This window comes from Xenopus laevis, chromosome 2L (assembly GCF_017654675.1).
Source record: "Xenopus laevis strain J_2021 chromosome 2L, Xenopus_laevis_v10.1, whole genome shotgun sequence".
Lineage (NCBI taxonomy): Eukaryota > Metazoa > Chordata > Amphibia > Anura > Pipidae > Xenopus > Xenopus laevis.
The window spans coordinates 109,018,898-109,078,826 of record NC_054373.1 but is presented as its reverse complement, the minus strand read 5'-3'; the positions used below and the strand labels follow the sequence as shown (position 1 = coordinate 109,078,826).

Genomic DNA, 59,929 nt, shown 5'->3' with positions numbered 1-59,929 from the left:
CATTACACGTTGTATACATACTGTATATAGATTGGAATACCAACATTTTTATACCATGCGCATAAAATATGAGTATTGTATACAAAAATATTTGCAAAAATAATGGTATGCAACATATAAATCTATCTGTCTGTTGTCTTTATATCATCTATCTATTCATCCATCTATATATATACAGTATATACACACACACTGTACATAGTATATATGTATATACTTTACAAAGAAATAGCTGCTTATAACTATAACTCAACCATGCCACTGATATATTTACATTATCACACTATGATGGGATTGCCATGAGAAGCCCGATCAAGGGGCCAGTGCTCTAATAACCCGGGTCAAGTTATTTAAAAAGGTCGTATAAATAGACCACACTCCTGATCTGACTGGTCATGCCACTTTTCACCTAAATGCAAGACTGGTCTGCCCAATTTCTGACGCACCCCATGCCTCTGACATTGACAATTCAGCATTGCCCCAAAGATGCCAGAACCATTGAAAAGTATGTTTCTGTCTGGCCCCCCTCACAGACCAGGACACTTTCAGTGCTCCTGTTTGTCCCCCAATGATGGCCCTGATACAAAACCATTTCCTTCCCATTCGTTATAGTACACATGTAAGATGGTCACATGCAGCCAGAGACCCTGGCAATTAATTTTTTCAGCCATTGATAAAAGAAGCAGATCTGGTATAATGTGACAACATATACGCAAATTGAATGACATGGTTGGGAAAACTACTCTTACAGCATCATTAACTTTATGGGATGCTCTAAAATAAATTAAACTATCTCACTGTCACCCCTTAGGGTCAGGCCACACAGGGCCTCATTGAAAAAACGCCGGCGCTAATCACATGTGGCAATTCATGAGGAAACTTCGGAAAACGAACCACCGTGTGTGATTAGCGCCGGCGTTTTTTTAATCTTAACCGACGCAGGAATAGGAAAGGCATTTGGGGAGATTGGTCACCGCAAAAACGAGGCGATTAGTCGCCAGGCGACCAAATCTCCCCAAAATGCCCTGTGTGGACTTACCCTTACTGACTATATGCCTAGTTATGCATAGATTACCTGCTGATCTCTACTTGACTGAAAGCGTTTTAGTCCCACATGTTAATAGAGGACCATGCAATGTGTAAAAAGCCCCCTAAATGCTGGGCTTCAGACTATAATCTGTCAGGCTTTGAACCAGCATATATTTCTATACCTGTGATAGCATCTAAAGGACTTTGGTAATTTATGAACATAAAAGTTTATGGTTATGGTTGTAGCAGAGTGTAAAGCTCTAATGGCCATGAGGATGGCAGGCAGGTGTTGTACCCATATGTCTCCTGCATCTTGTAACATTTTTCTAATACGAGACTTGTGTGATTCATCCGTTCAATTATACCTGCTGACTGGGAATGTGCAATATTTGTTGTATATTTAACTTATTGCATAAGTTACACTTATTCACCTGTAAAGTGCAGGCCTTGATCACTTTCAATAATTCTTGTAAATTTCCACCTAGAGAACACATGTCCCCATCGGGCCTTGGCTGTAGCCAAAGATGTGTTAGAACAAAGGGTTATAAATTTGACCCATTTTGAAAAAATGTCTACAGCAACCAAAGCATATCTCAAACCTGATGGAGCTGATGCCATATGACCAATACAATCAATCTGTATAGCATACCATGGTCCCTAGCCAAGTCAAACCATTGTAAGATAGACTTTTGTCCTTTTGGTCTTGGATGTTTCTGTACACATATTAGGCATTCTTCTTACTTCTTACTGACTTTAGTTACCATATCAATCATGTTGGGCTAGTAAAAAGACTTTCCAATGAAGTGTGGATTGGACACCTAAATGACTCCATATGGTATGCATATCCTGTGATATGAGATACTGTAAATGTTCAGATACTATTTAGACAACTCCTTCCTCACTTTTGAACAGAATTATGCTGTCCTGCGCCTCATGTTGAAGGCAGCATTCTATATGCATCATTATGTCTTTCTGGGATTCATCTTTAGCTTGTTCTTCTGACAAACTAAGCGTAGGGACATCAGATCTTTTACAATGTTTACAGCTAATTGGCTGTGGGTCATGAAGCAAAGTGAGCACCTGCCACTAGCAGTATTATTGGAGGAATGGCAAATTTATAACTGGAACTGACGATATAACTGCTATTTCTCTCAGTTCTAGCCTTTCCTCCTTCAGTGCTTCCTCTGATCCTGATTCATTTGTAAATGACTATAACTCAATTCTGTCCTCTATTGACAGATACAACCAAACTGATTCACAGTTGCACATACCCTTCAATTATACTGTAGTGCATGGTCACCTAGATGTATGAGGACATCCCTGGATACTTGCCGGGGAGTTTATAATATTTATTATGCCAGTGTAACCATTCAGATCAATGTTTCTGGGGTACTCCCTCCCTACGACAGGATAATACAACAGTGAAGAAATAGTGCTTAAAACAGTACCATAGGCCCACCCCTAAAGCAAAGTGAGGTTTGGTTAACAGATGTGTACCATTCCATACTGAGGCTTGGAAAGCAACCATCATATTAAGGAATCCATTAGATAGTGTCCATAGTACATACAAAATCATTAGGTAAAATATTGTCCCATTTGGAATATGGACACTATCTAATGGACTCCATTATATTTAAGGCCAATCTTTTATTTGCCTCAAATATCACTTATATGCAGATGGCATCCAGATATATTTAGAAACCACTTCACTAACCCTTGCTGTTCAGACCCAGATTGCAAGTGCCTTCTAACTCCTCCCAGATGAACCAATGGTACCTCAAACTCAACCTAGCTAAACCAGAGCCCCTGGTGTTCCTGGCTGAACCTGGCCCTTCTCCTCCTTTCACCATTACTATTGATGGGTAACCCTGTTAACTGGGCACACTGACTGGGGTTTTCCTTCTCTAATCATATTAATACCACTGCCAAAACCTGCCACTTATTCCCATGCAATATTGCTAAAAGACATCCCATTCTTCCACAGCTAAAAATTCCCTTATCCTATCCCTTTTAGACTATTGCAATCTCCTACTAACCGGTCTGCCATACTCCCAAATCTCTCCCCAGCAATCAATTTTAAAATCTGATACTGGCATTGTCCTGCGCTCTCCTAAGAGGGAACCTGTTCATCCACAGGTTAATCTCTGTCCTTGGTTGCCTGTAAAGCAAAGGATAGTATATAAAACCCTTTTGCGAACGTTCAAAGCCTCTTCTGCTCTGCACTACATTTCTTCACTTTTCTCCCTGTTCGTTCCTGGCCGTCTCCTCTGATTCTTAGAACCACAATCTTTTACACCATCCACTCCCACTGCTATCTCTCATCTTAAACCTTTCTAACTTGTGTCTCCATCCCTGAATTCCTCCGTAACACTCTCTCAATGGTTTCAAGAAAAAAACGACATGTTGGAGCACTAGAACATGATTTAGTCTAGTCATTAAAGGGCCAATGGCCAAACCTCGTGAACCTTTTTGCTCCAGTATGTGCCTGTATATTATTCACCTACTTACAATGTAAACTATACAGAGCAAGGACATCTTTCCTACCGTGTCTCTTACCAAATGGCACTTAATCTGTGAATATTTCTACTTATTAATTGTATTTATTAGAATACTTGTCCTCCCTGTGTGTACTTTTTTTACATTTTAAGAATGTAAACCTCTGCGTCTTCTTGTAGTGCTTTATAAATAAATTTATACATACATACATGTATTTTTCAACATTAGAAGGTTATGTTCTAATGTTGTGGACAGGTACAAAGGGCCAGTATGAAGTGCATGAATTTTAACGATGTACTATAGATGTGGGATGTTCTTCTTATGAAACATAATCCAGAAATATATGCAGTTAAAACCTGTTTACAAAAGCATCAACCAACCATGTGTCTATCTTTACTTTAAACTGTATATAATTTAGGTGCCAGTTTAATCCCCCTACAGCAAGAAATTAAGTTCAGGACATTTCACATTCTCTTTATGGGTATATGGTAAACAGTTGAAAGAGCACAAAAAAAAAAGAGATGTTGCGCATTGCGGCTTCTGCAAGTGTTTTTTTTTTTTTTATATTGGCAGTGTCATTATTAAAGCTGACAGTAATGTGATGGCTGGATGGACTGTTAAGTACTATTTGATTACATTTCCTAGTGACTATTTCCATAATAATGCATGCAAGAAAAGAATGTGGAGACAAGAATTATATCAGACTGAGCAGCTCAGATAATGGGCACTGTAATTGCCAAACTTGTGTCTAGCTGGCATGTAATCCTGAGCTTGTCCAAACTAACTCCTACAGCAGCTATATTAAAGGAACAGTTCAGTGTGAAAATAAAAACTGTGTAAATAGATAGGCTGTGCAAAATAAAAAATGTTTCTAATATAGTTAGTTAGCCAAAAATGTAATATATAAAGGCTGGAGTGAACAGATGTCTAATAAAACAGCCAGAATCCAACTTCCTGCTTTTCAGCTCTATAACTCTGAGCTAGTCAGCGACTTGAAGGGGGGCCACATGGTACATTTCTGTTCAGTGAGTTTGTAATTGATCCTCAGCATTCAGCTCAGATTCAAAAGCAACAGGTATGACCCATGTGGCCCCCCTCAGGTCACTGATTGGTTACTGCCTGGTAACCAGGGTAACTAGTCAGTGTAAACCAAGAGAGCTGAAAAACAGGAAGTAGTGTTCAGACTGACATGTTATAAATCAAATCACTCCAGCCTTTATACATTACATTTTTGGCTAACTAACTATATTAGAAACATTTTTTATTTTGCACAGCCTATTTACCCAGTTTTTATTTTTACACTAAACAATTCCTTTAATGCTTACATGCTGACAATATTACACCCCAGCTGCACAATGTTATTACAGATTCAATAGGGGAAGTTCATCCTTTTGTTCTGTTTGGCTATTTTTTCTAACGCATATGTTTGTGCTTATTTTTTTCTAAGGGGTTTTGAGATTTTCATGTGCCATAACTGTCAAAACAATTTTGAACCTCTGCGTCTCCTGTGAGATTACCCCCCCCCCATCTCTTTTGCAGCTGTTGGTAAAGGCCAAAGCTTTAAAGGAAAGTCTTCTTCCACTTGGTGGTGCCAAGTGATTGTATTGACTTACCTGAAACCCCAGGATGGTGCTCCTATCAGCAGAAAACCTCCACCGGCTCGGGTTTATTCCAGTGAGCACCACGGAGCTATCCTCTTCTGGTATCTTCTTTTTTCAAATTTCCCGGGGCAGATACATGCGCAGTAGAACGAAATATTCAACTTTTTAGTTAACGTTTGGCACCCCCAAGTGGAAGAAGACTTTCCTTCTCCTTTAAGACTTTCAGATCCCTGAGGAAGTAGGGAGAAATGCTAACAGAGATCCCAGCAACAGGACCGTGCAGAGGAAGCCCTTTGAGTTCACCTTTACAATAATTTGAGCTATTCTGAGACAATTTCATTTTATGTTTTTTTTTGGGTAAATTCACTTGATAGCTTTATTTTCTTTTACATCCCCATCACACTTTATGCTCTCAATGAATGTATTCACCCAAATATATAATTCTTGCCCTTTTTATTCATGCTTAGTTCCTCAATTGATATCCCTCCTCTCTTCCTACTAATTCACATTTCTTTACTTTATCTTTACTTTATCTCCACTCCTCAATTTTGCTAGTTCACCTCTACCCATAGCATATAATATTCAGCATAATCCAAGTTCAATTACTCAATTAGTCACCCTCATGTTATAACTGATCATTATCCTTAATTGCACCAGTTCATATACTTCTTGGCGTGTCACTCTTCTCAGTCACTCTTTATTATGAAATGTTATCACATTGTTATGGTCAGTTACGCGGACAAGTGAAAAAATAATTAAATGCATGGGTAGGTTCATCAGTCTTTACCTTTCTTTTACTACCTTCTCCTTATCTTCCTTTACCTGGTTTCTGAGGGTAAACTAAAACTATAAATCATCAAATGGTATAATTTAAAAATATAGGTACAGATATGGGATCAGATATCCGGAAACCTGTTATCCAGAAAGCTCCAAATTACGGAAAGGCTCCCAAAGACTCAATTTTATCTAAATAATACATATATTTAGAAATTATTTCCTTTTTCTCTGTAATAAGACAGTAGCTTGTACTTGATGCCAACTAAGATATAATATTTTCTTATTGGAAGCAAGACCAGTTTATAGGGTTTAAGGTTTACATGATTTTATAGTAGATTTAAGGTATGAAGATCCAAATTACAGCAAGATCCGTTATCAGGAAAACCCCAGGTCCCGAGCATTAGAGATATCAGGTCCCGCACAGTCTGCATACCAAGTCCCATACCTATACTATATTTAAGTTTAGAACTAGATGGTTTTCATCTGGTCTGTCATACACATTATAAAGACAATGCTGAGGAAAGTCAATATCAGCAATAACTGGTTTGAATTACTTTGTAATCTCTTGAACTTGTAATTACAGTTAAAGTTAGGCACCCAATTTATTTCAGGTTTTTCTTTAGACGGTAGAAGTTGACTCCTGAGAATACTGGCGACTATGAATGTATTGATCCTCAATCCTCGGATTGTAGCCCATCAATTAAGTCTGCTTTAGAAAACCCTGAAACTAACCAGATGCCTCTACTAAATCCACAACTAAAACAACAATCCTCAACTAAAGACCCTAGAAAAATAGCCAGGGATCTACAAGGTAGACTTCACAAGGATGAGATGCTCAAAAGCATATTCCCAGACCCACCAATTCTACCATTTAGACAAACCCTATAAAAAACCTTATACAGGTATGGGACCTGTTATCCAGAATGCTCGGGACCTGGGGTTTTCCGGATAATGGATCTTTTTCCGTAATTTGGGTCTTCATGCCTTAAGCCTACTAGAAATTCATTTAAACATTAAATAAACCCAATAGGCTGGGTTTGCTTCCAATAAGGATTAATTATATCTTAGTTGGGATCAAGTACAAGCTACTGTTTTATTATTACAGAGAAAAAGGAAATCATTTGTAAAAATGTGGATTATTTGGATAAAATGGAGTCTATGGGAGGCAGCTATTCCATAATTCGGAGCTTCCTGATATCGGGTTTCCGGATAAGGGATCCTATACCTGTAACAAGAAGTGCCTTATCACAACCCACCAAAAATGGAACATAATCCTGTGTCAAAAAACAATGCAAAACCTGCCCACACATCCTGATCTCAGACAAAATACAGATTCTGGACACATTAGAGGAGGAGGACTGTATATAGGAGAAAAAGTCAAAGTCTGAGAGATAGAAATACACCCCCCCCCCTTCACCATAACCAATAACAAAAAAAATTGACAGACCAGTAGGAATCCATTTCATCCATTTGTATAATTAGATAACACCACAGCTTCATTATATTCAGCTTGAAAAAATAAAATCTTCTGAAAGCTTTCTATGATTATCTTAGTTTGCCAATAAAGGTATCACCTTTATACCACCATTTTGTTTTTTTATAACTTGTAAGAACACCTTAGTGAAGTTACTGTCATGGGAAATTTTTTTTTTCAAAATGAATGTTAATAGTGCTTCTCCAGCAGAATTCTGCACTGAAATCCATTTCTCAAAAGAGCAAACTGATTTTTTTATATTCAATTTTGAAATCTGACATGGGGCTAGACATATTGTCAATTTCCCAGCTGCCCAAAGTCATGTGACTTGTGCTCTGATAAACTTCAATCACTCTTTACTGCTGTACTGCAAGGTAACCAGATAACAGCTCCCTAACACAAGATAACAGCTGCTTGGTAGATCTAAGAACAGCACTCAATAGTAAAAACCCATGGTCCATTGAGACACATTCAGTTACATTGAGAAGGAAAAACAGCAGCCTGCCAGAAAGCATTTCTCTCCTAAAGTGCAGGCACAAGTCACATGACCAGGGGCAGCTGGGAAATGTCAGCCCCATGTCAGATTTCAAAATTGAATATAAAAAAAATCAGTTTGCTCTTTTGAGAAATGGATTTCAGCGCAGAAATCTGCTGGAGTAGCACAATTAACAGATTCATTTTGAAAAAATTTTTTTTTCCCCATGACAGTATCCCTTTAAGTTTGCAGTGACATGAATAGTCAATGCTAGAATGTGGTCATTTGGTAGAGGTACTGACAAGTATTCAGTAGCTTAAATGGACTCTAATGAGAGTATTAATGAACATTGCAGAAAAACATCACTGGTGATGTTGTTTGGAATATATGCAACAGCATGTATGCTTAAAGGAGAAGGAAAGCTACCAAGGCAGTTTATTACCAATAGATTAGCCACAACAGTGCAAGCTAGAATGGCATTTTTCTTCTTTAGAATGCTCTTCCAAACCTGAGTAAACAGCTCTAGACATGGTCTGTTTAGGATAGGAGCTACCATCTTAGCTTGCTGTGACATCACTTCCTGCCTTAGTCTCTCCTTGCTTGCTCTGAGCTCAGATTACAGAAGGGAGGGGGGAGAGGAGCAAACTGAGCATGCTCAAGCCCAAACCCTGGAGGTTTAATCTGAAAACAGGAAGTCTGATACAGAAGCCCATGTGTACACAAAAGAAGGAAAGTAATGTGGTGTTTCTTTTGACAGATGACTGAGCAGCATTACTTTGAGGATTTACTGGTGTATTTATATAGAGCTTTCTGATAAAGCTTACTTCGTTTTATCCGTTCTTTCTCCTTTAAACTATGTGTGCTTTGCTAAAACGGTCACAAGGTGGCAATGTGAATTTTGTTAATGGTGTTTTCAATGGCATATTAATGCACTCTGTTTTCGGTTTCCTCTTCCTTCTACCATATTGTTCTTGGTGTTCCACGCTGTTAAATGTGCTCTGTGTTATCCCTGAGTGATTCACAAGTAAATCTTCTGAAAAGTTGCTGTACCGAGTGTTCCCTGTGCGATCATCATAGAGACCACCTCTGCCAACAATGTTGCACATTAGATTTCAATAGTCAGAAAACAAAAGCAAATATCGGATTGGTTGCTATGAGCAACATTAAGCTGGCCATAGATGTTGAGATTTTTAAAAGATCAGATCCTGATCGTGAGACCACGATCTTCTCAGAACGATCGTACGAATTTACCATCAACTAAAAAGACCAATTTGCCAGGAAAACAAAGGGGAGCTGCCTGCTTGGCCCTGCAAACATAGATAGATTGCACTGGGACCGACAAAGATTTTTTGACCTGGCCGATCAATTTCCTGACAGATGTCGGCCGAAAAATCGTAAGATGCACGATCGTTCGAATACCACTAACCGCACGATAATTTCGAAGGATTGGTCGGGCTTCCCTAAAATCGGTCATTCGGCAAGAAGAATCGTTGCGTTTATGGGGAGCTTTACTGGTGATGTTGGTCTCCAAAGTTAATAAATATGCCCCTAAATGTCATAGTTGTCTGGTTTCTACCTAAAGATTACCAGACGAATATATAAAGTAGAACTTCAATTTTACATTTGTCCAGCAATTCACACTATGCATCTGCAAAACATTGTGTTATTGTGGGGAACTGGTTAGGTCAATGATGAGTTGCTTCAACTTATCATCCAAGATGAAGCAGTCATTTCTATACTTTTTTAAAGGAACTAGATGATGAGATGGATGAGAAGGTGCAGTAGGTCTGGTGGTTTTATACAGCATCATGGCTGAAGCGCTGGTTTACACTGACTATTCAATTCATGCAGCTATTAAGACTTGTTGCAGTTTATTGGGATAACAAATGGACTCCCTATAATTAACTGCAAAAAACGACTTGGGCATCTTTTTTTTTTAAAAAAAAAAAAAAGTGGAGGACTGTCATCTGGTTTAAAGACATACGTTCTAAAACTTTCGGGTATGCCCTACATTTAAAGAGAATTTTATTTTTCCGGTTTGTAAATCAGTAGGTCAGCAACTGTTTTGACCAGAGATTTTCTGCTGTACCTTTTTAAATAAACAAAGCACTTTTATTTAGAAAAAAAAAATAATTGATAGAGAAAGAGTGACAACTCAGGTTCAAATATGTTTCTCGTTGAATGGGGAAATACTCATAAGGTGGATATATCCATATTGCCAAAAACTCAATCCCAATGCAGAAGTCCGCTATCAAAGAGCAAAAGGAATATTTTGCAGGGAGCGTCCCCTGTAGGGCTCATTTTTCTATATGACCTTTAGCTGCAGTTTTAGCTTCCAGGTATCAAATTGGTTTAGGATCATCCAGGTATAAATTTACTGGATATAATTATATCCCTTTTAACTACAGTGCACATAATGGGACTAGACAACTCCTTAAATGGATTCACTCAGCATAACTGCAATCAGTCTTTAGTTTAGTTTTGCACATGTTTAAAATTGCGTTGCTCATTAGTGTCAAAAGTGTGCCTTGCTTACATGGATGGAGGCAGATAGGCCACCGGGGGGTAAACTAGGGGTCCAAATGCAGAGACAAGGGGTCTCTGGAACAATTTGTTCTCCAATAGCCACTAGAATTATGGATTATGATCTGTAGTCTGAACCTTTACTGCCCAGATCATAAATATTTGCCAATTAACTAGTTTAAGTCCTGCACCTAAATCATTCTGAAAGCACAGAAGCAATGTTAAAACATTACAATGGTGGAAAACTATGAAAAAAAAAAAATGAAAAAAGCAGCAAATACTTATTTACGTGTTTAATATATAAATATATATACACAAAAAGAGGGACTATTTTTTTTTTTTTTTTTAAATTAAGGCTAAATTTAAAGACAAAATACAGAGCCAAGATAATGCTCATTATTTCTACATTCAAGATTCTTGCTACGTAAACCCATGATGAGGCACATAAGAATGGAATTGTTTAAAAAATACTATGGACCTTGTTTATCAGGTTCAGATTGTGAATGAGCTAAAATACTAAAACTACAGTATTTTTACAAAAAGTGCATCTGAAAATATGGTTAAGAGGGAATACAATACAGATGGCCAGAAGATACATATACAAAGCTTAAAGTAACAGTAAACCAAAAAATTAAAGTGTTTTAAAGTAATGAAAATATCATGTAGTGTTGCGCTGTACTGGTAAAACTGATCTGTTTGCTTCAGAAACACTACTATTGTTTATATAACCAGACTGCTGAGTAACAATGGTGGCAATTGGGAAAAAAGGCTATATGGCACAGGTTAAAAAATGGATACCAGATTACACCATTATGTTCTGCATAGCTTATTTTCTGTGTAACCTGAGCCTATTCTCTTTTGAATAGCTGCCCCCATGGATACACAGCAGCTAACTTATATAAACAATAGTCGTGTTTCTGAAGCAAACAGCCCAGTTTTCCCAGTGCAGGGCAACACTGCATTATATTTGTATAATTTAAAACGCTTTAATTTTTTGATGTTACTGTTCCTATACTGAAAGCATGTCAATTGGAGGCATACAATTCATTGGATAAACGTGTTTTTTAAAATCAGCAAAAAAAGTCATTGTTCTTTGGAAATAATGTATACTTAGGATGACGTGACACCATACCTAAATAAGCATACTAAATACGGACACCTTTAATAAAATAGATAAAATCTGTTCTGTACACTAGTATTGTAATAAAAAAAAAGAAAAATGAATAATCTTAAGGGCACGGTCAGGTTTCTTGTTGTGTAATAGATTGTCCATAACGAAGTGTATGGAACAACACTTGCTAGATATGGCCAGGGCTGCTATATAAATTAAAGCATGTATTTCTAGAGACTGAGGTTCACATTCTCTGTGTTGAGTTTTCCACCACTCAGACTGTGTATCATAGCAATCATATGTGAATGCTTGTTTAGTTCTTCTTGCTGTAATTTCACGACTGCTTCCTTCTCCTCTAAACGTGCTTCCAGCTGAGTCTTCTGTACTTCTAAAGAAGAAGCCTATGGAACACATTTTGGGGGAAAGATTTACTGTAAATGACTGACCTTCTATATAGTATACATGCAACTAAGTGCAGATGCTACAATAGCACTGTAAAATTTAGAAATAGAATACTTGAAACAGTCAGTAACACAAGCAAATGGAAACTTGGTGCCACTGAAAGCACAACAAAATAAGAACGCTGTAGCTTAAATATTTGTTCTCCTTTCAGATACCTTCTGGACTCCTCCTGTACTAATTACTTATATTCACCTGTGCAGAACACATGAATAGTGGTACAGGAGATCCAGTGTTCTACTCCAGGGGGCGTGTACATGATCATGAGAAAGTGACCCTAAGCTTATATTAAAAGTCATCATTTTTTAACCAAGAATCAGGTCATTAATTTCTCTACATTTCATAATATTGAGAAACATCCATTTTAATTGTTCAAAGTCCTACCTTAATGCTCAATTCCTTCCGTGCCTGTTCAGTTTTACTTAGTTCTTTGCGAAGAATATCTATAGTTTCTTCCATATCTTCTTTCTCTTTTTGTTTTGTTTTTATCTTTTCCTCCAATAACTTTAGTTTTTGCTGCAAATCTAAGGAAACAGATTTAATTATACAAACATAGGCAGAATGCAAAAAACAGACTAAATGGCATCATCATATAAATAGTTAGGCATAGCCTCTCAAAGCCTTAAGAGAGGTATAGGTTTAGACTTTCCTGGCCTGGAACTGGGTGTGTAAGTAGAATAGTCTTTTATAGATAGTTTATTGTACATATTGCATCCCCTCTATTATGCAAAAAAAATATTTTGCATACTAAATGGTTACAGTAACGTCTACAGAATTCAACATTTTAATGGATAAATCACTTACTTGTTATTTTACCATCTCTGTCTTGCAGTTGCTTAGTTAAATCTTTATGTTGGTTCTCCACTTCATTAAATTGTGCAATAGTCCTGAAATATTAACAGTTTCTGCTTGGTTAGCTACATTTATTAGCGAATTTTACTGCAGAGAACATTTCTAATAAGAATACAGGCATTTAACAAGAGCTGTTATGCATGGAAATATCCACACTGCAGGGGATCTTTAATAATTATGTATCTCATCTAGAGCTTTATTTATTTATTTTTTGTTAGGTGTAAATATTCTATTAGTGTGCTCCCTCTGCTGCACCAAATTCTCATGGTTTGGCAATTGCACCTTTCAAATAGCCATGCTCAGTTTCTTAGATCATTGAAATTGGTCTGTGACCCACAACATGAAAGTTGTTTTTGACAGGAAAAAATAGGTTAGGCTGAGGAACCCACAAATGAAACAAAAAATAAAAAGGACTTACTGTTCATTCTGCACTTTTAGAGAATCATTCAGCTTTTTCATTGTTTCAGCTTGTTTAGTTAGCAGATTGTATGACGCTTGTAATTCTTTGTATTGTTTCTCACACAACTCATACCTACAAGGAAAAAACAGAATTGTCCTGATTTTATGTCCTGTACCTGAATTGCTATTACAGAGTTCTTCTAGCTCTGTAAGGGGTCATTGGCAAAATGTTAGGCCTTACTTGAACTAAAAAGTCTGACAACCACTGCTGAATCCATTCAGAGCCTGCAATTCGCTAAGCAGTGTCCATTTTTGATGCAGTGGTTGTAAAGTATAACAGTACAAGCCAAGTGGAAAAGAAGCAAAATAATAGAGCAGATTTATATTTATACGGTATATAGAAAGCATTTACAAGCTTGTTGCTCAGACAAAACACTTGATCTTACCATTATAACAAAATAGAGAAAGATTTCAGCAACTCTTTCTGAATGTTTCTTGCTTACATATATTTTCTGTAAAGTTCTTACTTGATAAGATGGTCAGCATAGGAGATCTTTAATTTTTCATGTTCATCAGCAACAGCTTGCAGTTTTTTGCTATGCTGGAACAGCTGCTCAATATCGCTCTTTGCTCTCTCGGATTCTATCTGCTGTGACTTCAAGAGTAAACTCAGCTCTTCATTCCTCCTTTCTGTGTCTTTTAACAGTGCAGCAAGCTTTCTAGCCTGCAATGTAAAAATACATAAATGGCCATAGAATAACATGGACATAAGATAAATTGTAATCTCACAACAGACACAACTAAGTAATGTGGTATTGCATAGAAATAGTCCATGCTATTTGTGGTACTAGGACTGGTTTAGCAGCTGCTTTCAACAACAAAAAACAGAATATGCATTCCCAGATGCTCCGATTATAAAGATAGTAAACTAATTATTTTAAATGACTTAAGGAGCAGGAGTGTTTTCTATCAGTATTTTAAAAAAAATCTGTTAAATTTAGCACCTATTTTAATGCTGAAATGCATATTTTGCAAAACTCCGGTAATTCCAGTTCAAAGAAAATGGCTGCCTGGTATCATCCAACAGAAAGTGAGACAGAGAGTATAAATGTAGTGACAGTTTAAAGGCGCCGCTCCACTGCAAACTTTCAACAGGCAAAGATGGAAGCAGCAAAACATGCAAGTACAACATTTATAAAAGCTTTTTTTTACAATTTGGGACACATTTTAATTTTTTGTACTTGGGGGTTTTGTTCTTGGTGATTCACCTTAAGCATGAACAACAATTTCTATGGTTGGCAATGGAAACTATGAACAAAGTGCCTGGAGAGCACAAGTGTTGTATCTATAGTGTTTTTATTGCAGGGATATCATGCACTACATTTTTCAGCCTTCCTCAGGAGCATATACAAATGACAACAGCAATTTAATATTTAAACCCTTCAACCTCACAATGCTACAATACCACCCATCATTGGTCTAAAGGTTTGGTTTTCTGTATAGAAAGCAATACGAACGTTTTAGGTTTATGTGCAGAATGACTTTAGAAGTGTTGATATATTCATCTGGACTGCATCATTGTTACCTCTGCTTCAGCTTGAGCTCTTTGGCATCGGTACTGAGCAATCAGCCTATCAGCTTGGGAAAGCGCCAGTGCTTTTGCTTCCAACAAATCTTGCAGTCTACTTTCTTTAGACTGTAAAAAGAACAGAATATAGGCATAAATATAAAACAATATTCTGGCACACGTATGCAGTTAATTCACCACAATTACATACTCACCGCTAGGGCAGACAGCTTTTGTTCATATACATCCATGATATCTGAAATTCTCACATCATTCGCTTGATCTTTTATCTTAAATAAGGATCAAAAGACAAAGAATTTTATTCTTGCCTGATATGGAGACAGAGATCTCCAAGAATGATAAATATGCTTAACTTACCTCCATTCCAGTCTGAAGCTTTAATATTAGATCTTGCATTTTTGTAGATGAATTATCAATACTCTGAATGTTTGAAGATTGTGGTGTTTTACAGTTATTGGAAGTAACTTGCACAGCAAATCTTTTTGGTGGACAATCTGTCTCTTGCTGTATGTATGCATTATTAGCAGCAATGCTCTCTCCAAGCCTGTATATGAGGAATTAAATTACAGAAATAATTAGCCAATTGGTTAAAAAAAAAGTCGAAAGAAGGTCCAGAAATCCAAAAATACATTTTATATACACTAAAAATATCTAATTTTGAGAAATTACAAAAAAAGTATTTAAAGGGACGTTATTTAAAAGCTGCAAAATATGGAAATGCCATTTTTCATGGAGTCCTGTTTGTATTTAAAATTTTTATTTTCAAATATCAGCAGGTAGCAATAAATGGCACATAGTCAAACTCAGAAACTGCAGGTACTGGACAATCCCCAGGCTGCAGTAATATCACGACACATAAGCACAAAACCGTTATTCCTGAGTAGTATAGCAAAGTAGCCCAAGTAGCTGACAAGAAAATTAAACAAAAAGAAAAGGAAAAGAAACAGAAAAAGGAGGAAAAGAAAGGAAATAAGCAAAAATAAACCAAGAACTGAATAAACAGTTGCCTATAACACTTGTGAGTACTGTCAATATCTCTGCACTAACTGGGACAGCATAGGACAAAGAAATTTAGGGATTCCCCGGAGTCAGAGTGGGAGGACATGCAAAAGCAATTAGGTTGAGGAAATATTTCGGTAAGATAACCAGGGGGACCAAATTTTGTGAAAAGACTTCTGCGAACCGTTCGTGTAGCTAGTCAATTTCTCAAGGATTAGGACGTTGTCCAGCCTCCTTTTAACCTCAGGAAAGTCCAGGATAGGAGACTTCCAAGCTGCAGCAATGACCTGCTTGGAGGCAGAGAAAATATGTGTTAATAATTTCCTGGTGAACTTGTTAGTCCTTGGGATTCTCTTATTGATCAATGCTTCCCCCGGGTCTTTTTTAAGCGAAAGTCCTGTCACATTTGTAATCATCGTGTATATTCGAATCCAGAATCGGACCGCCTTAGGGCATTCCCACCACACATGGAGAAACGAACCATGGCGGCCACAGTTCCGAAAGCACAGGGGGGAGCAAGCAGGGTACCACCTGGCCAATGTAGAGGGGACCAAATACCATTGGTGAAGAACCTTTTGGGAGGTTTCCTGAATGGAAATGTTCACGGAACAATGTATGTTGTCGTTAATGATATCAAGCCATTGGTCAGTCTCCATGCAGATACGCAAATCCTTTTCCCACAGTTGAATAAAACGGAGGTCCTTAAGAGGAACCAGATGAACCAAGTGGTCATAGAGCGCAGAAAGAGCCTTCTCCCGTGGGAGTATTTGTAAACACATTTTCTCAAACAAGGTGGGAGTAGGAAATTTTTTGTCAGGCCAGAGGGAAAGTATATAACTTCTGATTTGTAGGTATCGGAAATATTCAGACTGAGGGGCTTGGTAAGAGTCCTGCAACTGTTGCCATGACAGTAGTTGGCCGGTTTTGGTCAAAGCATGTATGCTGAGGAGGTTGTTCAGTTTCCACCACTGAAAAGACCCCGTCCCAGCCCCTGGTAAGAACTCCGTGTTGAGGCTAAAGCTGGCCACCGGTTTATGAGGGGAAAATAACTTGTGTGAAAGGGGAACAGACTTCCAAACTCTCAAGGAGTGTGAGACTACCGGACTGTAGCTGCCTCGCTGTGGGGGAGGAGTAGTCCACAGTAAGTTATGTAAAGATCCCATAGGGAGGGTATCCTGCTCAATAGTGGCCCAGATCGGATTGTCTGGGGAGTCATGCCAATGGAGCAACTGACCAACTTGGGCAGCAGTATAATATTTCCGCAGATCAGGGATACCCAACCCCCCTTTGGAGCGGTGTCTGGCAGCCGTTGAAAATTTTAACCGTGCCCTTTTACCGTCCCACACAAATTTATTCATATGCTTTTGTAGAGAGTTCAACATCCCCGTAGGGGGGGAGACCGGAAGGGTCCGAAATAGGTACAGTAGGTGAGGTAAAGCCGACATTTTGAGGGCATTGATCCTGCCCATCCAGGAAAGCTTGAGATTGCCCCATGACCGCAGTGAGCGTAATATCCTATAGAAAATTGCGTTATAATTAGCCCGTGAGAGCGAATCATAGTCCCGGTGTAATTCCACTCCAAGATATTTTAGCTTATGTGGCTGCCATTGGAGTTGGAAGTTAATTTCAAGTAGCTTTAGTAAACTGGGGGGAAGATTGATATTTAAGGCTTCTGTTTTGTTGGCATTCACCTTGAGTCCAGAGACTACCTCAAATGACTGCAGCAAATCGTACAGGAACGGGAGAGAAGTCATTGGTTTAGAAATGGAAAGCAAGATATCATCAGCATACAGTACACATTTATAATCAATATCACCCACTCTGACTCCGGAAATTCGGGGATGGGATCGAATCGAAATTGCAAGGGGTTCGATGGCGAGGGCAAACAGGAGGGGGGACAAAGGGCACCCCTGCCGTGTGCCCCGGCCTATCAAAAATTTAGAGGAGAGGAAGCCCATATGCTGAACTTGTGCCGTAGGAGTATCATAGAGAGCCAAAATTACATTGAGAAAGGGCTCGGGAAAGCCATACTGCGAAAGGGTTTTACGCAAATATAGCCATGAGACCGTGTCAAAAGCTTTCTCCAGATCTAACGAGAGAAGCATGGAGGGGATCGCAGTAGATTTAGCTATGTGTAGAAGATTAATTAATCTGCGGGTGTTATCAGTCACCTGTCGTTTCGGAATAAAGCCCGATTGGTCTTTGTGAATCAGCTGGCCTAGAAAAACATTCAATCTCGTAGCCATAATCTTTGCTAGTAATTTAATGTCTAGGTTCAAAACGGAGATGGGCCGAAAATTTTTGCAAACAGAGTGGTCTTTATCGGGTTTAGGAATTACTGCAATGTGCGAGGCCAGAGATTCGGGATGGAATTTGTGGAGGCCAAGTTGAATATCATTGAATAATTTAAGCAATCTTGGGATCAAAAGGGGGCCAAATGTCTTATAATATTTCCCGGTGAGACCATCTGGACCCGGGGATTTTTTTAATTTCAGCGCTTTAATTGCCTCCAGAATCTCCTGTGGATCAATTGGGGATATTAGGGACTCCTTCTGGGTGTGAGAGAGAGAGGGGATAGCCAGATTCTCCAAAAAAGAGTCTATAGTCGCTTCCTGCAAGGGTTGCGTTTGGTAAAGAGATTGGTAAAAGGAGCTAAATTCTTCAACTATTTTGACCGGGTTGGCCGTTAGCAGGCCCTTGCTATTTCTAATCTGGGTAAAAGGGGATTGTAGGAACTTATTGGACAACCTACGAGCTAGCATGGTATCAGCCTTGTTGGCCTTATGGAAAAATTTCTGCTTCACCCATTGCATTTTCCTGACATCCCGTTCAGTGAATAACAGGTTTATTTCTGTACGTATTAAGTCAACTTGTTTTCTAAGTGGGCCATCTTGAGGGGCAAGTTTGAGCAAGTCCTCTTTGGTTTGCAAAAGGAGGGAGAGGTCAGATAGTTTTTTGTTACGAGCCCTAGTCAGTCTCGCCTTCGTTTGTATAAATATGCCTCTAATGTAAGCCTTGTGGGCAGACCATAATGTGGGGCTGGAAACTTCAGAGGTGTCATTAAGTAGGAAATATTGTTTCAGTTCATTTTCTATGGTATCTTTTATCTGGGGGTCAGACAGCATACTGTCGTCCAGTCTCCAGCGATAGGTAGAGGGTCTATCCACTATATTGGAAAGATGTAAAGTAACTAGGGAGTGATCAGACCAAACGCAAGAACGGATATTGGACTGAGCGACTTGAGGCAGCAACTTCTGATCTAAGACAAACATATCAATCCTGGAATTTGAGTTATGGGGGGGGGAGAAATAAGTATAGTCCCTGAGTCGGGGATGGCATTCACGCCAAACATCAACCAGCCTATTCCGTTCTAACAGTTTAGCAAAGTAGTGCGGTTTCCTGGAGTTAGCAAAGTGTGAGGTAGCAGTAGTTAGTCTGTCATTAACGGGGTGAGCAACCTCATTAAAGTCCCCCCAAGCAAAATGGGACCGCTGCTGAATTCCTCTAAGAGGGGGAAAAATTTGTGATAGAAATTTTTCTGGTTATCATTGGGACCGTACACCACTGCTAACGTTACCAATGAATCTTGTATGTAACCATTAAGGATCAAATATCTCCCTTCTAGGTCAGCTTTAGCCGAGTCCAAACGGAAATTAACTCTATTATGGACACATATGGCAACCCCCCCATGTTTGGTCTCAGAAGAGGCAAGGTACACCCTGCGGTAAGCATGATGAAAGTATTTTGGAAAGGAGGATCTAGAGAAGTGGGTCTCCTGTAAAAAGAGCAGGTCCGCTTTCATTTGGTTATACTGTCTGAAAGCTTTAGACCGTTTCAGCGGGGAGTTAAATCCCTTTACATTATGAGATACACAAAATAATGCCATTTTCCTAGTAGGATAGCAGATAGAAAGTGCAGTAAAATATAGGTACTCAGTTCAAGAATATGAGATAGAACAATAACTGAAGAAACATCAACATAACTCTGTACAAAAGGCACTATAAGTAGGAGTGCCGACATAAGTAAACAGGACTCCCTGGCAAGCCAGGAAAGGTGACAAGTAGGCCTGTTTGTGGGGGGGGCACCGACCGGACGGTCCCAGCACGGTAGAATAAAGGATATATATTACCCATAACAGAAGTCACTCAAGTGTCCCGGGCAGGGCTGGCATTCCAGAGGGGTGCAATCGGGGGACCACCCGAGCCCTGAGGTGGGGATGGAGATGTCCGAGATGTGGGCGAGGGGTCTGCTAAATGCAGGCGATGGAGAAGCTGCATGCCGTCTTGTGGGTTGGTGACGGTGTGCTGCCGATTTTGAAATGTAAAAGTCAACTTAAACGGGTAACCCCATCTGTACCTGATCCGTTGAGTAAGCAGAAGGGCGGTAACAGGTTTCATCGATTTCCTCCGCTGGATCGTGGCAGCAGCTAAATCAGCGTAGATAGAATATTTGTGGCCTTTGTATTCCAATTGCGCAGCGGCTCTGGAAGCCATCATGACCGCTTCCTTGGAGGTAAAATAATGCATCCTGGCGATGACATCTTTGGGTGGGGCCCCCTGTTGTCGGGGTCCTAGGGCTCTATGAACCCTATCCAGGATGAGGTGGTCTGGGGAAACATCGGGGAGAAGTTCCGTAAGGAGCAGTGGAATTTCAAGGTGCAGGTCCTGGACCGTGTCTGGGAGGCCTCTGATCCTAATATTATTCCTCCGAGACCGATTTTCAGAGTCCTCCATCTGGTCTTGGAGGTCCCGCAGCTGTTGTTGGAGCTTGGCAATCTGTAAATCGTGGGAATTGACCGTGAGCAGGACCTCATCAACCTTGTCCTCCACTGCCGCCGTTCTATTACCAAGATCGCGCAGTTCCTGCGTCACGTGGTCAGTGATCTTGGTGGCGACCGCCGATAACTCGGTGTGCAAAAGCTGCTTAAACCTGGAAATTAAGACTGCATCACCAGAGTAAGTTGCGGAAGTCTCCGGTTCCGATTCCACGTGGTCCGATTCCCAGTCTGCCCGAGGAGAGGCCCGAGGAGTGGTAGGGGAATCGTCGGCCATTTTGGATGCCGTACCCGCCCGCTGTCTCGGCGTCTGTTGGAGCGAATCTTTGCTCACAGGAGCCGGTTTTTTCGATTTACCGCCTCGAGTCATAGTCAGGGAAGCCTAGCGGAAAATAATAGCCAAAATCAGCGGGTAAAATGCTCAACTTCTTGCTATAAGGGACCGTCGGCTACGGAGCACTGGAAATCTGCGTCTCCTTAGGTCAACGTCATGGCCACGCCCCCCATGGAGTCCTGTTTAAAGAAAAACTATACCCCCAGAATGAATACTTAACCAGCAGTTTATATCATATTAAGTAACCTATTAAAGAAACTTACCAAACTCTAATAAAAATATCAGTAAATATTGCCCTTTTCCAACTGTTCCCTTGACCTGACAATTTGTGATGGTCTGTGTGCTCCCTCAGAGATCACCTGACCAGAAATACTGCAGCTCTGTGACAGGAAGAAGTATTTGAGCAAAAGACAGAACTTTGTCTATCAGTTGGCTCATGCACCCTAAAACTTATTTGTGCCCCTGGATTGTTTGTGTGCACTCTGAACAATATGATCCCAGGGGACGGCCCTTAGTTCTTAAAATAGTAATTTTTTATTTAGGATTATCCAATGGCACTTACTACGAAAACATTTTTTAGGTCAATTTTTTATGGATATGAAGCAGGTTTTACACATGAGCTGTTTGATATAATGTCATAAAGACCTACTTTGTTCTGAGGTATAGTTTTCCTTTAAGAAAAGGATTCTTAACTTTTACTGATTTTATGACCTATTAACACACAAAATTCTATGCTGTTGCTAAAACAATCCAATTTTGTGGTCCTATGAAAGGGTGTACCAAGCTAGAGAAACCTTTCTATTCAGAGAAGCCAAGTTTCCATGCATTCCATATAAAAGAACCAATACCTGTACTGCATTTCAAGACACTCATCATATATAATCAACCTATACATATAATTTTAAAAGAAAGAGTTCCCTTACACTAGGGAAGGAAAGCCAGGCAAAGGTGCAGCTTCAAACAATATTCTAAGTCCTGCATGCACTCTCTCTCTGTTTTTGGATGTTAATGCAAATGATAATGGTGTGATCAAGCGATGATCCTGCAAAAAACAAACAATTTATAGAAAATGAAAGTATGAAATGCTGGGTGCATAAGAAAAAATGTAAAACATTAAACACTTAAGACCACAAAAAAAATATAGTTCATATCCCGCTGCTTAATTATACCCCTGAATTTTGGTCCACTACAGGTTCAAGGGAATAGTCAGAAAATGGCAATAAATATGTGTTTGAATTCTATTCCTTAATTAGTGCACCAAGTAGGAACTGGTCATTTTATAAGCCTTTATTGTGCTTAAAAGTTTACAAGTTTTTCTCAAAAATTATGATGTTTTTTGTATTGAGATCAAATTTTACGACGCACAGAAGACTTCAAGAAGACTTTAAGACAAAAATGTATATTTAGCTGTATGGAAAAAAATTGGATTTGGTACACCTTTTATATACACACACTTTTCACAGTGCTAAAGCTTAGTAAAAGACTGCTGTTTATTAAAAAACAGTCATTTAGTCAAGTAAAACAGGGTCCAACATACAATATCTGTTCTTTGGTTTTTGCAAACAAAAACATTTCACTACTTTTGCAAATATCCACGGTTTCTTTATCCAATCAACTAGGGTGGCAGCATCTTCACGTGATTAAAACAGGGTTCTACCTTTGTATAATGGCCAAGGAACAATTAAGATTCCATTTAAGATTACACTTGCATGAACGTAAATGTTACGGATAAAAAGGGTATAATTGTAACACTTACATACTTGCAATCAGTGTGTGGTTATGGGTAGAAGAAATCATTCTGTGCACTAGTATTTTAACCTTAAGGAGCCTATTTATTAAACCTTTTTTTCTGGTAGAGTTTTTATGAGGAAAACAAATTTTTCATGGAAAAATAAAAAACTAACATTTTGAGATTATATACCCCAAAGCTGCTAAAAAAATCCAAAAAATACTCCATTTCAAACCTGTCAAGGTCATGTAGAAGTCATGCCAGATGCCCCTGATATTGTTTCTTAACACTGTGATCTGCGCTGCATAAGTAAATAAAGTCGGGGTTTTCGTCAGATAATCCAAAAATAATTTTTGAGTTTTCGGGGTGTCAATCGCACAATACATATGGACTTGCATTTTTTTTCATAGCATTTTTTCGGTCTTACTTTTTCGAGCAAAATTCTTGATTAAAGAGTTAAATTAGTGGAAGAGAGTTTGGTTGACTTTGTTTTAAGAACATTTTTTGATTAATACGAGTTTAATTAATAGGCCCCTAAATGTCAGAGACCAGGAGTAGTTACTTGCTTTTCTAAATATAATAAAAAATAATAATACAAGTATGGGACCCGTTATCCAGAATGCTCAAAACCTGGGGCTTTCAGGATAATGGATCTTTCTGTAATTTGGATCTTCATACCTTAAGTCTACTAGAAAATCATGTAAACATTAAATAAATCCAATAGGTTGATTTTGCTTACAATAAGGATTATTAGGGATCAAGCTACTGTTTTATTATTACAGAGAAAAAGAAGATCATTTTAAAAATGTTGGATTATTTGGATAAAATGGAGTCTATGGGAGACATTCCATAATTTGGAGCTTTCTGGATAACGTGTTTCCGAATAATGGGTCCCATACCTGTAGTAAAGATTGATAAATCATGTAGGTTTTCTAGGCATCAAACTGACAGAATTTAAGACGTTGTCCAATTGGCCCTTTGATTTAATAGGCCAATTTGATAAATATTATTCAGTATCAACATTTAGCATTTCTTATAACAAGCCAGCCAAAAGAAATATTGGTCTAAAGTTGAATCCAGTCAAAGGCTATGAGCAATGGTCACATTTTTTAAATTAACTTTTGGTTTATTCAATAGTTATTAGTGAATATTTAAGAAAAATTCTCAAGGAATCAATGACATTATTGAATTCATATTGAAGCATTAGTTAATTGAAAGTTTTAGATACTGTATATTTAGTCATATTACAAAAATGAAGTAGATAGTTAAAATATCTGTAGACTCTCTTCAAGCGCCACAAAAAATTTACCTGCAAGATTTTGTAGAATGCAGCTTCCATATTTGTCACCAGCTGCTTTATTCTGCTCATGAGATCCAATGATTTCAAAATGACATCTGTGGAAGTTTTGCTTAAAACAAAGATCAAATAGACATCAACTTTTTTCTTAACTTCTGTCCAAAATTGTACACAAACCAATAATGAATTTACAAATTAAATTTAAAAAGAATTGGTACGTTATGCATTTAACATGTATGTGCTTAATGCAATTTGATTTAATTTGAGGGAATGCCTAAAAATTTTTTAAAAAGTAAAGAGAGCATACTTACAAAAATTCTGAATCTACCATTTTTGTGCTAGTATCCACACCACTGCATGAAAACTGATAATCCACCATGGAGACAAAACGGTTCACAGCAAGTATTCGTGTAACGCGGAACTTTAATACATCCTCTCCGCAAAGAAGTGAATTTCAGTTAAGAATAACAGCAGAATATATGGATGCTACTAGAAACCCTACATTTATAAATCATTTAAATAAGAAATGTTACGGCATTCTAGAAAAAAAAATTACTATTTGCACAGTGATATTTCTGTAATTTGGATCTTTATACCTGAAGTCTACTAGAAAACCACATAAACATTAAACTCAATAGGCTGGTTTTGCTTCCAATAAGTATTCATTATAGCTTAGTTTGGATCAAGTACAAGGTACTGTTTTAGTACTACAGAGAAAAATGGAATCATTTTAAAAAAAAATTGGATTATTTGGATAAAATGGAGTCTATGGGAGACAGCCTTTCCGTTATTCGGTGCTTTATGGATAATGGGTTTCCGGATAACAGGTTTCCAAATAACGGATCCCATAACTGTATTAGAAAGCAATTTGATGGATGCAACGGGCAACTACTACAGGTAACTGTTATATCTGGCCATTTGTTATTAATAATTACAATATATTAGGCTGGGTTGGAGAACATTTGCACAATTCCCAAATAGATATGAAATTCATAATTTAATACTTTTAAATATTAAAAATGATTTCCCTACATACATCAGTTGGGGTTGAAAGACATGTCTATTAAATATAACTTCACATCTTTAACTTCATAAAGAACTCCCCAATTTAGAACTCCGAGAAGGATATTTATCAAGACATCCAAAGCTTTTGCTACCCTTTCACACCTCTTCTTTGCCAGTGCTTCATCCAGTTCATGATCAGGAATCTGAAGCTGCTCAAGAATGACAGGCAGAAGTAGATCTACAAAGCGCTCAGCTGACTGGCAGCTACCAGCATCAATGGCATCCTGAATCAAAACAGGTTTCAGAACTAAAGTTGAAATGTGATGTATTAAGTACTTTAAAATGAATTCTGAAAAAAAAAAATACTATGAAATGTACAAATACACCAAGAGACGTACCTCAAACACTTCTTTAAATAGCTCTAGTGCCAACAGTGCACAATTCTGAGGTGCTTCGAGGGACTGGCTTGACCAATGAACAAGGGACACGGCTGGTTCTGAAGATTTAATGCCAGGACCAAGTCTTCCACTGCCTGCTCCAGGTTTACCAGCTTGGTCAAATACGGCTTGTCGTAGAATGCAACGCAAACTAGTCACGGAGCAAAACGCAAGCAAGAGTTCCAGTACCTAAAACATGAAAAAGACACCGTGAATAGAAATAAAATGTAACTCGTGACAACCACACATCACTATTTATAAAGAAAGAATTGTTCAGTGTACCTTCCTAAAAAAGCAATACGTTTTCCGAACGAAAGAGGTGTGATTACCAAAATAATGTGTTATAGAAATGAAAAGAAGTAAAACCCCTCTCTATTCAATTGACCACCAATTAAAGAAAATTCAAATATTAGTGCAGCAGTGTCAGAGTTTATTAACAGTTTCGTTAACGGTTACTAACCCAGTGTTGCTTCAATTATTGGGCAGCCATTGCTGGGTTACCCAATAAAGTGCTATGTGCTAGGTGCTAATAATTCATTAGCAATTAAAAATCATGTAACAGGATTAATTAATATTGTGCTATAAAGTGCTAGTGCTTCAAATGAAATTAAGAAGTTAACTTAAATAACCAGGATTAAATTGACCCAGGTGAGATTAAAGTTAATTCATTATTATATATCACACATTAAAATCCATTCATTATAGAAGATTGTAAATAACTGATTAACTGTTAAAAAGTAAACTTTACTAAATTCATTAAAATTGCTGCAAATCAATTAAGGTAATCTTTGAAGACTGCATAAAAATTGGTGAGTAATAATTAATCCATACACCCCCGTTAAAGTTAATACAAGTCTGCTGTGTGGATCTGCCTGTTGGTGCAAACCCAAATGTGCATAACATCCACACAACACCATTCCCCAGCTTCCAATATAAAAATTGCCTTTGGAAGATGTGGCCAGGATCTAATTAAACAAGTTACCCAAAAGATAAAGCAAACCCTTTTCTAGAGCTATTTAGTACATAATGCCAATGTTCAGCATCTTTTGTTAACGAGAGAGAGAGAGAGAGAGAGAGAGAGAGAGAGAGAGAGAGAGAGAGAGAGAGAGAGAGAGAGAGAGAGAGAGAGAGAGAGAGAGAGAGAGAGATATATATATATAAAGCAAAAACAGACCGCACTCCAAGGACTTTTCAAATGTGAAAAAACTTGTATTTTATTTTCGACGTTTCGGCGCCATAACTCGGGCCTTATGGCATTGGCCATATGATGTTCACCATTATGGCATTGCACTAAATAATACCCATGTCACACAATAACTTATTCACTTGAAGGCATATATCACGAATGTTTAATTTTGCTATGTTAAATGATACAAGTGGGATTACACAGTATTAGCCACACCCACTAATGACGTCATACAAGTTGGTTTTTTTAAATTGTGTGTATAGATGTGTAGAGTTCACCTTCCTGAGGACGGCCCGAGTTATGGCGTCGAAACGTAGAAAATAAAATACAAGTTTTTTCACATTTGAAAAGTCCTTGGAGTGCGGTCTGTTTTTGATACTTTGAATGATTATTTTGACCAGCACCTAGGCAATGTGTTAGGCAGTTGTGAGTGTGAGTGTGTGTGTGTGTGTGTGTGTGTGTGTGTGTGTGTGTGTGTGTGTGTGTATATATATATATATTTTTTTTTATTTCATACATATTCATGCATGAGAAAATACTACAAAATAAAAAAACATTTTTAAAAACAAGTGTAAGTCATTGTAGAATCAAAGCAGATTTAAAGTGCAGACTAAGTAAACGCGTATAGAACTGTCAAAGGTAACAGTGTCTTGGAGAACTCTAGAGAGAAGGTACATATCTCCCAGAATGCTCAATGTAGAGAGAAATACAGATGCTGTGAACAATCTGCAGTTAATTAGCACTGCTGGTGTGGGAGTGATGAGAAGATGGAAGCTCTCTGCCTAAAGCAGGAAGGGATTTAGTGTGAGGTAACTAAAGGAGGTCGGTGAAAAGGAATGATAAACTCCTGAGACAAGTCTCTGGGAGACTGAACTATGGACTAACTGCCTAAGCGTTGCTGAAAAGAGCAAGACATCTGCGGCCAATGGGCCAGTTAAAAAGGCTGTTCTGATTAATAAGCACAACTTGTTTGTTAATTCTGTTACAAGTTATTACTCTTTGGAAACCTCCATTGTGAAATAAACATACGGATTTCTGTTAAAGTTGCCAGGAACTTTCTACATGGTCAAGTTATTGTTGGGACTACTATTTGAGTGAATACCCACAACTTGCATTAGCCTGTTATCTCATGAACTGCTGAGCCAACTTTGTTTTCAAGTTAGGACTGTCCCTAAAGGTGATATAAAGTCAAATGGAAATTCAAAGTGCTCTATTCAGCACTTTCGTAATTTTCATCATTTTCTATTTTGACACGTTTAAAAGCTATTTGTACATTTTCTACATCTAAACAGGGACTTTTCCACTCAACAGCTTTCTCTGAGAGAAAGAACAGAGCTTTTGGTCCTAGGATTATGTGAATATGCAGGCACTAGGATATTCCACTGTAAGATTCCTATCAAATTCACACACTATTGGTTATTTTATTAGAAATAGGAAACAAGAGTACCCAGAGGAAACATACAAACTCCCTATTTTTAGCACGCATCACATTTATGCCTGCATTTTGTTCTTCATACAGCACAACCATCACAGTTCCAAGTCACAAACACATAATTTTGCCAGGATTGGAACAATCACAGAAAAAAATGAAACGCATGCTCTTCTGAACTCTACCTTTTACACAGGTTGCTGGACACCAGCTCTCTGACTCTCACTTGCAAAACAAGAGAAGGAGCATCATCTCCCTTCTCAAACTCTACAAGTCCAGGGAAGAGCCCGAAGGTGCGTGTCCAGCAACTTTACAGGTACACAGTAGTTAACTGGCCAAGTTCAAAATGTAACCCTTTGTGTACCAGTAACTCTTTGCAGCTGTCACTAACAATATTCTATAAATGTTCTTGATGCACAGTAAATAAATGAAAATATCAAAGAAAATACCTTGGAAGCAGAATCAGCATCTTTACCATGGAGAAGGCCTAACACTTGATGCAGACAAGAATTGAAATGTTCATATCTGCAAAAAAAAGTTGTTTGGAGTCCTTTGAGATAAATGATCTAGTGGTTTTCTACATGTTAAGGAAAACATGGAAATATAGTAATTTCATTACAATGAAAAATGTAACTTAGGTTATTATAAACCAGAAAAAAGTGGTTTTACTAATTTGGTGATCAGGTGAAACAGAAATGGGGTCAATATTTATCACCTAAAATATGATTCTACATTTTGGGTTCAAGACCCTTTTTTTGGCCTAGATGGGCTTCCTTAACTAGGCTGCATCTATGCAAGCAACTGTCACTCGCCTACACATTCAGGAATATTGAAGCATTTGCCCTAATAGTAGACCATATCTGGTCATCAGGCTTGGTAATTAACTGCTGGTATCTTCAGTGAGTAGGAGTGTGACTAGCCTAACAGTTTGGGAACAATTGGCCTAAGTGAATCTAATAAAAATTGTGAAAATCAGGTGAAATCAGTGTTCAGTGCCATTTATATTCATTTCTGTCTGGCTCTCCTGCAGTCAACACACAGCAGGGAGGTCAATCCAGCTAGTTTTTAAGAAAATTGAACTTCATCAGAAGAGAGAGAGCTAGTGCTCATATCATAAACAGTTGATCAGTCAATATATGTCATAAAAGTAGCCACTTTACATCATTCTACATTGCATAATTCATACTTCAGGGGGGAACATATTTTATTTTACATTCATATTAGCAGAGAAAATGAACTTTTGAGAAACCTCTTACCTCGTGAGATAATCGGCAATTTTGGGGTTTTTTAAAAGGTCCATAAGAAGATCTACAGTATACTTTCTTGTTAAAGTTCCATCCCCGTTTACAAGAATATTAAATATTAATTGGAAAGTTTGATGTATATTTCTGGAATGGAAAAGCTAAAAAAAGGTGCATTTAAACACTGTTAATAAAGCAATTTTTAGTGCAATACAAACATTACATAAGTGCCGTGTCATATACATATACATATACATATATAAATAAAATACGACATCCTAATAAATTAGTGATATCATCAATAACAATGGAAGCTTAGGGATATCATTACTGTCACACAGCTCTCTGAAACTTGTGTATTATAATAAAGTACCACCTGTTGCAAAATATTCAAAGTCACCTCGGAGTTCCATGACCTGTCTAAAAGTACTGTGTTGAAATAAGAAAGTACATGTCAACCCTCAAAAACACGTTTTGCCTAATAAAAGTAAACATAATTCAAAGCAACTTAGCAATATACATTCATTACAAGTTTTCTATGCTTTTAAGTTACTGTATTTATATTGAAAGTAGTTTCTATTCTCTGCCCAGATGGCTCTGGCTTTTGAAACAATGTAACACAAACCAATGGATTAAGAGACCTGTCTAGCTGGAGTAGACTGGTTTTTGCAACATTGTTTAAAAATTAACAACCAGGAGTAAAGCAAATGCTGCTTTCAATAGCCATTACATTTACAAGTTTTTAAAACACTAACGATTTTTATTAAACTCATAAGGGAAAGTTGCATATAATGGTTTTCTTTTATTAGACAAAAATTTTTTTTTTCTGTTTCTGTAAAATAGTAATTCTACTTTTACAAGCAATGAATGGTATTCATTCAATAGAGGATGTGTTGTTCATTGTGTCCATTTAATGAAAAAGTTTTTAAAAAATGAATAAAAGGAAACAGGCATTTTTGTTTTTCCTACTAATATTCCAAATGCGGAGACACAATAAGATGCAGCATTAAAAGTGGTGTGATGAAGGCATAAAATGGGCAAATAATCAACTACAGACCTCTTAAGATTAGATTACTAGAGCATGTGCAAGGCAAATGTGAAGAGCCGCTTGACCTTCTTCTGACAGCTGTCTACAGCCTCAGCACCACTCATTTTACACAATGAATTTTAACTAAGTTTAAGCACAAAAGATTCATTCATTCAGAACTTGACAGACTTTAAAGAATAGCAGCAATAGCAATAATAGGGATTGCTATATACTTTAAGCAAATGTTTGAATTTTTTTTTTTTTTTTAAAAAAAACTTGTGTATAATATTAGAAAATAGTCATTAAACTTAAATAAATAAATCTGAATAGCCATACCAGAATAGCCATACCATTTGTCATGTACACAAATGTTTTCTTTGAAGTAGGGATGCACCAAATCCACTAATTTGGATTCGGCCAAACCCCCAAAACCTTAGCAAAAGATTTGTCCGAATGCCGAACTGAATCCAAATATGCAATTTAGGGTGGGAAAAGAACATTTTTTACTTCTTTGTTTTGTGACAAAAAGTCACACGATTTCCCTCCCCTGCCCCTAATTGACATATGCAAATTAGGATTCCGTTCGATTTATTACTCTTTATATTTAGGCCCTCTCTATTTCATATTCCAGCCTCTCATTCAAATCAATGTATGGTTGCTAGGGTAACTAGGGGACACTAGCAAACAGATTGCTGAAACTGCAAACTGGAGAGCTGCTGAATAAAAAGCTAGAAAACTCAAAAACCATAAAAAATGAAAACCAATTGCAAATTGTCTCAGACTATCCCAGTCTATAACATACTAAAAGCTAACCCAAAGATGAACAACCTCTTTAAAAGAATGCCACACACTTCCGGCCCACAATTTCCACTGTATGTAATGTGTATAAATGGCAGGGCAAGCCAAGACACAACCTGGAAGAACAAGAAAATATTCAGAGACAACTGCTTGTATGCTCACCAGAAAGGCAAAATAGAAACCCACACATTACTGGAAATGACCTGCAAGAAGTTTAAGTTGACCGAATTAGACCAAATTAGGGGTGTGAAGGGAAAACATTTTTTACTTCCTTGTTTTGTGACAGTCACACAATTTCCCTCCCCATCCCTAATTTGCATATGCAAATCAGGATTCGATTCGGCCATTCAGAAGGATTCAGCCGAATCCTGCTGAAAGGCCGAATCCCGAACAGAAACCTGAATTCGGTGCATCGCTAATAATTATTGCATTATAAAGTATTTGCAGCATTTAGCAAAAATACATAGCTCACCTTCTCACCAACTTCCTCGTTCAATGTCAGACTTGCTAAAACAGAGAGTGCAAATACCACCACAGTCAAACAGGTATGGGCCAAGAAGCTGATTAAGGTACGGTAGAAACCTTTCACTTTATTCTGTGAAAAAAAAACAAACATTATTGCCTTGGCAAACATCCTTACTCACTAGCAAGTAATAAGCTGCATACAGTTTTTCCTTCCTCACATACTTTTAAATTAAGCCTTAGGTAGAACTCTATTATATTAAAATACCTGTGCTCTTGCTACTTACTGATGGTAAAGAAGTGCATACTATAAACATAATATACATTGGTAACTCACATGCAATGGACTCCTGTCACATTACAAATATGGCCCTTGCAGTGTATGAAGAAAAGTTGCTCTTGCCCCCATGTATACTACCCACATGCTTCTATACATGGCTGGTGCAGCTTTTAACCCTTAGAAAGTATCCGAGCCTTAGGCTAGGGCCAGAAAAGTCTGCGTTTCTCCACAGGACGAGAATCCACTCCTCCACTGCTGCCATTCTACTCACTGTGCCTGCACCTGGAAGCAATACCTCCATTCAGGAGCAGGCAGACAGAGCAGATTTCGGCTCCTAAACACAAGATTTTGCATTTCTTGTCAAAACTAACTTTTTCTAGCTTTCATATAGGGTTCACTGACCCCATCTAAAATAAATGCTCTGTACGGCTACATATTTATAGTTATTGCCATTTTTTATTGCTCATCTTTCTATTCAGGCCCTCTCCTATTCATATTCCAGTCTCTTATTCAAATCAATGCATGGTTAAGAATGTAAAAAATGGGCATATTATGCTACAGCATATAAATATGCCAAAAACATCTTTATTTAAAATACAGTCAAAGAATAATACACATAATCCCATACCAAAGACTTTACATGTGCTTGGACTGAAAGATTATGCCGACAAAGGTTTGCCATTAGTCCAAGGCAAGGCATAGTTAGCTTATCTTCTGGGGCCTGGCTGAAAACACAAAGAACATTCAAATTAAAATGTGGAATTAAAAATGCTGCATTAAAATGTACTAAGTCGACAGGTGCCCTTTACAATAGCAAAAATATATATGTATGAAGTTTTACACTGCATTTCATTGGTGGCAGGCTGTACTAAGCAATATTCGAGTTAAACTTCCTGATGTTTATATGCATAGTACTATAAAACATTATTTCCATTAAACAAAAAAACAAAAACTATACAACAATGAATATGATACTGGGGGTAGAATACATGAAAATATTTCAGCAATAGGATAAAATACATGTAGGCCTTATGTGAAATGCCTTGCAACTAAATGCTAGCACTTGTCATTTGAAGTCTATGGAGAAAATCTGCACCAATGTATTACAAATGTCTCTGTCAAAGAGTTGTAAAAATGCAGAGAGGGTGTTTTTCTTCTGTAGTCTTTGCACAAATGCCATTATACAAAAACGTTTAGTAAAGTTTTTCTATGCAGAGAGCAGAATATTTTGCCAAATATTAATATTTATAAGTCATGGGTTAGGTTAAAATGTATAATTATGTAAAGGTAACTAACAAACAATAAGAAAAGTGAGAATGAAACATGTAGTCCCATAGTGCCTCAAAATAACTGTAATGAAGATAAACTGGCCACCTTCACGTGGCACTTTATATGCTGCCAGTTTTAGTGGCGGCTGCAAATAGTACTTTTTCTAGCAAAAGGATTTTACAGTACACTTTGTGACCCATATACATCCATTTGCTGTTTGATCGGATGGGCATGCACTGTGTGAAGCAAATTAACAGTATTCCCCTGTCTGCTTTCAGTTCAGTGGATTTCAGATTGTACAGTAAAAATAATTACTTTCTTAAGCTGCTTTTTATTGTTAACTTTTTTTTTTCCAAACTTGAAGTTTAAACTTTCTTGTTCCACTCGTGCATCTTTATAATCCAGGTGCAGAATTGTTACTATTTTCTACATTAAACCATACATTTCTTAGCATCAGAATGTTAGCAACTATTGTATCAATTCTAACAGCTGCATTGAAAGGGGTGGTTCACTTTTTAGATAACTTATGTTATAGAATGGCTTCTTTTCAGTTGGTCTTCATTTTGTATTTTTGATAAAAATATTTTCTTTCATCTTCTGACTCTTAAAGATTTCACATCGGTGTCATGGACCCGGTAGCAAGTAACATTACTAATGCGAGGTCTACTTTTAGTGATGTTGTCCCATTATGAGCTACATCTATTAAAGCATTGTTAGCATTCTGTTCCATGGAAAATATTACTTAAATACTGATTTATGGGAAAATGTATAGCGCTATATTTAACAAACACCTATTTATTATGAAACCTTAACATAATAAATATGTGAATGAAAAGCATGAAAATAGGAGGGTGATTTAGACAAGCTGTTTGTTGACAGTGTCTTGAGATCTACTGATCAACCCTCATCTAATTTTTGGGCAGTTCTGCCGTAAATTGTTGCACTGTGAGTCTACAATTTTATTATTTGTTGTTGCTAAGCTTTCTATTCATATTACAGTTCTGCATTCAAACCATTGCCCGGTGGCTAGGGTCATTTTGACCCTAGCAACCAGATAGCTACTGAAATTCAAAAGCTGAAAAGCAGCTGAACCAAAAGTTAAATACATCAAAAAACAGCAAACAAAAACTGAAGACCAATTGCAAATATTCCCAGAATCACGCTTTACATCATACTAAAAGTTAAAGATGAACAATCCCTTTAATAATACAATAAGTATCAACTAATGTATCAAATTACAGTCAGTGACCGCCACACACAGAGCTGCTTGAGACACAATAAGGTGAAAATTTAAACTAACATTTTTTTCAGTTTTTCCATTATTAGAAAAATAGACAAAAAAAGCTTTTTAAATTTCTGGTGAATTAAAGGAACAGTAAAAATTGAAAGTGTTTAAGTAATGAAAATATCATGTACTCAGAATGACCTATAGGTGACTTTTTTAGTGTCAGCATCACTTTATACCTCTCTATACAAGTGTCTGGGCTGATCCCAAATAAATTATACTTCAGGTGAAAGGAGTCTAGTTTGTTTCCTAGTATAGTAGAATTACAACATTTATTTGTTTTGGAACAAGCACATTTTGTTTTAACTGAAATAAGAAAGTAAGAAATCAACCAATGGGCCTGCATAATCATTGCAACTGCCAACTTGCTGAGTGAACTGATGGACTGATCAGTCACACAGAGGCTGCGAACCATATTGTGTGAGCAGGAATTTGCAAGTGACTGAAGTTCCAGGAAACAATTTCATGATAAGGAAGAGATACAAGTAATACTTGTTAACCTTACTCTAGTTTGGTCAGAAAGTTTGGGATGGTATGCTTTAGCAAGATAGAACAGGACAAAAACAAACTGGCTCCTAAAAATTTTGTTTTTGCTAAATTTTATATAAATACAAGGCATAGACAATCTTTGGCTCCTATAAACATCTAGTTTGCTTAATACATTTATACAATTTTGCCTACCATTTAAGACAAAGATTTTTCATGTACGGTAATTTCTGTCTTAAAGTTGAAACAAAAACCTAAGATAAAATCATCTATTCTTCATAAAACTTCGGAAACAGACCTTTGTTTTCGGCGCATGCACAGTTGCAGTAATATTCCGGTCTTGTACAACTGCGCATGTGCCGAAAGTCACAAAAATGTCCGTGACTTTCATTGCATGTGCAGTTGTTCAGGGGAGGGGGGTCTACAAAGGGTAGGGCTTTTTTAAGTTACGGGTTTGTTTCTCCTTTAAAGAGATATGGACAACAGAAAATAACCTTTTTTTATATCCATCATAACATTATCTTTGAATGCAATTTATAATTGCCACAACGGTATTTAGGAATACAGGATTCATCTTTTTAGATAACGTGTTCCAATTTTATTGTACACTAACACAGTCATGTAGTCATATATAACAAGCAACCGAAATGCCTCTATGAAACGGTAAAATAAGAAAATGTAATAAATGTCTACTATATTACAAAACTTACATGCGGTTCATCAAGAAAGCAATCAGTTCTTCAATGTTAATGCTTGCATGTAAGACCCTCACGTTGTAAGTCAGTCGTTGCAGCAACTGAATGCTCTAGGGATGGAAAAAAAAAAAAGAAAAAACTTATACACTGCATATATTTGCTTCAAATGCATAATTCTACATACACTGTTTGCCATGAAACAAAGTAGCAGATTTATAAAAATCATAACAATTATTTAAAGAAATAATAAAGGAAATAAGGATGAAAGGTTGCATAAGTAGAAAGTTCTGTTGGTTCAAAACAGTAGAATACTGACAAACGGACATCATTATGAGCTATAAGGAAAGCGTTGGTTAGTTAAAACTTTTCATAAATTTGAATTTATTAAATCTAAAAACAGACTGGTCATAGATCAGGCCGGTAGCTTAGTATAGAGAACTGGAACGTACTGGCAATTGTATTAGTAATAAACAGTACCTGTAAGAGAACCGGATCATTAATAATGGAGCTGTATCGGTGAACCAGTCCAGCCAAGACATTGGTAAGGTTGTATGTCGCATGGAGAGTTTCACCTGTTTCACTGTCAGCAGCTTTAAAAAAATTATATATATACAATTAGATTAACACAAGGCAATAAAGCGGTGTTACACTATATATATATATATATATATATATATATATATATATATATATATATATATATATATATATATATAGACACACACACTACTGAAATAGTATCACCATAAAAAAATGTAACTATAGAGATATGTGATGATGTTTCAGTTTATTTCCTCAACAAATTTTGCACAAAAACAAACAGAAAAAATACTATATAAACACACTGCAAATTATATCATAATTATAGAAAGATTATAAAACAAAGAAGGATGAACAATACAAGAACAATGTGTCCGTTCTTGTTTGTTTTGTTCCATCAAGAGCGTGTCTGGGAATTTCCTTCACTTCAGTACTCCCTGTGTTTTAGGCATATTATATAATTGGACTAAATACATTCTTCTTTGATGCTTACTATTAAAAGGAAAATACACCCCACTACTTGACAAACTCATTAAGCTGGGCTTATGTATAAAACATGTGGAAATACCACCTTATGTAAATATAAAAAATTAGTTCAGATGTTGTTTTTGCAAGTTTTCTATATAAACCCTACATTTTTTTTTTATTTTGCATAGCCTATCTATATACCCAGTTTTTATTTTTAAAATGAACTATTCCTTTAATAAGAGGAGGCAGTGGTGAATAAAGGGATACCATTCTTCAGTTACACTGCTCTGTGCTGTTTAATGCAAAAATCCTTTAAAAATAGCATAATGTATGTACAGCACAATTACGAGTAACTAGTCGCTAACTCAACAAAGGTGTATATTGGCTGTTTAAAATAATTGCCAAATGTGGCACAAGTGTACGGCACACCGGATAATTTGTCTGGATAATTTGTCACCTGCATGAAATCACAATTCCCACAGACAGCAAAGTGTACAAAAACACTTTCTGTAGCATTAAATGGGAAATGCCATATGTAAAGCATCTGTATCATGTAATCACACAAAAATGCCCCTGAAGGTACTTTAACACATTGCACAATTCAGGCAATGCCCATTCATTTCACTTTATCATATGCATGTGCCATAACTGAACTCTACCTTTGAGTTAATTACAGCACACAGAGTTCACAAAATACACAACTTACCTAAACTGGAAATCAAATTAATTGTTTTCAGTGTAATAGCAGGACTGGTGTTTGGGTCTTCGAGAAGCTCGATTAGACTGCTCAAACATTCACTCGGCAGTATTTGATTGGATGCGAATAATCTGTTCAGGTTTAGTCCAATAATTACCTTTAAATATATGAGGCAAACAGTTACTATATTGTGAGTTGCTGTACTTTCACACTACCAGGATTCACTTTAATTGCTTTTTTGAAATCTCAGCTGAACTTAAGTGACTATAGGCTAATGCCACACGGCAGATTTCGGCACAGAACCACACTAGTATGCATTCCAGGGCTAAAACTTGCTGCATATGCCTGATGCAGTGATTCCAAGCACAGGCAAAGAAGGCAGCGAATTCCAGCTTAGGGGCAGATTCTTGGCCTATGTTTTTCCACAGGCCAAAAACCATCCACATGTAGCATTAGCCTTACAGAATTGAACAGCTGAATGCAATGTTTTTTAATAGCAACATGCAATTTATTTTAAACATGCATGCAATTTTGAGCCTTAGCCTTTTTTGATCAATGCTTCTGCCTTTGATTAATAAGGAAAGCAGCCAAGGACCCTTGTAAATGCTTAGGAATACTACACAAAGAGCTCCCCAGCATGTCTCCATATTTAGCAAGATAGATTTCTTCTTTGAAAACTAAGCTTTTCCAAAATGTTAAGAATTTATTGTGCCTAGGTTTACTAAAGCCAAAAGTGATCATGTATGACCAAATAAAGGCACCTTCATCCCACTGCAATTTCTACCATGGGTGATGCCAAATTCAATACCCTTAAAGCGGTAGCTCACTTTTAAATTAACTTTCAGTCTACTGTAAAAAATAATATTTGCATTTATTATTCATTTTTTTTATCTGTTGCAGAATTTAGCCTTTTGTTCAGCAGCTCTCTGGGTTTGGGATATCAGCATCTGTTTGCAAGGGCCCAATTTACTTTAGCAACCAGGAAGTGGTGTTGGTGCAAATAAAAATAGAAGTAATAAAAAGTAATAAAATTGCAGAATCACAGCGCAATATGTTTTTTCGCCTGCCAGGGTTAATATTCCCCATTTATAATCTGTAAGAAGGCACAAAAAAGGTAAACATTTAAAAACTATACCAATTTAAAAATGAAGACTGGCTGCAAATTTGCTAAAAACGTGACATACGATAAGATACTATAGTTTAACTTGAATGTGAACTACTACAATGGTGGTTCACCTTTCAGTTAACTTTTAGTATGCTATAGAATGGTCATTTCCATGAAATTTTTCAATTGGTCTTCGTTATTTATTTTTACCTTCCGACTCTCTTTCAAATAGGGGTCACTGACCCCCATCTACAAAACAAATGCTCTGTAAGGCTACACATTTGTTGTTATGGCTAATTTTTATTACTCTTTCTATTCAGGCCCTGAATTCAAATCAATGCATGGTTGCTATGGTAATTTGGACCCTAGCAACCAGACTGCTAAAATTGCAACGTGGACAGCTGACTCGAAAACCACAAATAATAAAAAATGAAAACCAATAGCAAATTGGCTCAGAATATCACTCTCTACATCATACTAAAAGTTTAAAGGTAAACCTAATCTCCGAACTGCTAGAATGAATAAACGCCTGAGAAACGTTTCCTTGTGAAGCAACTTCGGAAAGCGAAGTGCCGCGAGTGCCATGGCGCAGGCGTTTTTTCATTCTAGCAGGCGGAAGACGGGAAGCAGTACAGGGAGATTAGTCGCCCCAAAGAAGAGGCGATTAGTTGCTGGGCGACTAAATCTCCCAGTTTAACCTTACCCTTAAGCTCCTTTTATAGAAGATCTGCACCAAACGCTATTTTATTATGTATTAGGAAAGAAAATGAATGTAAAGTGGATATAAAGTGATGTGAAAATGTAAGTGCGACTGATAGCAGTATCTGCTTATTTATAGGCTCTGCACTTCTGGTTCTGACTCGTGATCAATGCTGCAGAGTCAATTGATTAACAAGCCTGGGGAGGGAGGATTTCTGTTCCACTGATCCAGCAGTTCCAGAGAGCAGTAAGGATACATACTACTATGCACTATTCATTTTTTTTTTAACTGTTAATTGGAAAGTTGCTTATTTAATGGTTTGTTCAGTGAAAAAAGCAGATTGAGGCATGACCTATGACAAGACTGGGTTACACTGAGCTTCCTGGTTACATGAGCTGCATATAAATATTTATTGGGAGGAATTAGAATCGAGAATAGGAACGTATTTATTGTGTAGAAAAAGGCGCAGGCAAGACCGAGTCTAAAGCTATTTCTGTTTACCTCCAGCTGCCGATGCAGCACTCCTCCGTTACTGTCACTCTTACATGTTTTGTACTGCGCTACCGCCAGCAGAAGGCTCTTCATACACGACGTGGCATCCATGGCCCTCACACACTCCGATCCAAAACTAACCCGGAACCGATCCTGATTGTATAGACACACTGGCAAGTCAGATTTCGCGCCCTAAACTTTCATTTTGGTTGAAGCGAGGATGTGACGTCAGCAGCAGAGTCACGACGACGGTGGCCTGGTTTGCTCAAAATAACATAAAAGTAACAGCTGGGATGAAACTTTGCCCGTAGAGAATTCAATATGTGCAGTAGTTGAAGTATGACCACGTAAAAATAGTGTCTTTTATAGAGGCTGTTGCTCCTTTTCATCACGCCTCATTTCTACAACAATCCTGGATTCTGGATGGGACAACCAAAGGGTTTTAAAAACGGAAAGAGGGAGAAAAAGATCTGTGGCACATAGAGCAGCAAATTGTTTTTTTTTTTTTATCATGCCCATGTTGTGGCCACACCCCTCTTGTGTCGCCCCGAAGAAGAGGAGATTTGTCGCTGGGCGACTAATCTCCCCAAATCTGCCTGTGTGTCCTGACAAATCGCCTCTTCTTCGGGGCAACAATCCCCGAACTTCCTTCGTGTGTCTTCCCATCTGCTATAATGAAAAGTCATCTGGGCTAAAGCACGTGCGGTGTTGCATTTTCCGAAGTTGCCTCACGAGGAAACTTCGGGCGACTTCGGAAAACAAATCGCCACGTGTGCTTTAGCGCAGGCGACTTTTCATTATAGCAGATGGGAAGACATGCAAAGGCACTTCGGGGAGATTGTCGCCCAGAAGAAGAGGCGATTAGTCGCCAGGTGACAAAATCCCCCCGAATCTCCTTGTTTGAACTAACTCTTAAGCCAGGGGTGTCCAACCTTTTGGCTTCCCTGGGCCACATTGAAAAATTGTCTGGGACCACATATGAAATACACACAAACACTTTTAATTTGTAAAAGTAAAGAAAATACATAGCAAAGAACTACAATACCAGTTGGATAACCAGATGGAGCTATATGGGACATCTGGATATTGAATAGACTTATAATTGTATTATTACTAACTGGGCAAAGGGCAGAGTCCCCCCTCCTCCCTACTCCACAGGTCACCACAGGTTACAACCTGGCATAGTAAGCCTGTTCCTAACAAACAGACAGAGGCAGGGCCGGCCTTAGGCCTATTGGACCAATTGGGCCCAATAGGGCCCCGCACCTCTGGGGGCCCCGCACCAGAGGGCAGCACAGATAATATTTCCACCAGCACATGATGCTGCCTGGCCTGCCCCCAACTTTGAGAGTACAGCCCACCCCAAATCCATAGGTCCAGCCCACCCCCAACTCTGATAAGCCAGCCTATCCCCCAACTCCATAGGTCTAGCTCGCCTCCAACTCTCATAGGCCCAGCTTTCCTCCAACCTTAATAGGCACTGCCTGCCCCCAATCCAACCAAGCCTGCTCCCAAGCTGAATCGGCCCAGCCTGCCTCAAACTAATTGGCCCAGTCCACTCTCCTATTTCCTCCCTCTCTCTCTTACACTGTGTGCCCCTATTATGTGTCCCTATTTCATCCCTCTCACTCTCTTACCTTGTCTGCCCCTTTCCTTTCTATTTTGTGCCTGTATGCCCTTATTTTCCTAAATACTTGGTGTGTCAGTAGCCAGCAACACTTTGTCTAGGGGCCCCGCCAACATGATCCCAATTGGGCCCCACATTTGATAGGACCAGCCCTGGACAGAGGTGGTTAATATGTCTGGACTCAGAGAGAGCACTAAGTGTTATTTCACTCTTGTTTTCTCTGTATTTCCATACATTTATTTCTTAATTTCTTTCTTTTTTCCCTTTTCTTCCTTTTCTCTCTTCTTCAAGCTGGGCCGCATTCATATCCATCCCGGGCCGCATGCAGCCCTCGGGCTGCAGGTTGGACACCCCTGCCTTAAACAGTGAGTGTGAGTCTCAGTTCTCCGAAGAGATTTGCTTATCTTAAATAGTTACAATTGTATCTTCGCTTATCTAAAATTGTTAAAAATTATCAAAGTGCAGGTGCTGAGTGTTCTGGGCTCTCAGCAAAGAGCCCCTTATTTAATTAAAATTTAGAAACTTTGTATCTTTTTTTGGGTGTTCAGTGCAAGAGATCAAAGAGAAAGTCCAGACATTTCACTTATTATCCGGGCTGAGCTGTCAAAACTTGTGAAAAACAGAACAGTTGCTCCAGCATTCAAGCCAGTGAGAAATAAAGGACTGTTGCATCTTTATTTTCACGGAAACATGGCTAAACACAAACATCGCTGACTCTGCTATCCAGCTAGTCGAGCTAGCCTGCTACCGAGCCGACAAAAACGCTGCATTGTCTGGCAAGAGCCAAGGTGGCGGTTTGTTCGTCTATACCAACAAACTCTGGTGCACAAACTCTGCTAAAGTGACTTGCCACTGCTCACCACAAGTGGAGTTTTTAATTGTTAAATGTTGGCCTTTCTATCTGCCGAGGGAACTTACCGCAGTACTAGCCTAGCTCAAATGTTAACCTGTTGCTAGGAAAATTGTACGAGGCTATCAACAAGCTCCAAACAACGCACCCGGATGGATTTATCATTGTTGCCGGCGATTTCAACCACGCGAACCTGAAGTCAGTGCTTCCCAAATTCTTTCAACATGTGAGCTGTGCTACAAGGGGAGATAACTGTTTGGACAAAGTCTACACGAACATGGGCAGCGCCTACAAAGCCTTCGCGCACCCACATAGGTTCCCCCGACCACCGGTGATGTTATCAACCGCATACACATCGCTGCTCAAACGCACAAAACCAGCCAGAAAAACCATCACAGTCTGGCTGAGTGGAGGTGTGGAAGCACTTCAGGACTGTTTCGACTGCACAGATTGGAACATGTTCAGGGAGGCTGCTACCCACAACGGCTCCATCAACTTGGAGGAGTACACAGACTCTGTGACCTGCTACATCAACAAATGCATAGAGGATGTTACTGTCTCCAAAACTGTCACACGAGAGCCAACAAAAACCCTGGCTTACAGCACAGGTTCGTGCACGGCTAAGAGAGAGAGATGCCGCTTTCCGGTCAGGGGACAGAGCTGCTCTTAAAACAGCCAGGGCCAACCTCTCTCGAACCATCCAACAAGCAAAGCAGGAGTACACACTGAAGATTCAAAATAATTTAGACAACACAAAAGACTCACGCAACTTATAGCAAGGCATTCAGGCTGTCAAACAGTACAAGCCTGCGTTGAGCAGCAGCAACAAAGACGCCACACTCCCAGAGGAACTGAACAAGTTATATGCACGGTTCGACACGCTAAACAAAGAGCCTGTGAGGAAAACCACCTCCTCTCACTGACCAAGTCATCTGTCTACCCACGTCCAACGTGAAGCGAACCTTAAACAAGGTCAATCCACAGAAGGCTGCCAGACCAGACAACATTCCTGTTCGTGTGCTCAGAGACTGTGCTGATCAGCTGGCTGACGTCTTCACTGACATTTCCAACCAGATTTTAAACCAGATGATCATCCCCACATGTTTCAAGTCCACCACCATTGTTACAGTGCCAAAGAAATCTTCAGTAACCTGCCTGAATGGCTACCGCCCTGTTGCACTAACCCTGGTCACCATGAAATGCTTTGAGAGACTTGTGATGGCACACATCAAAAACATCACTAGACCCACTACAATTTGCATATCGGCCACACAGGTTAACTAAGGATGTCATATCTTCTGCTCTCCACCTCTCACTAACTCATCTGGACAAAAAAGACAGTTATGTGAGAATGCTGTTTATAGACTTTAGTTCAGCATTCAATACCATCATCCCTCAAAAGCTGAGCGGGAAACTAAGCAAGCTGGGATTGAGCAGCTCTTTATGCAATTGGATCTTGGACTTTCTGTCAGAGAGGCCTCAGTCTGTTCGTATCGGCGACAACGTTTCCAGCACCATCAGATTGAGCACAGGAGCTCCTCAAGGATGTGCTCTCAGCCCGTTGTTGTACACATTGCTGACATATGACTGCATAGCTAGATACAGCTCAAACCACATCATCAAGTTCGCTGATGACACGACTAGTGGGGCTCTTGATAACAACCTATCACTGAATGTGGATAAAACTAAAGAGATGATAGTCGACTTCAGGAGAACTCGCCCTGCTCACACACCACTCAACATCAACGGCTCCACGGTAGAGACAGTAAAAAACACCAAATTCCTGGGAGTCCACATCTCTGATGACCTCATCTGGACGACCAACATGGCCTCCATCACCAAAAAGGCTCAGCAGCGTCTTCACTTACAAAGATGACTGAAAGGGGCCAACCTTCCGCCTCCCACCCTCACAGTGTTCTACAGGGGCACCATAGAGAGCGTCCTGACGAACTGCATCTCCATCTGGTACAGTAGTGCCAGCGCTGCTGACAGGAAAAGTCTACAGCGGACTGTGAAAGCAGCTGGCAACATCATTGTAGTGGTTCTTAAATCACTGCAGGACATCTTCCATAAGCATTGTGCAAGAAAGGCCTCCTGCATTGCCCTGGACTCCACACACCCCTCACACAGACTGTTCACGCTGCTCCCATCCGGCAGACGCTTTTGCAGCATTAAAGCCCGAACAACCAGGCTGCGCAAAAGCTTTTTTCCACAAACTATCAGACTCCTCAACTCACTGCCTGCCCTCCCACATTCCAGACACACCTGAACTGTGAACTTAACTTTGTGAACTGTTAATTTATTTGCATAATTGTAAAGATTTACACATGTATATATCCAATTTCTGCCAATATATAGCACATTTCAAATGTTTAAATATTTATTGTGTATTCTAAGTGCCTTTTTGTGATATGTTCTAGCTGGAGCCACGTCGTCTCGTCTCACTGTGCATTCGTATACTGCTGAGATGACAATAAAGTTTACTTTGAATTTGACTTCTGCTCTTTGGCCTTTTATATCCAGTAAATATACTGTAAAGTATATACATACTGTAAAAAACATGAATATCCTGTAGATTATATTCTTATAAAAGGTGCTTAGTTATGTAAGTTGTCACATGACTCACTGAAACATGTGTATTATTATTCAGTAAATAACGTAACCCCTGTTGTAAAATATTAGTATACAATATTAAAAGTCACCTCTGATATTCAATGACCTGTAAAAAAGCACTTTAATACCTTTAAATTAGTACCTGTAAAGAACAGTAACACAAAAAAATAAACAAAAATTTAAAACATTTAAATATAATGTATTATTGCCCTGCATTGGAAAAAATCAATGCGTTTGCTTTAAAAAACTACTATACTGTAGTTTATATAAACAAGCTGTTATATAGCCATGGGGGCAGCAATTCAAGGCTCAGATCACAGAGAACAGATTTATTCTGCAGAATACCATTGTATTCTATTAAGTGCTAATCTGTTATCTGATAAGTAACCTGTGCTTTTTCTCCATTTTCAGCCTCAATGGCTGCCCCCATGGCTACATAGCAGCCTATTTATATAAACTATAGTCGTTTTTTTTAAGCAAACTCATAGCTTTTACCAAAGCAGAGCAACAGTACATTGTATTTTAATTACTTTAAAACACTTTCATTTTTCTGTTACTGTTCCTTCGTTGACTTTAATTCAACATGCAAAGGTTGCGGTGATGTTGTTCCTTTAAGTGACTTTTCTGTTGTGAAAGAATGGAAAGACAACACAATAACACATACAAAGTAGGTAACAACCACAAACAAGTGAGACAAGTGAGACATCACACATACGATATATATTTGTTACTTCCTTTGCTTGCTGGGTTTGTCTAGGCAGTCAGCACAAGCAGAAAGAAGCGCTTTGCCCACCACACAATCTATATGAGTATACTTTTTATTGCCTGACATCTCTTTACTAAGATCAAATCCATGACCCAACAACTTAAAAACTAAGACTAAACTAAACCAAACTAAAATGGTGAGTTCCTTTACAGCACATGTTGCAGGTTTCATAATTGCCTATAAAAGACTGTAATGTTATGTTATATTGTATTGTTTAGAACAGTGCTGTCCAACTTCTGTGGTACTGAGGGACAGAATTTTTCTGGCCTACATGGTGGTCATGGAGGGCTGATAATGGAGGCCAGTGTTGGTGACTCCCTGTTTTAAACCACACCCACTTTAAACCACACCCATGTTACCACATGAACTTTTAACACCATGTCTACATTAATGGTGGTAGCACACCAAAAAACCTAATGGTTGGTGCTCACTGCAGGGATATCACTCATCACTTATATGTGAAACACGTTTATTAAGACATACCCTTAAATCCATATGCCTCCTCCCCGTGAATAACACAGCAACCCCCAGCACATGATTAAACACCTTGGGGACCCCTAACTAGTATTGCAGAGTATGGCACACACAGGCAGGGTAGGGCAGGCAGAGTATGGCACATACAGGGAGCATAGGGCAGGCAGAGTATGGCACACAGGGAGCATAGGGCAGGCAGAGTATGGCACACAATGAGCATAGGGCAGGCAAAGTATGGCACACACAGGGAGCATAGGGCACGCGCAGTATGGCACACACAGGGAGCATAGGCAGGAAGAGTATGGCAAAAACATGGAGCAAATAAGGCCTCGCCAGAAATCTGGGCCTGGTTGCCCAGGAAAGAGAATTGCTCATCCACATACATGCCTGATGAGCACACAGTATGTAAGATTGTAGGTGCAAAGCACATATAAAGCCCTGCATATAACACCTACTTTTTGCCTGTAATCCTGAGCAGTGCATAGCTTGCACTATACTGAGGATATGTGCGTGTGTGATTTATATCTTAATTCTCTATTAATTCTTAATGTGCAGCAATTATCTTTGTTGGTTTTATATTTTACATAGTTCATTGAATTGTACGTATATACACATAGCCAGACAGACCTATACACAGACGTGCTTATAACTTAACTTACAGATACAAATCTAACTGTAGCTCTGGGGACTGCAAAAGACCTGGGAATTAGCTTTACAGACTTGTTAAAGGACATTTTAAATCTACTAGGGTGTTGCTTAAAGGAAAACTATACCCCCCAAATAATGTAGGTCTCTATTAAAAGATACTGAGTAAAACAGCTCATGTGTAAAACCCTGCTTCATGTAAATGAACCATTATCATAATAATATACTTTTTTAGTAGTATGTGCCATTGAGTAATCATAAATAGAAAATTGCCATTTTAAAAAATAAGGGCCGCCCCCTGAGATCGTAAGATTCACTGTGTACACATACAAACCACATGTTAGGTCACATGAGCCAATTAACAGACAGAGTTCTGCCTTTTGCTTCCTCACTTCTTCCTCTTACAGTTAGTGTTGTAGTATTTCTGGTCAGGTGATCTCTGAGGCAGCACAGATAGAGTCACGAAATGGTGGCTCAAGGCAAGAGATGTAAAAGGGCAATATTTATGTAAATATATATTCCAGTTTGGTAAGATTCTTTAATATGTCATTCAATTTGATATAAACTATCTGTTGCTTAAGTATTAATTTTGGGGGTATAGTTTTCCTTTAATAAACATCTTACCACAGCCACATGTACCAGGTGAAGAGTGTGAAACTTTTTTTAATTTTTTTTTATTTAAAAGGAGGTACCGGAAAGAAACAAGTTACTAATAATTTTACATTTAAAAATAATCACAAAAATGAAAAAATAATATAAGCTTCATCATACTGAAATAAGAAACTTTATAAATACAATCACTTAAGAAATTCAGTACCATTTAGGAAATAACCAATCTTTACTCTCCCCCTCTCTGCATCTGTCTCTCTTAATTCTCTCTTCATGCAGAAGTCAGGTGTCTGATCTAGATTGACAGTTACATCTAATATAGCTTTGGGGGGCTCCCTTTCCTAGGAAGTATATTAGAGCTCACTCAAATAACACCCAGCAGAAACAAAATAAAAAAACTAACTTTGGCAAAAATTTTGTGATTTTGTAAAAGTTCTAATATATCTTCATGGCAAAATAACCCCTTCAAGGACTGTATTAGACCTGTCAAGTAAATTCTGACTCCAGGCTCCTGCATGAAGAGAGACTGAAGAGAGACAGATACTGAGAGGGGAGAATAAAGAATAATAACTAGATTATTTTAGAAACAGTACAGACTTTTGATGAAATTGAGAAAATGTCTTATTTCAGTATGGTGAAACTTATATTAAATTTGTATTTTTGCTATACTTCCCCTTTAAGAATTATATTTTAACTAAATAGATCAGGTTGTCAGTTTGATGTCATATTATATAACTTGTGTGTGTTTTTTCTTACTTAATGAACATAAATGAAAGACTAGAGGCAATTGTGGCCAGGCTACAAAAAGTAAAGCTCAAGTCCACCAGGGGGACAGTCAGCTTCAGTGCTCAATCAATGTCTCATTTTACCCTCAGATAAGGAAAACAAGAGAAGAATGGAGGCACCAGAAGAGGACCATGGAGAGAGAAGTGGAGAATGTTGAAGAAAAATAGAATATTTTATTCAATATGAATTTTAAAAATACAAAGAACAAGAATTCCTTTGTAAAGTTCTGTTCAGCAAGTTCAGTTCCATGCATACAGGATATTGAAAAAAATGAGAATTGCAATGTTGTCCAGTTATTATTTTGGAACCTGGAGTAAACAGACAAAATAGTTGTATTCATCCAATTGTACTTAAAGTGATACTGACAATAAAAAATGACTTTTTAAAATATTTACATGGAAAGTTACCTATAGATCATGTTTTTAGCTGATAGTTCTGCTTTTGTTAAGTAATTGTAACTTGAAGTTCCTAAACCTGACTGTTTTGCCATCCTGACTGTCCCTTCTTAACCTTTCAGAGTTTCTAATGCTAACAGACTACTGCTGCACAAATATGGTCAGATAGTTAATGTAAAGAAATATGGGGCAAATACTTTTATGGCAAAATTATAAATAGCATGCAAAGACAATATTATGATAGCTGTTAAAAAGGTGGTGTCAGTATCTCTGACCTAGTATCTGGTCATGCCAAAAATATTGGATTATGTAATTTATGTGCTGTCATCCTGTCCAAGTACAGTATATGCTGATAAAGCAAATTCAGCCTTAAAATGACCTGTAGTACTATACACTGGAAATAGTTTTTTTAGTTTTTGTGTTTTTTGTGTAGTGTTTTTGTTGTTGGCATTTCAAATTAGAAAATTAGGTTGAATGACCAAAATGAATCAAAGATGGCATAAACTAAATAAATGTATAAATAAATGTATACAACAATTTACAGAGGCTACTGTGATGCTCAGATTAATTCTGTCTACAATACACTAGCAACTAATTTTTTAGACAAACAACCTTATTAACTAGATAATCAGTTACATGTTGCTGGTATGCTTGGTGCTCCACCGCATAGCGGACACCAGTCCTGTACAAATATTGTAATTTCAATTGTTTGTAAAATCTTAAAAAGAGAACAAAAGGCATGTGTATAAATTACTCTGCTACTCTTCTTAATCTGAACAGGTGAGGCAAACAGGGTAGTATTGAGAGGCTGTTATGGTGCAGTATGGGAGGGGGTAGGAAAGCAACTCCAGGGGTACTAGCTTATATAAATGTATTTTTTTCTCTTTTAAAGTGCTGTCTATATAAGAAAAATATATGATCTAAATATTTCACCTTGCCATGAAATGTAGCTCAAGAAGGCAAGACATCAACATAGTCCCGGTCATCTACCTCTGCAAAATTAACAAAAAAATTAATTGAACCTTCTGTGAAATTAAATAATTATACACATTTTCATTGATTTCTGTAGCCTTGGTTATAGAGGGCCTAAATATATATGAATAATTGCAACCATTTCATTAATAGCATGTCATGTATGCCTCTTGCCTGTAAAAACAGACTAGGATTGTCAAAAAAAAAACCTTAATAAATATGAACTTAAAGTGGACCTGTCACCCAGACATAAAAATCTGTATAATAAAAGTCCTTTTCAAACTAAACATGAAATCCAATTTCTATTTTTTATTAAAGCATTCATAACTGGTGTAAGCTCATTTAAAAATCTCAGCTGTCAATCAAATATTGTCTGCCACTCCTCTATGCCAGTGGCATAGAGGCAGGGCAGACAATTACTTTCACTTTCCATTCAGCACTTACTAGATGTCACTGCTCTCCCCACATTCTCCCGTTCTCTTTACCATTTAATTGTGTAGCCAGCACATGGGGATGGACATCGGGTCCCCTATTCTGGTGCACAAACGAGATTCTGAGATGATACAAGGCTTGTCTTAATAACAGTGTCCACAAAATGGCTCCTGCCTGCTTGCTATAATTTTGAAAGGAAGCAAGATTCAAATAATTTATATAGTGTAATTAAACTTCATTTTGCTTGACTAATGTGATAGAATAGGATTTTGAGTAATTTTTTTGGGTGACGGGTCCCCTTTAATAGTTCTCTATACACCTGTGTATAGCACAGACCAACAACTGTTAATAAACAACTCATAAGTCATCTTGAATGCGATTGTGGTTGGTTCAGCTATCACTGGTAGCAATTGTTGCACCTTTTATTAAATAAACCCATTATCATCTTAACTAATACCATGCAAGGAGAGCCAATGTGTAATAATTGACAAAAGTTGTCAAGAGTGTCAAGAGTGTAAACAGCAATGGAGAATATCTCAGGGACAACAGTTCTCTCAAAGCACTGAGCTTGGACATGGAACTAAAACCATTTTTGCATTATGGAATGGTTCTGCAGAATGATATTGTGAAGCTCAGGTGTGAGTTTTCCACAAACAAAAAGAGTCACTAAACTCATTCCAAGTGTCAGTTGTTCAGCAATATTTGATGTTCCCCTTACCTGCATATGTGTCATTATATAGAGGAGAATTGATTCCACTCATAGAGTTTAAGGAAATCTGCAAGGAAGTTTCTTTATTTACAGGATAAACAAGATGGTGTATCAGACCTTGGCTGGGTTTCTCATAATTGGCTATAAGATCTTTGAGCTTTTGGAACTTTTTTTGCTTTACTCCATCTGCAGTCTGCAATCATAGGTATATAATACAGTATTATCACAGGGCCCTCCAAGTTATTTCTCTTTATCTGCCCTTATTGCATTAAAAAGGCAAATATAACAGTGTAACTCTGCATTTATGGGCCATCATTTAATTTGACATTTCCTGCATTTTACACACTTTGCTGATTTTCTTTAAAATGATGTTTTGTTCTACGTAACTTATTTTCTGAGGAAATGAAGATGTTTAAAGTATTTATCAGCTACTATACATACCTTATACTGGGGTATTTAAAGGTTAAATAAACCTTAAAAGAACATATTGTAAAATTGCTCAGGGTGCTTTTCTAAACACTTTTGCAATTTGCAATTTTTTCAGTTTCAGAGCTATTTAAGTTTTTATTAATTACCAATATAATGAATTTTGTAACAACAGTTCATGCAATGGACAGTCAAAGAGATATACATTCAGAAGGAATACAGAGAAGTGTTCTGATGTTGCTCTGCTCAGGAAAAAGATTAGAAGCCTCAGATGCGCTTTCCCATCTCCAGAACAATATTGGAATGCTTCTCAGTTTTCCTTCTGAAGGTAACATTGTAAATTAGGTTGAAAAAAGATGCCTATAAAGTTTCATCCCTGTGTCTGTACAAAATCTGCCTAAATACTAGTTGATCCAGAGGAAGTAAAAAAAAAAAAACCTTCTGATTTTTGTCTAATTTGCCTCAGGGGGCAAACAATTCCTTCTTGCCTCCAAGATAGCAATCAGACCAGTACCTGGATCAACTTGTACTTAGAGATAATTTCATTAACCCTGTTTATCTTCACTAGCTTAAATGCCATCCAACCCCTTCTTGAAGCAATCCAATGTATCAGCCTGTACAATGGATTTATGGAGAGAAGTCGACAACTACACAGCTCTCACTGTTAAAAAAAAACCCTTTCGGAATATTTCAATGGAACCTCCTTTCTTCAAATCAGAATGTATACTAGTCTTCCTAAGGCCATGCTGATTACTGTTCATAATGCCATTCTCAAGAACATAATTTTGAATGTGATCCCTTAAAGCAGAGCTGTCACCCAGACATAAAAAGCTGAATACAATTATATTACATATAAAATCCAAATTCTTTTTTTTATTAAAGCACTCATAGACTCATTTAAAAATCTCAGCTGTCAGTCAAATATTGCCTGTCCCTCCTCTGTACCTTAGGCATAGAGGCAGGGAAAGCAATTACTTTCACTTTACATTCAGCACTGCACTCTCCATATTCCCCCTCTCTCTCTATTTAATTCTGCAACCAGTACATGGGGATGGACATCAGGTCCCCCATTCTGATGCAAGGCTTGCCTTAATAACAGTGTCCACAAAATGGCTGCTGCCTGTTTGCTATAATTATGAGTTCCCAGACCAAAGGAAACAAGATTCAAATAATTTTTGTATTTAATGTTTATTTTGCTTGACTAACATGATAAAATAGGATTTTGAATAATTTTTTTGGGTGACAGGTCCCCTTTAACAAGCCTTCAAAAAACTTGCCCACAACAGATGTCAAACTTACTAGCCTATAATTGCCAGGCTGTGATCGCAGTCAAACTTACTAGCCTATAATTGCCAGGCTGTGATCGCAATCTCTTTTTAAATATAGGATTTACTTTCAGCTTGGAGCTTTCCTCCAATCTATTGGTACCATACCAGATGAAATTGAGCCAGAGAAAATCAGAAATACAGACCTGGCTTAAACCGAACTAAGCTCTCTTATTTCCTAAGGGTGTATTTTATCTGACCGAGGTAAGTTATTTTAATTTATTTTGAGTGAACCTTTATGTGTCATTTCCTGTCAGCCACTGACTAGAATGAGCTGATCCGTCAGGTTACCTTTTGGGTGGGTCTTGAAACTCTAAATCCTCAGTTGTATACACTGAAGAAAATAATTGATAAAGCAAATTTGCACCCTGAGCAATTTTACATTACATTTTTTACATTCATATCACTTTAATGACTTATGCAAAGACACACAAAACACTAGGCAGCATTGATATATTGTAAATTCTTCCCCCAGCCTGTCTCTAATCTCCACCTCTATCCCCCAGGCACATATTTAAACCTGTCCTGTTCACCAAATTCTGCCCCATTAAGACACAACGCTGCCCCTTTATGCCATGGCTCCACCTTATCATTGTGCTGTCCCCTTACCTACCGGGCCACTGCCTATTTCACTACTATCTGGCTTCTGATAAAAGGTGAAAACCTGTAGTGGAACTTAATACCAGCAATCTTGCCTGTATTGTTCACACTTACACCTGCTTCAGGAGCACATCGATGTCCCATGTTTTGCAACTCTGGGATAAGCGATTTCCCAAACTTACCTGAATCTTGTAAAGTCCATTTTTATCCTGGAATATCCTATAGGTATAAATTAGTCTTCCAAATCTATTGAAAGAAAAAAATTACTTAAATACAGAATAGTGTGTTTTATTTAAAGCAAAATACTTGTACCCTGTACATGTAACAGATACATTAATATAAGGGAATAATACAATAGAACATAAATAAATACACAATATATAATATTACATTTAAGATTAACTAAAGTTTTTTATCATAGAGTTTTCACTCTAAATTGGCAGGTAATTTGTAGACACAGAGAGGAACCGAATCCTGGATTCTGTGAAGCCCTAGAAGATACTCTACAGTGGAATTCAGAGATGGATTTCCACAGGTAAGGAGCAGCATGAGAGAAATGTGTGGAAGGTAGCATATATTTATATAGAGAGAGAGAGAGAGAGAGAGAGAGAGAGAGAGAGTAAGGGACGCACACCCTAAGCAAAATGAAAACTTGGGTGCCAGTCTGGAAAAAATTCGATAAGCAATGCAGGATGACGGCACACCAAGAAGTTACAGCAACACAAACGTTTTGAAGATAAAAAGGAGGTTTATTGGACTGAACCAACGTTTCAGTTCCTCACAGGAACTTTCTTCAGGGAGTGATGCCGTCATCCTGCATTGCTTATATATATATATATATATATATATATATATATATATATATATATATATATATATATATATATATATATATATATATATATAGTCAACTTATATATTTTGTATATATATATATATATTTCTGAGAAGGATCTGCACACACTGTTATGAAGTGAAGTAGTAGTGTTTATTTCAAACAAAACACATTCTTATCCGACGTTTCAGTCCCACCTGGGGACCTTTTTCAAGGATATATATATAGTGAATAAAGTACCCCCTCTTGTAAATTATAAGGATATTATAAGTAACGGAGGAGTTTCATGACCATATAAAAACACGAGACTGAAGGCCGAGTGTTTTTATACAGGTCATGGAACGCCGAGGTAACTTCTAATATCCTCATATTTTGCAACTGGGGGTACTTTATTTATTATAATACACAAATTTCAGTGAGTCATGTGACAGAAATGACATCAGAACTCACCGTTAATAACTGATGACATCAGAACTCACCGTTTATAAGGATATAATTTACAAGATATTCATAGCTTTTGTGTATTATAAATATATATATGCTATTTACACATTTTTTTAACGTTTTTGGGGGGTTATTTAATAAGCTCCGAATACCCGAAATTCCCCGAAATCCGAAAAAGTTATAATAGGCTTTTAAAAAAATCACGAATTGTTTGGAATGTATTAAACCCCGAGGGCTAAAAAGCCCGAATATAAAAACACGGCATCTCAAACCTGTCGAGGTTGCATAAAAGTCATTGGGAACAGTCCCATTGATTTTTGGTTGTGTCGGGGGTTTCGGGCAATTTCACTGTGTTTTCTGAGCTTTTGGGTGAAAACTCGGAAAAATTCTGAGTTTTCGGGGCAAAATTCACAAAAAAATTGTGAAAATCTAAGCTTTTCCCGCAAAGGTAATTTTCGGGAAAATGTAATAAAAAATAAGTGTTAAAAACCCGAGCGGCATAGATAGGAGTTTGTAGCAGCCGATATTCAGATAAATTTGGACCTTTATAAAAAACCCTATTAATGTTATTTGAAAATAATTGTTATTAAAAAAAGTTTGTTGGTTTCCATTCTCGCACCCCTTGTGTCTTTCACTGTGAGAAGAATTTTGCATTTAATAAGTACTTACTGAAAGACAATTTTCAAGCAGTTTGTGCTTTTCCACTTTAAAGGCATTTCCCAGAGGGAACTTTTAGTTTAACTTGAAAACTATACAGGGCCGGATTTGTTTCAAGACCATGCTGCCCAGCCGCAATCTAAAGAGCTGCTCTGGCAGGGAGTCGGGTACTAGGACCTTGTGGCCTAGGGGTGCCCAAGGCTGAAATCCGGGCCTGAAATGATATATTATGGTTTTTTTTTAGGAAAACCTAAGCTTTCAAAATCTGCTGAATATTTGTGTAATTTCACTTCTGTATCAGGATATAGACTTCTAAATAACTCAAAATGGGGAAAAAATCATAATATGGAGAAACTTGATATTATTTTTCATGCACAAAAAGTTTGGAAAGTTTCATGTCTCTCAAACTTGCCACTTCCAAATATGTATAATTTTATTTCTGACTATAGGTCAAAAACTCCCAGCAGTACACTACCAGAAATCATCATACTTTAGATTTTAAGGCCAAAATTTCAGCTAACACTTTGGTCAAATAAACCATCTATTTTTGAAAAGAACAGATTTGAAAGAATCCAAAATGTGTAAATATGTCTTTCCATTCCAAATTATGAAACTGCAGAGCTTTGCTTTGCTATAGCATGGGGGTTTTCTATAATGGATTTTATAACAATTTTCAATAACCACAGGTTACAAACATCCAACTTACATGCAACTCACACATAGAAATGGAGGCTATTATAGTAATGTACTGTGGTTTGCTTGGCCTTTATTAGCATTTAGCTCTGATAAACCACCTGCCCCAAGCCCCTCTTTTTTTCAAGTTTTTCCACATATATATATATATATATATATATATATATATATATATATATTTCTTGGATGAGTATCCGCACTCCAAGGCAATGGATAAGTAGGGGTGCACGGTAATATTAACATACAGCAAAAGTTTCCAGACCAGCACTCCCTTTTGGTGAACATCAACAATCTTTTATTGTGACATGGTATCTTGTTCCAACGTTTCGATCCCAATAGGGATCTTTTTCCTTGAACTATCTGCTGCTCTTGGCAGGGTTGTCTTTAAAATTATGACTAGAACTGAAATCTTATAGAAAGATTTATTTGAAATATGACTGTCTAAAATATGGTCCTTCGGTGAACTACAACTTCCAAAAGGATCAACAGCAACAGAAAAAATACTGCTTTCTCAGCACTGATATAAGGTGTCTCGGTTGCTATTTTGCTTTTGCTTTGTAGAGCTTTCACACACTCTTCCTACCCAAGGGCCTCCATTAAGCATTTATGTTTAAACACAGTCCTGACTCTAGGTACATATTGCCATAGAAGGTTAGTAAGCAAACTGGGATGCTGTACTTTTTCAGTTAGCAGAGGTTAGCTATGATATTAATTATATAAAATAAATGCAAATAAAATCAGTGTATATATATGTGACTCTGTGCCCCCCAACCCCATGTACAAAGCTAAAGATAGAAATAATTTCAAAATAAACTTACAAAATGCACAGACAAAAGGCTCCAGCAACAGATTCACTGTCCCTCAGCAAATAACTTCCATTTTTTCCTTCCAGGACCAAAAGATTTTCACCCTCTTTTTTGGTTAGGTTGCTATGGTAGCATGCAAGATCCATTTGGATTTTGTTTAACAAAAATACTTAAGAGAAAACGCAAACTAGCTTCATATCATCAGAGTAATCTGTTATGACTGGTAAGAAAAATACATTACAGGAAATGCACTGACCACAGCTGAACACTGAGTGGTCGCTACAAAAACATGTAATGTTTTATGGACAGCAGATGTATTTCAAGACCAGCAGAGGGGGGCCAATGGGGACATAAGTTCTCCTTTAAGGTAACAAAACACACATAGGCTGCACTATTCATATTTAGTCTTTGATATATACATGTAATACAACTATATCACAGAAGCTTTAGAGTAGCTGATTTTTGGTTAAATGACTAAACCCTAATATCCTTTGTACAGGTATGGGACCTGTTATCCAGAATGCGTGAGACCGGGAGTTTTCCAAATAATGGATATTTAAAAATTATTGAAATATTAAATAAAGCCAAAAGGATTGTTTTGCCTCCAATATGGATTAATTATATCTTAGTTTGGATGAAGTACAGGGTACTGTTTTATTATTGCAGAGAAAAGGGAAATCCAAAAATTTGGTTGAAATTGAGTTTTTGTAACTTGGAGCTTTCAGGTTAAAGGGTTTTCGAATTAAGGATCCCATACCATGTATCTTTATCTCACATTGAACCACTGAGTATCTTATATGATACAAAATATATCGACATAATGCCTTAGGAACCAGCAGCCACACTAGTAACCTCAAGGAGAAAACTTTACTGGTCAATATAAGATATTAGCAAGCTTTTAAAGCACCAAGATCTGTATATCGATGTAATTTGCAGTAAAATCCTAAAAATAGTATATTTGGGTTCACTTCATTTGCTTTCTGATTGCTCTGTATTTTTATTAACTATATATAAATTTTCCGTCAGTTTAGTAGTATATTCTCATTTTTTTCTATCTTCTAATAATGCATCTTGTATAGAAAGGTCAGTTTTGTATTTGGTAACCCTTATATTAGATGTGACAGATGAATCAAGTGTTTAAATTCACACATAACTTCAGTTATAAAAAAACAAAATCCTTCCGGTATAAAACATGAAAACAGACTCTCAGCCTTGCGGCAGGTGTAAATTAAAGGGGACATAAATTCACCCATAAAACTAAATGTAAAATTGCTTGGCGTCCTTAACACCTTTGCTCTTTACAGTTTACAAATTTTAACATTTAACAGCTAATATCATTAATGTGTTATAGAAGCACCCTCTACTGTTCTGTTCAGGCCAAGGCAAATGACCTGTTTAAAGATGCAAATCTGTAGTGATGGGCGAATCGGTGCCTCTTCGCCAAAAAATTCCCAAATTTGCCATGAAATTCGCGAAACAGTGAAAAATTTGCGAAACACATTGAAGTCAATTGGCGTCAAAATTATTTTTATATGCATGACTATTTGGTCCAAATGCATTAAAGGACCAGTAACATCAAAAAAAATTTTTAAAAAAATTCGTTAGTATACATTGAAAACAAACACCAAGACAAATGAAACTTTAAAATTGCAAAGTCTTTATTAAGAAATAACTTATTGAAACTCTACTTGTGCCCGAATTCAAATCATTCAAATCGAAGGAATAGCGCATTCGATCAAATTCGATTCAAAGTTTTTCCCAGAAAAACTTTGATTTTTCAAAACAGCAACTCGGCAGGTTTTAGATGGCGAATGGTCGAAGTCCAATTTTTAAAGAGACAGTACATGATAAATTTAGATATTCTCATTTTTGAATTTTTTTTAAATTCAAATCGAATTTGGACTATTCCCTAGTCAAAGTACACAAAAAATAGCTTGAAATTCGATTTTTTTTTTCATTCGAAAATTCACCTCGACCTTTGATAAATCTGCCCCTAAATGTCAAAAAATTTTAAAAAAACTTTTTTTTTCAAGATATAAACACATATAGTAAAAACAAAATTTGTTTTATGCATGAAAATACAAGTGATTTGAAATGTTCCATGTCTCCTGAATGTGCCAATACTTATGTATAGTTTGTAATGGTCAAAAACTCCCCGCAGTACACTACCAAAATTCAAAAACGCTGCTCCAGAATCCTGCATACTTCAGATTTCAAGGACAACAATTCCACTAAAAGAAGATTTACCCTAGCAAACCATACATTTTTGTAAATAACTGAACAGTTTGATGCCAATTTTGATAGATTTACCTAAGTATGTGGCCTCTAGGGCCCCCAAAATGAAGACAACCTATTTGAGCTATCATTTCTGTCATTCCAGCTACTGCAAAATCAACATATATACTGCAATTTATGAAGGGTAAAGCTACAAAAAAGTACACTAACCCCAGAAAGTAATATATTTTTGGAATTGATATATTCCCCTGAATCCAAAAATGGGTAAATATGTCTTTCTACTCCAAAGTAACAAATAAAAAAACAAACAAATACAAAAAGGATTGCAGAAGTGATACCTATATTGGCTAACAATAAAAAAATACATTGCAAGCTTTTGGAGCACCAAGGCCCCTTCGTCAGGCAAAATACAAATGAAAGCTAGAAAGGCAGAGCATATATTCTGTTAGATCAGTGAAAGGTCAAGAGAATCCCCTTGACAAAGGCCTTGGTGCCGAAACGTTGGGGCCATTCTCATTTTTCTGGTAGGTGTATCCGCTCCCTTGCTGATTTCTTGCTTGCTGCATATAACTAATGGGTGGTTAATTTTCTATGCTACTTTTTTAACATTGTATAAATTGCGCCATGTGTTGTATGGCATTATCTATGTAAAATGTTTTTTGAACAATAGTAAAAATTATTTTTTCAAACCACCCTTATGTTTAACTGTTTTTGTTTTTGTTTGAGTGTGCAAACATGTAGATTTAGTATTGATATTGGTTACCTTTGGTAGGGGTAACATTTGTTTTTGCACCTCTCGCCAATTTTTGAAAGTTTTGGTGTGCCCTCCATCCATTATTAATTATACTTATCATATGGACAGCATCAGAAAAAGAACTATTGGCATTCCACCAAAGATTTAACCAATTCTACCCGCCAACAACCTTAACCTTACCCTTAACCACTCTTACTCAACTTCTTGGATACAACCATCTACATCAAAAATGGAACCATACAAACATCCCTATACCAAAAACCAACAGGTCATCCTGCATATCTTATGTTTAGCCAGGCTCTGAGATCCATATCTAATTGTGTTTAGCCAGGCTCTGAGATACAACCGGATTTGCTCAAACCTTGATGACAGAAATAAACATCTCAATTCCAAAGACAGAAAACAACAGAGTACCTATTGTAGTTACCTACAAACCACAACTGAACATTATTAGAAAAATAGCCAGAGACCTGCAACCCATGCTCCATACAGATACCCGACTAAAACAAATATTCCCGGAACTACCTCTCTTGTTTTATAGACAACCACCTAATCTGAAGAAAATGTTTGTCAGAAGTGCTCTTCCTAAAACAACTAAAGTAGGTACATTTCCCTGCAACAGCAACAGATGTGAAACCTGCAAATACATCCTGTGCAAAGATCAAGTTGCAATTCCGAATATACAAAAAGTCTACTTCATTCTGGACCACTATTCGTGTGCTTCAACCAATGTGGTATATATGATTACATGTACTAG

The 59,929-nt window shown here is 37.5% G+C and overlaps 2 protein-coding genes across 2 annotated transcripts; both read right to left on the bottom strand.

Annotated features, from left to right (window-relative positions):
- Positions 1-10,653: 10,653 nt before the first annotated feature.
- cip2a.L (cellular inhibitor of PP2A L homeolog) lies at positions 10,654-39,727 on the bottom strand. Its single transcript, NM_001094671.1, is given in 21 exon segments — positions 10,654-11,887; positions 12,330-12,469; positions 12,750-12,832; positions 13,216-13,329; positions 13,724-13,920; positions 14,782-14,892; positions 14,979-15,053; positions 15,142-15,328; positions 21,815-21,933; positions 23,930-24,029; positions 24,229-24,364; positions 25,047-25,206; positions 25,321-25,548; positions 28,424-28,499; positions 29,231-29,376; positions 31,513-31,635; positions 32,411-32,507; positions 35,533-35,627; positions 35,995-36,107; positions 37,232-37,379; positions 39,529-39,727. Coding segments are annotated over 21 exon segments (2,721 nt in total). The 5' UTR covers positions 39,631-39,727; the 3' UTR covers positions 10,654-11,716.
- Positions 39,728-48,042: 8,315 nt separating this feature from the next.
- Positions 48,043-56,428, bottom strand: sh2d1b.L (SH2 domain containing 1B L homeolog). The gene is made up of 5 exons (XM_018245520.2): positions 56,196-56,428; positions 52,931-52,994; positions 50,407-50,590; positions 49,218-49,276; positions 48,043-48,197 (listed from the first exon to the last, which is right to left on the bottom strand). The coding sequence occupies exons 1-4, from the start codon at positions 56,327-56,329 to the stop codon at positions 49,236-49,238; spliced, it is 423 nt and encodes a 140-aa protein (XP_018101009.1). The 5' UTR covers positions 56,330-56,428; the 3' UTR covers positions 48,043-48,197; positions 49,218-49,235.
- Between the last annotated feature and the right edge of the window lie 3,501 nt (positions 56,429-59,929).

What these genes read in the sequence shown, in the direction of transcription:
- sh2d1b.L (XM_018245520.2), bottom strand. Translation starts at nt 56,329, where the DNA reads ATGGATCTTGCATGCTACCATAGCAACCTAACCAAAAAAGAGGGTGAA. An exon ending in ATGGACTTTACAAGATTCAG is followed by an intron (nt 50,591 to 52,930) that starts GTAAGTTTGGGA and finishes CTATGATTGCAG; the next exon opens with ACTGCAGATGGAGTAAAGCA. An exon ending in ATATAATGACACATATGCAG is followed by an intron (nt 49,277 to 50,406) that starts GTAAGGGGAACA and finishes TTAATTTTGCAG; the next exon opens with AGGTAGATGACCGGGACTAT.